General features: G+C 37.3%; 3 protein-coding genes and 2 pseudogenes across 3 annotated transcripts; 3 read left to right on the top strand and 2 right to left on the bottom strand.

Annotated features, from left to right (window-relative positions):
- The first annotated feature begins 12,844 nt into the window (after window positions 1–12,844).
- LOC143626392 (desmethylxanthohumol 6'-O-methyltransferase-like) lies at window positions 12,845–26,084 on the top strand (annotated as a pseudogene).
- Window positions 26,085–35,136: 9,052 nt separating this feature from the next.
- Window positions 35,137–37,470, top strand: LOC143626391 (cyclin-D5-1-like). The gene is made up of 5 exons (XM_077096505.1): window positions 35,137–35,391; window positions 35,733–35,819; window positions 36,675–36,969; window positions 37,049–37,182; window positions 37,271–37,470. Exons 1-5 carry the CDS (start codon window positions 35,137–35,139, stop codon window positions 37,457–37,459), a joined length of 960 nt encoding a protein of 319 aa, XP_076952620.1. The 3' UTR covers window positions 37,460–37,470.
- A 1,600-nt stretch (window positions 37,471–39,070) lies between these two features.
- Window positions 39,071–55,143, bottom strand: LOC143626390 (calcium-transporting ATPase 2, plasma membrane-type-like). The gene is made up of 8 exons (XM_077096504.1): window positions 54,967–55,143; window positions 53,018–53,072; window positions 50,795–52,448; window positions 50,512–50,572; window positions 49,919–50,077; window positions 49,660–49,831; window positions 39,438–39,736; window positions 39,071–39,337 (listed from the first exon to the last, which is right to left on the bottom strand). The coding sequence occupies exons 1-8, from the start codon at window positions 55,141–55,143 to the stop codon at window positions 39,071–39,073; spliced, it is 2,844 nt and encodes a 947-aa protein (XP_076952619.1).
- A 2,536-nt stretch (window positions 55,144–57,679) lies between these two features.
- LOC143626389 (mitochondrial outer membrane protein porin 2-like) lies at window positions 57,680–60,472 on the top strand. Its single transcript, XM_077096502.1, has 5 exons — window positions 57,680–57,728; window positions 58,492–58,559; window positions 58,673–58,729; window positions 59,616–59,824; window positions 60,166–60,472. Exons 1-5 carry the CDS (start codon window positions 57,680–57,682, stop codon window positions 60,470–60,472), a joined length of 690 nt encoding a protein of 229 aa, XP_076952617.1.
- Window positions 60,473–61,424: 952 nt separating this feature from the next.
- LOC143626325 (anthocyanidin 3-O-glucosyltransferase 2 pseudogene) lies at window positions 61,425–62,891 on the bottom strand (annotated as a pseudogene).
- Between the last annotated feature and the right edge of the window lie 9,198 nt (window positions 62,892–72,089).

The following is a 72,089-nucleotide window of genomic DNA, read 5'->3' as shown; positions in this document are numbered from 1 at the left end:
CTCTTTTAATTAATAAATTTTGGTGGTCCCAAGTGTATTATTTTATAGAGTTTCTACTGTACAGGGATAAAAACTAGTATTTTATATATACATATATATTTAAAAAAACTGTATTTTTAATAAAAGAAACACTACCAACCCATTTTTTGTAAAAGAAATTACAATTACTATTGTATTATTTACTTTTCTTATATACAAGTTCTTGAATTTATATTTACTTAAGGCCTAAATTTTTACTCGTCTTCGACCCAGAATTTTTACGATTTTAAGGGATGAGCAAATTCGGTATCGGTACAGAAATCGGCACCGATTTGGTACCGTCGGTATCGAATCGGTAGTTTAGTACCAAAGTTTTGAGTTTCGGGATTGGTACGGTATCGGTATTTCCTGAAATTTAACTTAAATATGGTACCGAACCGAAAATTTTGGTACCGGTACTAGTACCAAGATTTGAGATTTTCGGGATCGGGATTTTTGGTACCGGTACTGTACCGATCTCATCCCTAGTTCTCTATGTTGATCGAGGGTGTGAGTTGGTGTCACTGAACAATCTAAGACGAAACTCATATGCTTGCGTTTAAACGAGTTTGGTCAGTATCTGGTCGAACCTGCAACACACACACACACATTGGCTTTTGGTTTGGGTCAGCTCGAGCTTGAAGTTAAACGAGCCTAAAAGCAACCCAACAAGCTGAGCCAAGCTTGGCTCGTTTAAAAATATGAGTTGGCTTAACTTAGGTAGTTTCAAATCAAGTTTTTTTAGCTAGCTTTATTCGAGCATTTATCAAGCGAGCTACAAGTCGCGAGCTGTCACACCCCAACCTATAGCGGAATATGCCGGGGTGCGACACATTTGTATCATAACTCAAAGACACTAATAATAATAATAAGTGTCAATATCTAAATTTATTTATTCACAACAATCGTACACAAATAATTCAAATGAAGAAGAATTTAATACAACATTTAAACTTTATAATTTTTAACCTAAAGTCCAAATCTATGTTTTTACTTCAAATAACTTCTTATAGCAACCTGCATTATGCGTTAAAATAATTTGTCAACAACACATGTTGAACGAGTAATTTCACAGTTTGGTGTAAATATAATAATATTATATGTGATATAAACAATTCCTGATCATTTTCTGGGTGTGACCTAAAAGAAAACCCAAAGGGACGTATGACGCAAACCGGTTGGTTGGATTACCTCTCAGTTTCTCCAACAATATTAAAGCACTCTAATGACTAGATAACCTCTCAGTATCACTAATCACAACACATCCGGGAGTGTAAGGAACGTAAGGAGTAACCTAAAGATGCTCAAAATAATTAGGATAGCAAAAAGCAAAAGACAATAAGGGGGAAATGTCACACCCCGACCAATGAAGGCGGAAACGTCGAGGCGCGACATAATTGCTCGTTGCACAATGACACTATAAAGTTACAATATTTAAACAACTCATTTAAATCCATATCATCATAAATAACACAACAATTGTTCATACAAAATGCCAAATAGATAGATAAACAAATAACTTGTTCTTTTATTTTTTAATATCCTAAAGCCAAGAGAATAAGTTTCTTCAATTAATCCAATCAAGCTAACATCAAACCTGTAATATTGCATAAAATAGAGTTTGTCAACACGAAGGTTGGTGAGCAATTTTCACAGTTTTGGACAATAACTATATAGTAATGAAATGGTTGCCCTCTTTTTCAATCTAGTTTATATTTTTCTTTTAGCTTTTTGCGGGCCCATCTGCAAATTATGTCCATCAACTACAAAATGATAAATCAACATCATAAATTAATTCAACTTTAAATTGGCTATGCATTATTTTATTGAGAAAATTCCTAAAATAGTCAGAACTTTTAAAATAGCTCTTTTTTCTTCAAAAATTTTTAGAATTTGAACTGTCAAGATACACTGGGAAAAGAAAAAAATAAAGAGGGAGCAAACCAAATTTCGAAAGAAAGTCATGTAGGAGACGAGATTTTGGGAAATAATAAAGGTAAAATCCAAATTTTTCAAAAAACCGTCTTGAGAGACTGTTTTTTATGTTTCCTACATTTCCCGTTCATATTTTCAAATTCTTGAAAAAATATATTTGACAATTATACCCCTGAACCACCACCACCACCACCTTGAACCACCACCATCACCGACGCTGTCGCCCCCACCCCATCACCACCACCGTCACTACCACCATAATATATATAAGACATACACCTTCAATCAATTTTCAACTTGCTGTAAGATCCGACATGAGCACAGGCAACACATGGTGCTTCATCATCGGTGGCTCCATGCATCTCACAGTTGGCACCGTGAAAAACCATATATTATTGTTGAAATCTTTCGACAACGGGAAGATTTGACTTCCTTTCATATATATCATGTTTAAGTAAATTTTGAGGGTGCAGCGGTGATGGAGGCGGCTATGGTGGTAGTGACGGTGGTGGTGATGGGGTGGGGGCGACGGCGTCGGTGATGGTGGTGGTTCAAGGGGGTGGTGGTGGTTCAGGGGTATAATTGTCAAAAATATATTTTTCCAATAATTTGAAAATATGGATGGGAAAGGTAGAAAACATAAAAAAACAGTTTCTCAATACGGTTTTTTGAAAAAAAAAAAGTTTTGGAAAAATCTGGACTTTTACTCCAAGATTACAAAAAATTGAACTTTACCTTCATTATTTCCCCAAATCTCGTCTCCTACCTGACTTTCTTCCAAAATTTGACCTGCTCCCTATTTATTTTTATCTTTTCCTAATGCATCTTGACAGTCTAAGTTCTAAAAGATTTCAAAGAAAAAAGAGCTATTTTAGAAATTCTCTTACTAAAAAGGGCTATTTTGAGAATTTTCTCTTATTCTTTTTTTACTTTTTTACTCGTGAAAACATAGTGACGACTTTGTAAACATTATTTTGCATACTGTGTTAATTTTTGTTATTATTATTGTTATTAATAAGTGTTACGTTTCTCTTTTTTTTCTTTTCTTTTTAATATACTTTATATAATAGTTAATTATAATTATAATAAAAATTAGTGATATATAACATATGTTCATCATTTTATTCGATAGGTCTTAAGTTTAGTAAAAATGTTTCATTTTAGCTCATCGTCTTTTAAAACCATTAAACCCACACATGAATCAAATAATAATAACATTCAATAAAAACTTGGCTTAAAAGTACTTAAAAGTGTAGAGAATATTTATATAATAATACGTATAGTTGAGACCACATCAAATATCCCCACATTTAAACCTATTTCGTCCTTGAGAAAACTGTTTGCAATGGAATCATAATCGGAAAAACTGATTTTCAAAACATTTAGGTTACTTTAATTAATAATAAATAAATGCAAAAACCACGATTGTCGATATTGTTGTCCACTTAAATCGAGCCACCAACCTATCAAGCCCCCATCATATTTAACTATTAAGTTCAAGTGATATCAATAAACCTATGGGGTCTCACCCCTAAAGAGTTACAGATCTGCTTTGTAACACCCCGACCAAAGGCGGATTATACATCGGGGCGCCACATATTGCTTCATTACTCGCGACACTATTGGTGTCAATATTTATTAATACACATTTTATCGCGCACGCGCAGCGGGGGAAATAAAGAACATAAATCAAACATAAATCAATATATTATAAATTATAACATTCAAACAACAGGAACTTGTCTTGATACATTTTAATTCTAGGTCCAAAAGTAAAAACGTCCTACGTGTCCACAAGCTCCAAGACAGCTACTGCAAACCTGAACATGTGTTAAAATAAACGTCAAACACTTGCGTGTTGGTGAGAAATCAAGTTTAATAGATAATCATAGATAATCACAGTAAATCTGCGCGCAACACGTGTATGTCTGGAGTTTAACAAGGGTGTAATCAGATTGTGATCAAGCCTAAGATAGTTCATAGATCATAGTTCAATCCATGCTCCCAATTGAGCATAAAAACGAGAAAACATCTGTGCAAGTGTAAACAAAGAAAACCGTAAACGATAGGTCTCCCGTGTTCAACTAATGGTACCAACGGAACTGCGGAATAGGCCGAACAAAGCGGTTAATGATACACACATACAAATAAACAGCCAAGTAAACGTCCTCAACACATGGGATACTGCGCGACTAAAGTTCATAAACAAGTTTAAGACTCAAGTTTTATATGAACACATGAACATCCCAAAGCATTTAAAATAAAAAGGGATTAGATACGAGATAACTCACTTGATAAACGATGCGGTGATAGATATGCAAGAATCAACTCTTAAACAAGCAAAGTTAACCTATAATTAAAGATTATTGTTTTAACGATTGGTTTTAAGTCTTGATTATAAGTTAGCATAATTAATAAGTAAACTATTATATATAATATATATATTACCGGAAAAGCAGGAAGAACAAGGAGGAAGACGGAGGCAGAGAGGAAGACGGCAGAGAGAACAAGGAGCAAGAGAACAGGAGAGATTAAGTGTTTTGTGTGTGATGTGTTAGGAAAAATAATACTATTATTTATAGAGAAACCCTAGGAGACACAATCCCTAGAAAAAGGGGAAAAGATCTCAAAAAGTAAAAGATTCCAAAAGCAAAAGATATGGAAAGATATGGCAGCTGCAGGGGGCAAAGAAAAAGCTGACAGGGAACAGTAAAAAGCATGGGCGGGTCAGATAAAGGTACTGGTCAAGCATGGAAAAAGCAGATCTCAAAAGATAATGTCAGTCACTTTATCTGTCAACCAATGGGGTTGGTGCGCATGCTGCGCCGAAAGTAACTTTTCAGACATAAAGCAGATTAGGTCAACAGCTCAAAAGATAAGACAACACAAAAGCAAACGGCTAGATTCAACACAAGAAAACTCAAAGGGTACAGCGCGAGAAGGCTAAGGTGCGAAGGCAAACACAGAAGGTCAAGAGAGCGCGAACGCGAAGGTAGACAAAAACAACCTTAACGCGTCGCGGAAAGAACTATATTTCCATGCGCACTGCGGGAAGAACCACATTTCTTAGCGCGCCGCGGGAGGAACTAAGATTCCTAGCGCGCCGCGGGAAGAACTATAATTCTTCGCGCGTCGAGGGAACTACAAATCCTTAGCGCGTCGCGGGAAGCGTTCGTCTCGCGTAACGCAGGAACAGATGGTCTTCACGCAGGATTCCTTGTAAGGGGTCTGGCGCGTGGAGCTGCGCAGACATCCTTAGGCGGGAAGGAACAAAGGACAAGCAAAGAGAGGGAAGCAAGGCTTAAGGGCGGGACGGCGACAAGAGGGAAAAGAAGGCGGAAAGAGAGAGGAGAGGGACGGGACAGCGGAAAGAAAGAGAGAGAAAGAGGCGGGAAGGAAAATATATATTATTATTAAAAGTAAAATATAAGTATAAATATTAAATAATAAAAGAGAGATCGGGTCAGAGAAACGGGTACCTGGGTCGGGTCGGATCGGGGCAGATGTCACAGTCTCCCCTACTTTAAGAAATTTCGTCCCGAAATTTATCTCGAAGTAGGTTGCGCAGAGAACAGGTGCGGGTACTTGATCTTCATTTGATCCTCCCTTTCCCATGTAAACTCGGCTCCGCGCTTGGACTCCCAGCGAACTTTCACGATAGGGATACGACTGCGCTTGGTTTGCTTAACCTCGCGATCCATAATCTCAACAGGCTTCTCAATGAAATGCATGGATTCATCAATTTGAACTTCATCAAGTGGAATGTGAAGGTTCTCGTCAGCTAAACACTTCTTGAGATTGGAAACATGGAACGTTGGATGCACATTACTGAGTGCGAGCGGCAGGTCAAGTCTGTAGGCAACTTTTCCCACACGCGCGAGAATCTTGAATGGACCAACATAACGAGGAGCAAGCTTACCCTTCTTCCCAAAGCGGACAACACCTTTCCAAGGCGACACTTTGAGGAGAACAAGATCACCAACTTGAAATTCGAGAGGCTTTCGCCTACGATCTGCGTAACTCTTCTGTCGGCTTCTGGCAGTCAGCAAATGATCACGGATCTTGGCGATTTTATCGGTTGTCTCTTGAACAAGTTCGGGTCCTGTGATTTGAGTTTCACCCACTTCGCTCCAACAAATCGGGGAGCGGCACTTACGACCGTAAAGTGCTTCAAATGGGGCCATACCGATACTGGAATGATAGCTGTTGTTATAAGAAAACTCGATCAAAGGCAGGTGTGAATCCCAATTACCTCCAAAATCAAGAACACAAGATCGGAGCATATCCTCAAGAGTTTGAATAGTTCGCTCAGACTGACCGTCAGTCTGAGGATGATATGCCGTACTCATGTCCAAGCGAGTTCCTAGAGCAGATTGGAGAGATTTCCAAAAGCGAGATATAAAACGGCCATCGCGATCGGATATGATGCTCAAAGGAGTACCATGGCGGCAGACGATTTCCTTGACATAAAGCTGCGCGAGATGCTCAACACGGTAGTTTTCACGAATGGGCAGAAAGTGAGCAGATTTAGTCAATCGATCCACTACTACCCAAATGCTATCATGTTTGCTTGCTGTCAAAGGTAACTTGGTAATAAAGTCCATCGCTATACCTTCCCATTTCCACGTAGGAATTTCTGGTTGTTCGAGCAAACCAGATGGGCGCTGGTGTTCAGCTTTAACTTTAGAACAAGTCAGGCACTTAGCTACGAACACAGCAATATCCTTTTTCATACCGGGCCACCAATAAGTTATGCGCAAATCCTTGTACATCTTATCAGCGCCGGGATGAATAGAATACCGAGATTTGTGCGCTTCACTCAGGATATCAGCGCGAAGATTCTCATCACAAGGGATCCAGATGCGATTGAGATAGCAGAGAATTCCACTCAGATTAGGGACAAAGAGTGCTTCCGCGCCACACGCTAACTCGGCGCGAAGGTTACCATTACTGATGGATGCGCGCTGCGCGTCACGAATACGCGATTCAAGGTTGCTTTGAATCGGCGCGAAGTGAAGCTGGGTGCGCGGCAAGATACAGTTAAGTTGGCAGGGTTTTCGGCTGAGCGCATCGGCTACCACATTAGCCTTACCAGGATGATACCGGATCTCACAATCGTAATCGCTGATGAGTTCGTTCCATCGGCGTTGCCTCATGTTAAGTTCCTTTTGATCAAAGATATGCTGAAGGCTTTTATGGTCAGTGTAGAGGATACACTTAGTACCATAAAGGTAGTGTCTCCAGATCTTCAAGGCAAAAACAACTGCACCAAGCTCGAGGTCGTGAGTTGTATAATTCTTTTCATGAACCTTGAGTTGCCTTGATGCGTAAGCGATAACCTTGCCTCGTTGCATAAGAACACAACCGAGACCTTGGTTGGATGCATCGCAATACACGACAAAATCATCATTACCCTCAGGTAGCGCAAGAACAGGAGCTTCACACAACAAACGCTTGAGCGTTAGAAAGGCTTCTTCTTGCTTCGAGCCCCAAATATACGGTTTACCTTTGTGCGTCAGAGCTGTTAAAGGCAAAGCGATCTTTGAGAAGTTCGAAATGAAACGCCGGTAATAACCAGCTAAGCCCAGAAAGGAACGGATCTCAGAAGGAGAGGATGGCGTAATCCAGTTCTTGATTGCTTCAATCTTGGATGGGTCGACATGAATACCCATCTTGTTTATAACATGACCAAGAAACTGTACTTCATTAGACCAGAATTCACACTTGGAAAGCTTAGCATAGAGTTGCTCGGTTCTAAGCTTTTGCAATACCAATCGGAGATGTTGCTCGTGCTCGGCCTTGGTCTTAGAATACACCAGAACATCATCGATAAACACGATCACGAATTTATCCAAGAAAGGCCTACACACCCGATTCATTAGATCCATGAAAACGGCGGGTGCGTTGGTTAGACCGAAGGACATGACCAAGAATTCAAAATGGCCATAACGAGTTCGAAAAGCAGTCTTCGGAACATCTTCATCGCGGATACGCAACTGGTGATAACCAGAGCGGAGATCAATCTTCGAGAAACAGGAGGCACCTTGGAGTTGATCAAAGAGGTCGTCAATACGCGGTAAGGGATACCGGTTTTTAATGGTGAGTTTGTTCAACTCGCGGTAATCAATACACATGCGAAACGATCCATCTTTCTTTTTAACGAACAACACCGGAGCACCCCAGGGCGAAGAGCTAGGGCGGATGAATCCTTTAGCAGTCAACTCTTGAAGTTGGCTGGCCAATTCTTGCATCTCAGCGGGTGCAAGACGGTAAGGAGATTTAGCTACGGGGGAAGCACCAGGGACAAGATCAACACGAAACTCGACTTCACGAGCGGGAGGGATACCAGGAAGATCATCAGGAAAAACTTCAGGAAAATCACGCACAACAGGGATATCGCGAAGCTTCTTTCCTTCATCGGGTTTAACCACATGGGCTAGAAATGCAATACACTTCTTCCGCATGAGTCTTTGGGCTTCGGCGCAAGACATAAGTTTAAGACCACTGGAGGGTTTTTCGCCGTAGATATGAAGATCACCATTTTCTCGAGGTATGCGAATCAATTTCTTGGCGCAAATAACTTCGGCGCGATTCTTCGAGAGCCAGTCCATACCAATGATAACATCAAAGCTTCCAAGAGGCATAGGGATGAGGTCGATCAGAAAATCGTTTTCGTTAAGGTTAAGCGTACAATCTTTAATCACCGAGTTTATTAAAACAGTTTCGCCATTAGCCAATTCAACTGAAAAATCTTCTTTTAAGTTATCGCGCGGTCGCGCAAGCTTCCGCTCAAAGGCGCGAGAGATAAAACTTCTATCGGCGCCAGTATCAAAAAGCATAGATGCATAAAATCCATTAAGCAAAAATGTACCATTAACTACGTCGTTATTCGCTTGCGCTTGGTGCGCGGTTATGTTAAAAGCTCGGCCACGCGTCACTTGGTTCGAAATTTGGTTCACCGGATTCGCTTGAGTAATCTGAACTTGTAGCCTTGGGCACGCGTTCCGGAAATGACTTGGATCACCGCAGTTAAAGCACGATCTGGGTCGTGGGTTTTGGTAAGTTGGCTGTGGGTTCTGCGGGTAAGCTGGTGGTGTTGGCGCAATCGGATTGGAGGGAGGGGTTCTACAGTACTCAACGGAGTGACCTACGCGGCCACATCGGTTACATTGTCGACACGGGACTTGAGGTGGGTGATGAAGTCTACAGGTTGGGCAAAAGGGTTGGTTTCCTGTGTAAGGTTTCTTAGTTGGCGGGGCAGGGAGTGCGGGATTGGTTATGGCATAGTTGTGGACTGCAGGAGGTGCTGGGTAGGTTGACAGTGGGTTAGGCGCGTAAACTGGAGGTTGATAAATGGGTTGTTGGACAATGGGCGGGTTGGTAAGCGCATAGGCTTGTCTGCGCCTACGTTTCTGGTTATGGTTTGAGGGTTCTGGTTTGGTTTCTGTTGGTTCAGGGACAGTCTTGGTGGGTTTGGTCTTCTCAGTTCCCCGCAGGAACAGGGTTCCTGCTCTGACATGGTTGTCGCTGAGCACAGCGGCCAATTCGATGGCGTCAGAGAGGGTTACTGGGTTTCTGGCCCATACAGAATCTTGAATTTCCATGGGGAGACCCCCAAGGAATTTCTCGATGGCTCGGCGGGAAGGGGTAACAAGGTGAGGGACCAGTAAGCTTAGCTCGTGGAAGCGCGTCGCGTACTCGCGCGCTTCACCGCTGTATTGCTTCAAGTTCCAGAATTCTTCCTCCAGGCGCTTAACTTCGTTGGGAGGGCAGAATTCTCGCGTAAGAATTTCCTTGAATTCCTCCCATGTCATGCTAGAAGCAGCCTCTGCGCCACGCGCATGAGCTACTCCATTCCACCATGTAAGCGCTCTGGATTCCAGGACACTGGAAGCATATAGGGTTCGTCTTTCTGAGGGGCATAGGGTATGGAGGAAAGTGTTTTCAATCTTCTCAAGCCATTGGAGCATCACGGTGGCTCCTTCAAGACCTGTGAACTTCGGAGGGTTACCCGCATTAAAGGACTTAATGTTATAACTGGAGGTATTAGCATTGTTTTGGCTCAAAGCTTGGGCTATTGCGGCGGCCATTTCCTGGGAACGTTGCTGTCTACGCATGCGCGAGGCTTCTCTTCTCTGAAATCGGCGAGATAGCGGAGGCATTCTATAAAAATTTTAATTTTAGTTAATATCTTGGTTTTAACGCAAAGTATAACCTCAAAAAGCTTGGTTTCACGGAGTCAGTTACTGTCAAAAGTTAAAGTAAAATAAATGACCCTAAATGCAGACTTAATAAAGGTAACAGATTCGAATCAAGAACCGACAATTCACGTATCACCATGACTTTCCGAATTCCCGATTTAAAATATACGAGCAAACGAGTATTGGAGATTGACGATTCATGTATCACCATGACTTTTCAATCTATAAAATATACAAGAAAATGAGTATTGGAGGTTGACAATTCATGTATCACCATGACTTTTCAAGTCTCCAACCTCATAACATAATCGTAAATGGAAATTGAAAATCAACTATTCATGTATCACCATGACTTTTCGGATTTTCAAATCCAACAAACGAATATGTAAGAAAAATCAATAAAAATCGAAATTCAATTAAAAATCGAAATATCGCGAAATAAAATCATATACTGCGCAAGCGCGAGCATATTCATAAATAACGAGTAATTAACAATAAGCGCGCAATCATGAGATTTCTCTCATGCGCGAGAAGGGACTCTTAGGTATTCTAGGCCGTTACGTCTAACCACCTATCCTAAAGTCAACGAGCTCTGATACCAATCTGTAACACCCCGACCAAAGGCGGATTATACATCGGGGCGCCACATATTGCTTCATTACTCGCGACACTATTGGTGTCAATATTTATTAATACACATTTTATCGCGCACGCGCAGCGGGGGAAATAAAGAACATAAATCAAACATAAATCAATATATTATAAATTATAACATTCAAACAACAGGAACTTGTCTTGATACATTTTAATTCTAGGTCCAAAAGTAAAAACGTCCTACGTGTCCACAAGCTCCAAGACAGCTACTGCAAACCTGAACATGTGTTAAAATAAACGTCAAACACTTGCGTGTTGGTGAGAAATCAAGTTTAATAGATAATCATAGATAATCACAGTAAATCTGCGCGCAACACGTGTATGTCTGGAGTTTAACAAGGGTGTAATCAGATTGTGATCAAGCCTAAGATAGTTCATAGATCATAGTTCAATCCATGCTCCCAATTGAGCATAAAAACGAGAAAACATCTGTGCAAGTGTAAACAAAGAAAACCGTAAACGATAGGTCTCCCGTGTTCAACTAATGGTACCAACGGAACTGCGGAATAGGCCGAACAAAGCGGTTAATGATACACACATACAAATAAACAGCCAAGTAAACGTCCTCAACACATGGGATACTGCGCGACTAAAGTTCATAAACAAGTTTAAGACTCAAGTTTTATATGAACACATGAACATCCCAAAGCATTTAAAATAAAAAGGGATTAGATACGAGATAACTCACTTGATAAACGATGCGGTGATAGATATGCAAGAATCAACTCTTAAACAAGCAAAGTTAACCTATAATTAAAGATTATTGTTTTAACGATTGGTTTTAAGTCTTGATTATAAGTTAGCATAATTAATAAGTAAACTATTATATATAATATATATATATTACCGGAAAAGCAGGAAGAACAAGGAGGAAGACGGAGGCAGAGAGGAAGACGGCAGAGAGAACAAGGAGCAAGAGAACAGGAGAGATTAAGTGTTTTGTGTGTGATGTGTTAGGAAAAATAATACTATTATTTATAGAGAAACCCTAGGAGACACAATCCCTAGAAAAAGGGGAAAAGATCTCAAAAAGTAAAAGATTCCAAAAGCAAAAGATATGGAAAGATATGGCAGCTGCAGGGGGCAAAGGAAAAGCTGACAGGGAACAGTAAAAAGCATGGGCGGGTCAGATAAAGGTACTGGTCAAGCATGGAAAAAGCAGATCTCAAAAGATAATGTCAGTCACTTTATCTGTCAACCAATGGGGTTGGTGCGCATGCTGCGCCGAAAGTAACTTTTCAGACATAAAGCAGATTAGGTCAACAGCTCAAAAGATAAGACAACACAAAAGCAAACGGCTAGATTCAACACAAGAAAACTCAAAGGGTACAGCGCGAGAAGGCTAAGGTGCGAAGGCAAACACAGAAGGTCAAGAGAGCGCGAACGCGAAGGTAGACAAAAACAACCTTAACGCGTCGCGGAAAGAACTATATTTCCATGCGCACTGCGGGAAGAACCACATTTCTTAGCGCGCCGCGGGAGGAACTAAGATTCCTAGCGCGCCGCGGGAAGAACTATAATTCTTCGCGCGTCGAGGGAACTACAAATCCTTAGCGCGTCGCGGGAAGCGTTTGTCTCGCGTAACGCAGGAACAGATGGTCTTCACGCAGGATTCCTTGTAAGGGGTCTGGCGCGTGGAGCTGCGCAGACATCCTTAGGCGGGAAGGAACAAAGGACAAGCAAAGAGAGGGAAGCAAGGCTTAAGGGCGGGACGGCGACAAGAGGGAAAAGAAGGCGGAAAGAGAGAGGAGAGGGACGGGACAGCGGAAAGAAAGAGAGAGAAAGAGGCGGGAAGGAAAATATATATTATTATTAAAAGTAAAATATAAGTATAAATATTAAATAATAAAAGAGAGATCGGGTCAGAGAAACGGGTACCTGGGTCGGGTCGGATCGGGGCAGATGTCACATGCTTACCCCCATCTCAAGCACAATCAGGACAATACAAACCAGGTTGAAGCAGATTGGTTCAACATATAACCGTAAGCTAAAAATCTTTTAGTGATAAGAAGAAAATGCACCTAGGTGAAATTTATATGGATGAAATGTCAAGTGAGGTCGTACGAGCAATGCCTAAACCTAAATCTATATTAGCAGATTTTGGCCCAGCATTGTTTCACCCGAGCTGCAATCCAGTATATGACGGTCACAGGCCTCCACCCTTAGTACTTCATAAAAATATTTATTGACTAAAAACCTCGAGCCCCAATAGTGTATCCTCAGAGTCACCATCCCCTTGGTAACACGTAAGCTCTCGGCCCTGTCTAATATGCGCCTTTTGGCCTCTTTTTTTCTAATTTTTTTTCATTTTCTTTAACTTGTTTTAAGTGAATGCTTCTTTGGCATTTTTGCATAACTTTCTCATTCACTTTTATTTTCAAAATAATTGCACATCTTTGACGTTCGTGTAACAATACTTTGTGCACTTATGCATCTTTTACCTAAATATATATAACTATTTTTCTAAGCTCGTATAAAATTTGGACATAGCGGGGCGTCACCACTAAACTCACACATAAAACAAATAATAAAAGAGTTCCATTTTAGCTCATTGTATCTTGAAACCATTAAACTCACACATGAACCAAATAATAATAATATTCAATAAAAACTTCGCTCAAAACACTTAAAAGTGTAAAGAATATTTATGTAATAATACGTATAATTGAGACCAAATCAGTGATTTTTTTTGGACCAGAGGTTTTGGAGAGGACTAATTAATTGAAAGATAGCAGCCACATATTACACTATATATTAAAGAAGAAGTGCTGCTACAATGTTAGAGACACCTTAGTAATTTCATAGTTATTATTATTTGAAAGAAAGCAGGAACAGATACTGAAAAAGACAGTTGTATGTCTGTGCTGCTGACAGTACAACACCTAATGCGTTGTTATTTGGGAAAATTCTCAAAATAGCCCCTTTTAGAGAGAAGATTCCTAAAATAGCCCTTTTTTCCTCAAAATAATTTAAGATTTTTACTGGGAAGACGCATTGGAAAAAGATAATAATAATAATGAGGGACCGGTCCAAATTCTGAAGGAAAGTAACGTAGCAGACGAGATATTGGAAAATAATGAAGTTAAAGTTCAAATTATTTTGTAATCTTGGAGCAAAAGTCCAAATTTTTCCAAAACTTTTTATTTTAAAAAACCGTATTGAGAGACTGTTTTTTTATGTTTCCTACATTTCCCGTCCATATTTTTAAATTACAGGAAAAAGAGATTTTGAAATCTCGTCTTGAGAGACACATTTAGGATGAATTTGTTCTTAACAGACGAGATTCTTTATTTCTTCCAACTTTCATGCTACACTCACACACACTTATACATACATACATACATATATAAAAATTCCGTATATATATATGTATGTACGTGTGTGTATTCCGTATATATATATATATATATATATATATATATATGTATATACATACATAGGCAAAGTATAGAATGAAAACCCACTTGAGTTGTGAAAACCCACGAAAACCCTATGTAACATCGTTTTTTTTTTTGTTACATGTAATATATGTTGTAACATTTAATACAAAATATCGATCATTAAAAAAAATTGTTTTGCTATTTTTTAACATTTTTTTACTAATTTTTTTATATGTTTAAAGAAGAGAGAAAATGTTATATTTATATTAACATTTTTTATTAATTTTAATTGTGAACTACAAGATTTAATCTTTAATTAAAAACATGTGGTTAGGAATGAGTTTCTAGAGTTTTCACAACTCAAGTGAGTTTTTATTTTAACCTAACCCTACATACATATGTATATGTATGTATATACATACATGTATATATGTGTGTATATATATATGTATATGTATGTATGTATACATATATGTATATATGGAATTATACACACAAACACATACATATATATACGGAATTATATATATATACATACATATATATATGTATACATATATGTATATATGTATATATATACACACACATATATACATGTATGTATATACATACAAATACATATGAATGTATATACATATATATATATATACGGAATTTATATATACATATATATATATGTGTGTTTATATAATATATATATATGTTTTTATATATATGTACGTATATGTATGTATAAGTGTGTGTGTGTGTAGCATGAAGGTTGGAAGAAAGAAAGAATCTTGTCTGTTAAGAACAAATTCATCATAAATGCGTATCTTAAGACGATATTTCAAAATCTCTTTTTCCTAGAATTTAAAAATATGGACGGGAAATGTATGAAACATAAAAAAACAGTCTATCAAAACGATTTTTTAAAAGAAAATGTTTTGGAAAAATTTGGACTTTTGTTCCAAGATTACAAAATAATTTGAACTTTAACTTCATTATTTCCAATATCCCGTCTGCTACGTTACTTTCCTTCAGAATTTGGACTGGTCCCTCATTATTATTATCTTTTCTCAATGCGTCTTCCCAGTCCAAATCTTAAATTATTTTAAGAAAAAAAAGGCTATTTTGGGAATCTTCTCTCTAAAAAAAAAAAGACTATTTGGAGAATTTTCCTTCGTTATATTATTTACGAAATTGCCCGTATATTTTGTTCAAGTGGCCAATTAATAAGCAGTTGTTTGTCAGCCCTGTTCTGTCTTTTACTCCTAGTCAGAAATTAGTGCTGGATCATTTACTCAAAGGTAACTTTTTTAGTTTGTTTCTTTGGTTTTTTTTTTTAATGCATTTAAAGTAAATATTTTTCTGATAGGAAATTATTATACTATATATAAATTAAAACTCATAGCTATAATAGAAAGATTATAATCCAATCAGTGGCTGCCAGTTTCTTTTTTTTTTATTGTTTTTTAAATCTACTTTATAATATATTGATTTGAAACTAGATGAAGTATTCGAATTTTTTTTTGTTTTTGTTTTAGTATTTGCTCATTTGAAAGTAATAAAAACAACAAAACAGAAAGTTGCTGTTGTGTTATTGTTTTGTTGTTGTAACTTGCAAGTCCCGAGTTCGAACTTTCTTGAAGCCATTTTTTTTGTTTTTTTAAGTTGGTGTGGTGTTTTGTTTTTTAATTTGTTTTAAATACGTCAGTTTGAGGAATTATTTTTTTTGGTTTTGTTTTGATACCGTAAAGAACGTGGTTGATACTAACCGAATTCACGTAAACTCACAGAAACAACGCCCGGATGTAATCAACACAGAACTATTCAGCAAGCCCCGACGCAACGCGCTAGGTAACAACATAGTATAATATAAATAGGAGACATGCACCATCAATCAGAGGTGATTTGCCAGACTACAAAGCAGCCACAACTTGACTTCCATGTTATTGTTATTATTATTATTATTATTTTCTCTCATGTTTCTGGGTTACACAACCACAAAAACCATATTATGAAGAGTAAGAGCATTCTCATCAACTCTACGTTTAATGTGAAGGGTGTTTTTATAATTTAGGGAGTGATTCAGGGTGTTGTAAGTGAAAAGTTTTTATATTTTAAAAAAAGTAGTGATTTTTCTGTATATTTGAAAAGTTATTGTTAATCCTCTATAATTTTTTAATATATTTTGAGAGTGGTTGTGAGTGAAGGAAAGAGAAAAAGGTAATGATAAAAGATATAAAAAAGTATTATTTAATTAAAATAGAGAGAGAAAATGTAATGAGTTTTAGTGTAATTTTTTATTTAGGGATAGAGAGTGGGATGAGAATGCTCTAAGGCATTATTATTATTAATATTTTCGTGGAGTGAGGGTTTAGAGTCCACAACAGCCACAACCCATAAGTCAGAAATCCTTTGGAGGTGTTCGGATTCACACCTATTCATTTTAAACTAAATAAATTCAACTTTAAATTAAATGTATCTTTTTGACCTAGAAAACTAATTCTTTTCGTCTTCGTTTCTTGAAAACCCATTAATATATAATTCCTTCTCGCTAAAATAGTTGTTAGATCGTTAAAACCGGCGCTTCGTAGATATAATAAACTAATTTTTCTCGTATTAATAATAAATTATTAGTTGAAATAATATTTACATAATATAGTATGTTAACTTTAGTAATTAGTTTCATTAGCTTTAAACCGTTAAACTTTAATTCGGTAATATTAATTCGTTAAAACTTTGTTGTTAGTTTAAAATTCATTAAACCATTAAAGATAAATTTATAATTCGATTTCGTTAGTCATTATAATTCGAGTAAAACTATCATTAAAATCTGTAATCCGTAAACATTATATTTCTTATAATTGTGTTAAATTATTAATAAAAAAATAGTAAAAATAATACTTAGTTCGTTAAAAAAATTCCGTTAGAGTTAAATATAATATTATCCGTAAACCACATTAAAACAATGTAATACCGCGTTAACCAAATATTTATAACTTTCTTTTTCAATTTCAATCTCGATAGTTAGACTTTGCTTTTGTTTTAATTATAGTTCGAGAAGTTCAATCGTTTCGGATTTTTTAATGCACTTTCGGTTGCTTCGGTTTCATTATTGTGCTTACAGTTTATATTTCAAGTTATCTTCGATTTCGATGTGAGTTTCTCACACCCCCTTTTTAAACGTTTTCATATTTTGGGGGTAGTATATGTATCCTATCAAACTTCAAGATTTATAGTTTTGCTTACAAGCTACAATTCATATCATGGACTTCTGTGCTTACTTGCTTAGTTGATATATACGTGTATTTTAAGTGGTTGCCTTAATAAGTATGATTATACGCCCCTCTTTGCACTCAGGTCCATTTGTATCGAGTGGAAAAGGGACCTCATATCTGAGTACGTTGGTAGCCCCAACTGGAAAGGACCTTCGTTTGTTCTTTACACTCAAGTCCATTGCATCGAGTGTAAAGAACCCTTATGTGCTCATTTAACAAGTTTCGTATAATTGTATAATTTTTACGTATTTAATCAAACTGTAGGAATCTCACCAGCTATGTTTATACAAAATAATAGCTAACTTTATTTTATACATATGCTACAGGTGTAGAGATACGAGAATAAATGTTAGAAGACACATAGCATGCTTATAGGATATTCAAAGAACAACTTATTGTTTCGTTTGTTCATTTGTTTACAACTTGTATTATTTGATAAACTTGTGTTACATGATAATTTAAATGAAATAATATTATTATGGTCACCTAATAGTGTCACGTGTGTTTGTGCAATATGTACGTCACACTCAGGCGTTTCCACTTTCGCCAGGGTGTTATATACTGAGAGGTGATCTAGTCATTTGAGTTGTTTAATATTGTTGGAGAGACTGGGAGGTAATCCAACCAACCAGCTTGCGTCATACGTCCTTTAGACTTTCCTTCTAGGTCACACCCAGAGAATGATCAGGGATCCACTAGGATGTCTAGGGTGTCGTAGCTTTAGATCCCGGTAAGCATCCAAGATTCACAAATAGGATTAACGCCTTTCTCATTATTGTTTTCGTCTAAGTCTTAGAGTTTTTAATTTAATTTATTAGTTCACTTTAGCTTAATTAATTAGTCTTAAATAATAATTAGTTTTAAAATAAAATAAATAAAAATCCAAAAAATAATATTTTTCTTAATTATTAGTTTAAATAGCTTTTAGAATATAGTTTCGTTAATTTAATAAGTGTCTCTAGGGTTCGATATTCCTAGACTTCCCATGGCTATTTTACACCTGATAGGTTCACTTGCCTGTTGCTAGTGGTTTGGTTTAGGGTATTCTAGGTTTTTATTACTCGTTGTGCGAGGTTGATTAATTGCAATATTTTTATATACCACTTTTAGCGCATCACGGGTTTTTATTCCGTGCTCGTACGGGTCCATATTAACTGCATTAATCACCTGTGACCTGAAATATAACAAACACGTATGAAGTGCCGTAGTTTGTGCAATAAATAACTAAAACTACACAATTAACGAATTAACATATATACAAATTAACCAACCATCACTTATGTGAGGGGAAGTGTCATCTAAATTTTTTAGGGTCTGTAACACATAATAAAATCAGACCCTTGCCATAAAAAAATATGCTTTCATCATGTGATTCCTATTATGCGTGTATTTGACTATAGCCCATAAACCCTATTGTCAAATAATCAGAAAGCCAAAGTTGATTATATATAATTTATTAATTTTTAGAATTTGAGGGCTCTTTTAATAAGCGGGAGCCTAAATTCATTGTTTTATTTTCTCTCCCCCTTAACGTAACCCGAGTGCGGCCTATTTAATCCCAACATGTTGCATCCTCTTACAACATAATCATTTCATCTAACATTAACATACATTGTTCTTTCCTACAATATTCTCTTACAAGACTACAATAACTAGAAAAGAAGACCATGCAATAATCCAAGGCCAAGCAAGGTTCTTTCATAATCTATATGGTGGTATAAGTGGTGTGGCTCTAAGATGTGCCTTGGAACTCAACATTGCTGGCATAATCAATAGCCACGACAAACCGGTCACCCTGTCTCAAATCGCTCATGCGATTAACTCTCCATCGTTAAACATCGATGGTCTCTCACGTCTCATGAGGTTCTTGGTCCACAAACAAATATTTAACATGGTCCATCAACCAGAACAGGAAGAACCACACTACTCGATGTTCCAAGTTTCTCTTTAAAGACTCCAAGACTACCCTCGCACCATGGGCAATGTTTTTCACAGATCCATTTATTTTTTCACTATTTTATAACCTAAAGCATTCCATTGAAGAGGGGTGTACAGGAGCACTCAAAACATTTGGTGAAGAGTTATCATTAGTGCTTTTAGTGTAATTGGGGGGATCAACTTGTTGACCAAGTTAATTGTAATATGAATCCTAAATAAATCAGATGGGGGTGTACACTTATTTGATCTTATTATAATCAATCCTATTGGTACTTAGGGGCGGAGCCCCTAAGCTATGGGGGTTACAAGGGGTGGCAGCCTCTGGCAGAGTCTAAGGGGCAGAGCCAAAGGCAGTTGTCTGACCCTAACCATAAAACAGTTTCTTGATCATACGAGCAGTGACGGATCCAAGAATTTTTTTCAGGGGATGCGCTCTTTTTAGATGCTTCAATTTCATAGAGTTGGATATAAAAAAATTTTGAGTCGGTTCGATGGTTCGGTTTTATATTTACTAATAAAATCATAGCTTCAAGACTTCAACAATCAAATTTGTGACATCTATACTATAATCTACTGCTGAAAATTCATTATATATTTGCAATCATCCAAGTAGATATAAGATGTACAATAATTGAAATAAATATATTTGATATTTTGTTATTTCAAATTAGGGTTGTTCATGATCCGGTTTTGATGGTTTTTAAGACAAGCATTAAGGCAAACCGTTAGTAACGGTTTTTCATTATAGAAAGCCGAAACCAAAACATTGAAATTTAAAACCGAACCATTACTAACGGTTTGGTTTCATGATTTGAGTTTTATTTCGCATTTGTATATAATATCATATAAAAAAGCTACCTAAAGACAAGTTCAAACATAAAAACACAAGATGTCCAAAATAATATTCACACATGTACAGAAACTAGAAGTTGTAAAAAAAAAAAGATATTATACATTTGAATTGAGCTAAATGAATAGAGATCTTTGCATTTCATAAATAACAAAAAAAAAAATTTAAATGAACATCCAGCTTCTAGAACCGAACCTGGGACATCCGACGTTAACCTAGAAAACCAAGGCCTTTGCCACTCCACCACTTCACTACTTTGGTTAACAGGTGCACTCCAATTTTATAAGGGGGTGCACTCCAGATTTTATATATAGTATTACACTATTATTTCGAAACTCGGGGTTCCCGTGCACCCCTACCTCCAAGGTAGATCCGCCCATGCATATGAGACTTCTTCTGGTTCATTAAAAATTCTCTCACAAAAACAATACTCCAATTCTTGCTCAATTGAATTTGAGTTTTATCTTGTCAAAGCATTTGGGAATCACAAATAGTTTTGGTCTGAAATTGCAAACCACGACTCTCAGATATCCAAGATAATCTGTTTTCTGTTCAATTTCCCTAACAGGTAAGTGATCTTTTTTCTCACAACCGCAAGCTAGTAAGAGCTTCAATGAAGCAATGGCATGTACTGCTAGGATGGATATTGAAGTGATCATGTCAAGTTATGACTTTGGTAGCCGAAAAGGGACATTGGTTGATGTTGGTGGTGGTGTTGGTGTTGGTGTGACCATAAATGAGATTGTAACCAAATATCCACATCTTAAAGGTGTTAACTTTGACTTGCCTCATGTTGTTGCATCTGCACCAGCATATGAAGGAGTTACCCATGTTGGAGATATATGTTTACAGCCATTCCCCATGCAGATTCATTCTTTATCAAGGTACTACGCGTTTTATCTCGTGTTGGTGACGAGGACTAGGAGTGTTCAACGAATCGAATTTCGATTAATCGAATTATTATTCGAGTTTTGTAATTTTGAATCTGGATTTGAATTCGAAATTCGAATTGAATTTAAAATAACCAATTCGATTCCATATCAGTCAAAAAGAAAACTTATTCTAATTCAAATTTCAAAACCACTACAAACTTGAGTTTTTTAACAACAAAAAATATTCAAGTCCATAAAATAAATAAACCATTCAAAGTTACAGCATCCATAGCATCCTAAATATTCAAAGTGATCTCGTTCAATTACATGTTCGCAGCTTCTGACAAAAGTGCTATAAATTAATAACCCATATAATGAACTTCCAACTTTTAGTCTTTTGAACTGAAAAGACGTTTGTAATTTATTTTTTATAAATTTGTGTGTGTATATATATATATGTGTATGTATGATAAAAATAAATGTATAATTTGAACTTGAATATCGAATAGAATCGAATTTAAAATCATAAATTGGTTTTTGATTCGTAATTTGAACACTAAATCGAATTCGGACTGAACCAGGATTCGGTTTTCCAAAACCGAATTCGAAACTTCAAATTCGAGTTCGATCAGAATCGAATTTAAAGTTCCTCGAATCCTATTCAATTACTAAACACCCCTAACGAGTACTAAGAAAATGAGCCCATGGCCAATTGGACAACATTATTCTTGGATCATATTATGTTGTTACTATTGGCCCATTGGGTATAACACAAGTGGACTTAAAAACTGATTTGAGTTTTATTAATTTATTATATATTGTTTTAAAATTCTTTTAAATTTTTTATAAAATTTGTGCATTCGCCGATAACAGGCTCTAGACTGTGGTCGAGGCTTGCATAAATAATTTATATAATGTAACAAATTATATATAATTGAATTAATTTAAATAAACACAAATTTAGTTTGGATACAATTCTAACGATTCAAAAGAAAGTTGTGTTTATGTGTACCACAATCCGTTGTTACTCATAATGTTGGTATTTCATGTATATATAGTCAGTACTACATGATTGGGGTGATGACAAATGTGTACAAATTCTTAAAAATTGTCGGCAATCCATGGCCAACTGATATGCTAAAAGTAGTCTAATAAAAACACGCTAATCTAGACACTAAGTAATAAATTCTAGACTCTTAACTTAACTAAAACTACAAACCGGCAAGTGAACCGGTCGACTCTAGTATAGCTAAGTAAGTCCGGATATCGAACCCACAGAACTCTTTAAATTACGTTAACTAGCTAAATTTAGACTTAACTATAGACACGACTATTTATCTATTATTATTAGGGGGTTTTACTAAAAAACTAAAATTAAACTAATTAATAAAACTAAAGACTTAAAAACGACTTAACCCTGGACTTAATTCAAATGATGACAAGATAACTACCTAGGCTAGAATCCCCTAAATTTCAGTTATCAATTAACCCAGGATAATACTTAGTTATGGAACTAGGATCGTAAAATAGACGCTTAAGAGAAAACCCGAACAGGACCCCTGACCCTTCTCAAGAGACACCTATGGATTTCTAATAAGTTTTAACGCACACCAGTATTAAAAATCAAGTTTCCTTACGATCACTTAATTGATTACAAATTAGTTCCTTTATACGAAATCCTACCTTACAGCGCGGAAATCAAAGGCGGTCTAATATATTCAATTGACTCGATAGACAAAGTTAATCGATCAAACTTAGACGGACTCCTTACGAAGAACTAAATCTAGCAATCCTGATCAACAAAGACCTATCAATAACCTAGCACCTTACAGCTATTTAGGTTAGCAGCACACTTAGGTTTATTTGATTAACTAATATTATTCCTATGATCTTAATGCATATCAATCATAAAATAATCAAGAACACAAAGTAATTGACCTAATAGCGACCTATCATAATGACAAACAATAATCAAGGCAACTATGGAATAATAATAATAATAATAATAATAATAATAATAATAATAATAATTATTATTATTATTAATCAAACAATCCTAAATATCCATATGCATCAATTTAATATAATTAAACCTTTTAACTAGTTCATAAAAACCATAACGATAAATAAATCTCTAGTCAAAATCAAACGTCAACAAAGGTTCATCATAAGGCTAGGCAGTCTATAATGTTTAGCCTAGCATCTTAAAATCAAACAAAACAATAATAGACGAAATCATGACGAAAATAAATAAGAACGAAAGATTAAAGGCGATAAAACCCCGTGGTCTTCGTTCTTGGATGATAAGTGTAACACCCCGACCAAAGGCGGATTATACATCGGGGCGCCACATATTGTTTCATTACTCGTGACACTATTGGGTGTCAATATTTAATAAATACGTTCATTCGCGCACGCGCAAAGTAGACATAAGATAACATAAATCATCATAAATCAATATATTATAAATCATAATATTCGAACAGCAATAACTTGTCTTGATACATTTTAATCTAGGTCCAAAAGTAAAAACGTCCTACGTGTCCACAAACTCCAAATGTAGCTACAGCAAACATGAACATGTGTTAAAATAAACGTCAAACACTTGCGTGTTGGTGAGAAATCAAGTTTAATAGATAATAATAGATAACAATAATCACTGCGCGCAACACGTGTATGTCTGGTGTTTAACAAGGGTGATATCAGATTGTGACCAAGCCTAAATAGATCATAGTTCATAGTTCAATCCGTGCTCCCAAATGAGCACAAAAACAAGAAAACATCTGTGCAAGTGTAAACAAAGAAAACCGTAAACGATAGGTCTCCCGTGTTCATCTAATGGATCCATGAAAACTTCGGAATAGGCCGAACAAAGCGGTTAATGATACACACATACAAATAAACAGCCAAGTAAACGTCCTCAACACATGGGATACTGCGCGACTAAAGTTCATAAACCAGTTTAAGACTCAAGTTTGTACGAACACATGAACATCCCAAAACATTAAAAATAAAAAGGGATTAGGTACGAGATTACTCACTTGATAAACGATGCGGTGTAAGATAAAGCAAGAACCAACTTTAAACAAGCACAAGTTAACCTATAAACAAGATTATTGTTTTAATGATTTGTTTTAAGTCTTGATTATAAGTTAGCATAATTAATAAGTAAATTATTATATATTATATATATTACCGGAAAAGCAGGGCAGAACAGGGAGGAAGACGGAGGCAAAGAGAGGAGACGGCAGAGGAATAACAACGGCAAGAAGCAAGAGAGAACATGAGAGATTAAGTGCTTTGTGTGTGTAGTGTTAGGAAAATAACATTATTATTTATAGGGAAACCCTAGGGAACACAATCCCTAGAAAAGGGGAAAAGATCTCCAAAAAGTAAAAGATTCCAAAAGCAAAAGATATCAAAAGATATGGCAGCTGCAGGGGGCAAGATAAAGCTGACAGGGAACAGTAAACAGGCATGGGCGGGTCAGATAAAGGTACTGGTCAGGCATGGAAAAAGCAGATCTCAAAAGATAATGTCAGTCACTTTTTCTGCCAACCAATGGGGTTGGTGCGCATGCTGCGCCAAAAGTGGCTTTTCAGACATAAGACAGGTTAGGTCAACAGCACAAAAGATAAGATATCAAAAGCAAACAAACAGAAGAAAGGACACAAGACAGCGCGAGAAAGCTCGAGCGCGAAGGCAGACACAGAAGGTCAAGAGAGCGCGAGCGCGAAGGCAGACAGAACTAATCTTTGCGCGCCGCGGAAAGAACTATATTTCTAAGCGCGCCGCGGGAAGAACTTCAATTCTAAGCGCGTCGCGAGAAGAACTATATTCCTTAGCGCGTCGCGGGAAGAACGGGATCCATAGCGCGCCGCGGGAAGAACTAAAATCCTTAGCGCGCTGCGGGGGACAGTTCGTCTCGCGTATCGCAGTAACAGGTGGTCTTCACGCAGGCTTCCTTGTAAGGAGTCTGGCGCGTGGAGCTGCGCAGACAACCTTAGGCGGGAAGGAACAAAGGACAGCAAAGAGTAAGGAGAGAGGGAAACAAGGCTTAAGGGCGGGACGGCGACAAGAGGGAAAAGAAGGCGGAAAGAGAGAAGAAGGAAGAGGGAGGGGACGACGGAAAGAAAGAGAGAGAAAGAGGCGGGAAGGAAAATATATTATTATTATTAAAAGTAAAAATATAAGTATAAATAAATATTAAATCACAAAAGAAAGAGATCGGATAAGGGAAACGAGTACCTGGGTCGGGTCGGATCGGGGCAGATGTCACAATAAGTACTTCGCCGGCTGATTCCTAGCCTTCAAACCCACCAAATATTGCAATCCTAAGCTCCAGGAAACTCCAAATTCGGCTCTGGTTCGCAGGGTATGCGCAGAATTAAGTTTAGAGGTGTTTAAATAGGTTTCCTGGGCCCAAACTGATGAAAATACGCGAAACGAAATGCCCGGCGCGCCGCGCGTCGGGATTTGGCCTCCCGGTCGCGCGGCGCTCCGGATGAGGGGGCTGACCGGTCCGGTTCGTTTCCTAATGCGGTCCGGTTCACCGGTTTGGCTTGTTTTAACTCTTTTTTCGCCCTTTTTAACCATGAACAAGTCTCGGAACCTACACTATTCAAATATGTTAGTAATATATAAATTTTAATAAAAACTGAACGAAAACTAATAAAATATTATATTAAATATACAAGGGATTTATATATATTTAGCATTATATCACCAACAAAATTGGGAAAGTTATTATTGCCGATATTGTCCTTAATCTTGGAGGAGATGATGTCTTTGATGATGCACGCATTAGTGTGGATATGACTATGCTAGTAACTTGTGATGGTGGGAAAGAAAGGACTGAAGTTGAGTGGAAGAGGATTTTGGAAGAAGCAGGTTTTTCTCGTTACAATGTCGTCAAGGTTCCTACTATCGTATCCATTATCGAAGCTTATGGACTGACGCCAAATCGCCAATGAGTTTATTTCTTATTTCTAAATGAGCATCTCAAACTCTTTATCATGTGTACTTGAGTGTTCCTCACTTGTGTTTTTGTTATTGTTTCAATAAATTATGCTTCTATCATCTTTATAAATTATATTTAAGTAATTGTAGGATAGTCCTAAGGTTGGTGCCCCAGTACGCCATAGGCAAAGTCATTTAATCACCTAGAGGTAATGGCTTCAAGTCCTAAAAAGCAATGTTTTGAAAACCGGACCGGTTCGGTCGGTCACCGGTCGGACCGGGATTCGGTCACCCAACCGGTCCTGTTCGATATAGTTCACTTGCTTCTCAAAAACCGGCCGGTCCGACCGCAAAACCGGACCGGTGGATACCGGTTCAGCTGGTTTATTATGGAATATTTATATATTTTTTTATTTAACATTTGTTTTAGAATTTTTGAGTTCGGCCAGTCCGACTGGTTGAACCGATGAACCGGTAACCCGACCGGTTCAGTGCCCGATTCGGTTATGAAAACATTGCTAAAAAGTAAGAAATTTGCACTAAAAAAGTGTGTAGAATAAATTAGGCTTCCATTATTATCAATATTATTTCAGATTTTCGTCTTCATTCAATCATTTCAAATAAATATAAAAATTGTCCACAATCGACAATCTTCAAGTATCATCAAACTAGTTTATGCATTTTTCTCGATTTTGAAGCTAATAGAGTTTTTGCGTTCTTCAATTGGTTGTTCATTAATAGTTTTGTTAACTACTTTGTGTGATTGTAAATATGCTTTGATGATTGTGTTTCTCTAATCCTAACTAAAATTGTGTTTTAGTTGTTACTCTTTATATAATTTATGAAGATCACTTAATTTAATATGTGAAAGGCTATTATTGTTAATTCTTATTATTCAATGTTATTAGTATAATTATTTCTTTTTTAATCATCATTGTTGTTGTTTGGTGTTGCAATTGATGTTGTATGAATGTTTGAAGTGAAGTTGTTTCATTTATCTATTTTTATTGTTAGTGGTGGATTCAGAAAATTTTTATACAATGGTTGGAAAATTTTTGGGTAGGCAACTAATTATATATAAAAAAGATCGTTCCGTTTTAACTATTTAGGTGGGGTCAAATTAGTATATATGATTATTTTTTGTTCGCTTTAGCCTTCTGAAACGGGTCGAAGCGGGTCAGGTCATATAAAAAGTAAAAGTATATATATATATATATTTATATATAATAAAACAAAATATTATTATAAATAATAAAACTAATTAGTTTTATTATAATAAAACTAATTATTCTTTATCCACTGGGGACAGCCGACACCTCTACTATATGAGTAGGTCCGCCCCAATGTATGGTTGTGTCAGTTGACAAGATATATTTTAAAATACGTAAATAAGATAAATGACCTATGTGAGTATAGTTTGGAACATAAGTAGTTATTTAACCAAAAAAAAATCATATGAAATTTCAGACGTGTGGTACACAAACTTGTAATTTTTATTCGAATTCATATTATATGTTAGTTTTGAAAGTTACAAAAAGTAGATAAAATGTTTATGCGTATGTTTAAACTTTCATAAATTTTATTTTATTATTTACTTGATATTTTATTAAAAAAATATTAATATATCAAATAATAAACATATTTATTAAAGTAATTATCAGACTGAATATAATATATATTCCGATATAGTGAATTTAGCCCGTAGCTTGTTTAAAGTATTCATTGAATGTTTAAAGAAAAACATATTTATGTGGAGTTAAATACATAAAAACAAATTAAACTTTAGTGTAGATTATCTTTTTCTAGCACTTTTGAGTAGCTATAATTAAGAAATATTTAATTAATATTAATAGTTAGAAATACAAAAGAAATGTGAAAAGATAAATGAGGAGCGTAAGGTGTGGCCCATATTAACACGTGAAAACGCTCCACGCTAATCAACATTCAACCCCCATCATATATTTCTTGCTCACGTGCTTCCTTAAAATCATATATTCATTCTCATTCTATATTATTTTATTCTATAGTTATTTAAATATATACTATATATGTGTCTTTTAGCAATATGTTGAACTAGTGTCTTCTTAAAGATCTTAAAATGGCGGTGTTGTTACATTGAATCCAGACCGAACCAGTAACCGAACACCTTCACCGGTTTAGTTCAGATAGGTAGGACCTTTCACGGGTGAAGTAGAGCTGGCTTTGAGGGGGCTGCAAGGTCGATGTCTTCCGGTCATATCATCTTGGTAGGCCTATTTAAATATTTAATTGTTTGAACCCAACAAAAAGCTCTTTTATTTAAGGCCTGAATTTTTATGGCTTTGGCCAAAATAATGTTAACAATCCTCGAAGATGGCCCTGATCTGAAGAAGCAGTAGAGCGGCTTGTCCGATAATCATTCTGATTTTAAAAACATTAAAATAATAGGTTGATAAAACTTTTTTAGTGAATACGAAAACTAATAAAAATATGCAAGTAAATTGTTTTTTTGTTGGATAGCTGGGTTAAAGTCAAGGGATAATTAGTTTTCTTGGAGTTTAAATTTAGTTTATGTTTATCTTAATGCTTAAGATAAAGTGTGATTATTTTAATTAATTGTTTTCTAGTTTGAGTAGGATTTAGGATATTGAGTGTTATATAAAAACATAAGTTGTTTTCGTTTTAATTGTCTTTCGTTCTCGTTTATTGTTAATAAAAGAGTTGCATATGACTTATACAATATCGTGTTTGGTTTCTTGATTCACTTGATCGAATAAGTTCTAATATATTTAAGTCTAAACCTTCACTCTTTTCATAATGAAAATATAATCTCGTGCGCGTTAAATAAAGTATACCATTTTAGCATTCTGACTATTTAACATATCAACCTCTTAAATATTCTCTAAGTCGTTATATATAACTATTACTAGTAACGAACCGTACTTATTGAGGTATGCTCTATTGCCTCAAACGACATAGGACTTACTTTAATAACGTATTGTAACACACTACCACGATAATGATGTCGACACACGAGGACATCATAGGCACTATTCTCAATCAAAACATTTAGCAAAATAGGGCAACATTATATTTAACCCAACATCTATCATGTTTACAATAAGTATAAATATGTATCATCTTTTTAAGCTTTATAATCTATAACTAATAAATAAATTTAAGAATCTATCTTTTTATATAAATCAAACCAATATTTGACATAAGTCATTTACAAAATATTAATTTTAATATTTCATATGTAATGTTTTATGTATTTTAAAAAAAGTTATACATGATATATAAAAAAATTTAAATAATTGAAAAGGGGAAACTAGGGCCTTGAACGTAAGTGTGTTGGATATTTGCAACAAACCATTATTATGTCATGTCTTTATTATTCTATGACACACACATTCTCCCCCATCCTTTCTTTTCATGTTTCTTCTTAAAGCAACGAATAATATTTTGTTAATGTAACATCATTTCTTTCAATTTTATTAAAGTGATTTTCTATTGATATGTTAAATATGTAACATTGCATAAATAGCTTATAAAATTATTAACATGAGACACCCTAGGACGTGAATACACATTACTTCAACAATGTAAATGCGGTGACTTGCGTGTACACCATAAAGTATTGATCCCTAACATTATCCAGCAGATAATACCAATAGAGGGGAGAAGGGGTAGAGGACGACCGAAATTGAATTGGGATGAGAGGATTAGGCATGATTTGATAGAACTAAACTTCTCCGAGGACATGGTTGAGGATAGGAATTCGTGGAGAAGTATAATTAAAGTTAAGGATTTTTAAAGAGAATTGAATACCTTAGGGCTTAGACTTAACTTATTTAGGTCACATATCATAATGGTATTTCCCTTACATATATTATTATTATTATTATTATTATTATTATTATTATTATTATTATTATTATTAGCTTTTATATAGCTGTTAAACTGTGACCTTATTATTAATATTATTATAATTAGTAGTAGTTTTTATATAACTGTTAAACTTTGATTTCTTTTTTTTTTGCTTCATACACATGTACTTAGAGCCGAGGGTCTCTCTGAAAGCCACCTCTTTATTCCTTTGGATAGAGGTACGGTGTGCCTACATCCCACCCTCCCCAGACCCTACCTATAGCTTTGCTGTCGGTGGGATTTTACTGGGTATGATTGATTGATTGATTGATTGATACTCCCGACATCACGTGATACATGACAAGACACGCATCGGCTTTACGATATACACATTATATGGCGAATATCACGTAAAATATGTATCTCAACTTGAGGCAATCAAACATTTAAGCACAAATGAAAGTTTAAATCAAATCCCATATATGTACTAGGCTAAAACAATAATTACACACCATACTTTTATGTATATAAACAATCAGCCATGAGTTCAACAATCAACTATTGTATATAATTTCTTTTAAAAATAATAAAAAAAATATAATATATGATTACATATATAATTAATTCAGCTTCTTTAGTTAGTGCCAAACAAAGATTATGTTAGTTTATGACTTTATGCCAATCAATTAGGTTTTCTAATAAAAATTTTGCCACGAGTCAAGAAATTAATCCTTACAATCATTTTCATATATATATATATATATATACTAGTTTTAGAACCCGTGTTACACACGGGATAATTCAAATTATAAAATTATAAGTAAAACAAATAATTACATAACGTGTATGAAAAAAAATGTATTACATCTATGTTTGTATCTATAAAATGTGTACATAAATCTATTTTATTTATATCACAAAATGATTTTTTTTAAAATGAGGTTAATAAAAAAAATGTCCGTGCAAAATCGTACCCGATAATGCTTCTTTCTATTGAAAAATTCATTCTCGGTGTCATATATGTATAATTGAAAGAATTTTGGTTATGAACCAATGTCGAATTTTCATACGATAGGAGTTCTAACCAGTCAGCTTAAATACAAAAGAGGCGTTACATTTATTGATTTATTTATCAATTTACCATCCATCAAAGGAAAGTGGGATATTAAATTGTAGCAATGGATGTTTTTCAAGAACTATGTTTTTCTGAGCTACACCATGAAATTTTTTTTAATAAGTTTCAGAGGGCTTCTCTACTTTGTCATAATGACAGCTTAAAAAATAATATGTTTGAATATTTTGTTTCATTTGAGCATAGTTTTGCATGACATGCATACCATACAACGTTCTGATCACCATTGAAGGGAAAAATTAATGTTGACATAAATATTTCAAATTTGATAAAAGTTAGAAGCATTAATAGGCATGGGGGTGGCATGTCGAAAGTGTTTGCAATATTTTCTTATATTTTAATAGTTGAAGGAAAAATAGTCAATTTGTCAAATCCCGAACCTTTTGATTATTTCAAAAAAAGCCCTTAAAAATAAACTTGAAACCCGAATCATGTTTAAAATACTAACTTTCATACTTTTGACATTTTAAAGCAACACTTTGAACCCATAAAAAATTTGGCGATAAATCTATTTTGCATTCTTAAACTTTTAAAAATACTCAAAATTTTCATTTTTGACCCGTAACAAATTTTGACCTAAATGTAGTTAACTTGTACCCAACAATCTATTTACCAACTTTTGACCCATAAAATCAAATTTAACTTCCACAAGAAACCCGAAACAATTTTCATTTGAGAAACATGATTTGTTGTTGATTTTTGGAAGTCACCAAGTATTTTGAAATATATAGTAAAATAGTATATTAATATTTATATTTATAAAAATATATAGATATTATAAAAATATAGTGTAAAAGGAAAGTGAATAATTATTGATTTATTACATATATTAGGGTATATTAGTTTTGGAGGGGAAAAAATGTGAGAATTAACCAAAACATGACAAGTGTTCCAATTTATTTTACTTTATTAGAATATGTGTGTGTGTATATATATATATAGGGAGAGGATCAAGAGAAACTCATCTTTAGAGAGAAAACTTAAAAACTCCTATAAAATTATTTTTAATTAAAAATAAAAAAATATTTTCAAAATTCTGTTTTTGCCATTATTCTTATAATTTCTTACCATTTGCTCGAAAAATATAAAAAAATAAAAATAAAAAAAAAACCGCTGTAATGCACATACGCAATACTGTGCGATACCGTTGTATTACACATGTGTATTTTTAAGGTTAATAGTATTTAATGGCATATATTCAATTTTTGTGTATTGTATATGTGTAGTAGTGTTGTATTATATGGAAAAAATAATAATAATAAAATAAAAGTCGTTGTAGTGCACATGTGCGTAATGTTGTATTACACATACATACTAATGTGTATTCGATGTGCGTATTAGTCTTATATTGCATATATACAATAGTGTGTATCAAATATGTGCAATAGTGTTGTATTCTATGCAATACAACACTTTTGCATATATGCAATGTACATTATTACATATGCGCACTACATCGACGAGATTACCGACAAGGTTTTTTTTTTTTTTTTTTTTTTTTTTGAACCAATAACAACATATAAGAATAATGGAAAAAAAGAAACTTCAAAAAATTTTTTTAAAAAAAGTTAAAAATAGTTTTTTAAGGAGTTTTTAAGTTTCCCTATAAGAGCAGCTTTCACTTAATCCCACCCCTATATATATATATATATATATATATGCATCCAAATACAATACTTTTGAAAATCGTCCAAATCTTTTAACATATGGCATTTGTTTTATTCTAACCATTCAATACCTACTTTTGTTTTAACAAATATGTAAAAAGTTGCATCTTATATTTATTTCAACATTTTTTATTATGCTTCAAATGCGCATGATCAGTAGAAAGTTGCATGAAACTGACCATCGGTATACTGATCCGTAAGTAAGATTTGATCACCTACTATTGATCCACTTGAACAATCATTAGCTACTATATATATATGAACAATAGTAACTTGCGCGATGAACAATTGTGATCAGCAACAATTTGCGATAGCTTGTCACGTTACCGTTGATGAAAGCTAATTCTCAACTCCGTAGCCGCCTCACAGCTACCATGTCTTAAAAGTAGTTATATACTCAAATTAGTCTCCTAACAAAATATATTTTATCGAATGCGGAACAATAGAAAACCCTTGGAAGCTAGTATACTTAACATGTTTTCTTGTGATTTTACAATCACGTAGTTGTATGTTTGGACCACGGTTTTATATTGATATAACTTTTGACTTAGCTTATATTTAAAAAAGGTTTAATTAAAAAAAGCATCCACATACACAGCATCATCCATTTATAGACTAAGACTGATATGAAACTACAATTAAAAATCTGATCTATTACAAACCTTTTTTAATAATTACTAGTGGACTAACATACAAGCATCTTTGATTAATATAAAAATATTAAAGTTAGGTTTGGGTAATTGAAAATACAAAACCATTGTATTTTATAGAAGCAATAAGGTTATCATTGAAATTATATTTAAGTTTCTTTTATCTATACAATATAGGGATCAAAATTTCGTAATCTCTATAAGGGTATAGTTTATGAATACATGTGAAGGATAAATTGGTGAAAATTTCTTTCACTGCCATTTTAAAGTTTGATAATGGGTAAGAGGTTTGTTAATCAAGACAATGATGTCATTCTAATAAAACCAATCACATGTAATGTCAATTTTTTTCTGAGGTAGTCTCTAAATAAAATCGTTATAAGAGCAATCTCATTCCATCTATCATCATCTCTCCATCTTTAAATTTTAAAAAACTCTATTAAAAACTAGCTATACCAACTTTATATATATATATATATATAAAGTTACTATTCATCATTCATTAAATTATTGTGAGTGTATAAAACAAAAAATATAATAAAAATAATTTTGTGAGTAAGATAAAGATAAAAATGATGGATGGGTTGTGAGAGATTTTTAAAAACGAGTATTAAATTTTGAAAAGTATGAATTTTAGTTAAATAATAGGATAAAAATGATTGATGGAATGTGAATGCTACTAAGACGTTTAAAAGGAACATTAATATCATAAATTGTTCAACACGTTTTGAGTCCCAACAACATAAATGTGTACAATGTGCAAATGAGTTAAACCACTTGTGTCTTGTGAGCTACTTGAGATTCGCTCGTTAAAAACTTGAATTTTGTCGAGCTCAAGTCGGCTTGCAAGGCTAAACAAACTTATTATTTACATAGTTTTTATTTAGTATATTAAATATAAATTTTATAAAAATAATTATTACATCATGAATTATGAAAAAATAATTAGATAATATAGATGATGCTATATTTAAAAATTATAACTAAATCCATAAAATAATAAGTTTAAATATAATTAAAATAATTAATAAATAGATAGATGAATCGACCCCAACTGAAATGAGCTCAAACTTGAAAAACTACACACAAGCCGAGCTCGAGCTTTAGAAATACAACTTGAAATAAGCCGATGAATTCATGTTTAAAAAAACACTCACGAGCCAAACTCAAACTTAAACTACCTCAAGCTCGACTAAGCTTAGTTACACTCTTACACCCTTAACACTGCATTTGATCTCTTCCAAGTTTCAATACTCCTACTTATTAGGTAAAAAAACAAACTATATAAGTAAAGCATATAACAAACTAATAATCTAAATTTCACAGGCTTTTTCCACATCATTTAAAATAACCTTAGAATACTAAGTGAGTACTACTAAAGAGGTGTTTGGGATTCCTTATTTTACTTTCTTATAACTTTTTATTAGGTTAATAAGTTACAAAAGTGTAACTTAATAACTTTTCTCTCTCACATAAAAAGCAATCCCAAACACCTCATTCATTTTCTAAAAGTTAATAAGGTATAAGTCGGTGAAAATAAACAAACCCAAACACCCCCTAATAGTAATATGTGATCCATACTTATTTTAATACTCCATACATGATTCACCCACAAACAACTAAAAGCGAGCAAACCTACTTCTGGTTTCAAACCCGAGATCATAAGATCGTATCTTTCTATACATATAAGTCACAACCAACAACATTTGGCGGCAGCACTGAAACCACCCAATTTGGCGCCAGTTCATCACAAGATCTCCATAATAATATGGATGATCCTGATCACACCACCACATTCTCTCTACCCAGTCTCTTATGTGAAGAGGAGGATGATATTAATAATAATATTATATCATCATCGTCATCATTAACCTTAACCACCCAACTCAAATCCAGTTCAGAAGACAACGATCACTTCATCCGATCGTTGATCCAACGAGAAGCTGCTCAATCCAGCGATTACGCCTGCGACGATAATCGGTTCAAATACGCTCGGTTACACGCTATTAATTGGATTTTTACCGTACGTACCCGAATATAAATGACTTTTATCGTGCTTATTGTACGCATAAGTATATAACTTTTTAAATAAAGTCATTATATTATATTTTAGAATATAATTACCATTATTTTTGAACTAAAATAATTATTATTATCTTATATAATTTTTTATAACATAATTATTCTAGTTTAAAACTATAAAACTATATTATTTTTTATTGTTATTTGTGTGTTTAGTAGTTTAATTTTATTTGTACTGTATTCTACCCTGTATATAAATCCCTAATTCTTTAAGCTTTGTTAGGGTTTTGGGTTTCCATTATTATTATTATTATTAATATTATTTGTTGGATTTGACTGCAGACAAGAGAAGTGTTAGGGTTTCATTTTCGTACGGCGTATCTGTCTCTAACCTATTTTGATCTTTTTAATTCCAGAAGACTTATTGATGTAAGTATTTTTTTTTTTTTGGTAATAAAAAAATGAACTGATGGTTCGGTTAAGCGGTAACTGGTTAACTGAAAATTATGGTTCGGTTTTGGTGTGTGCCGTACCCGAATTAACTGAACGGTAGCTGGAACCAGAAAGGAAAGGTTGAAATGTTTAATAACTGAAGATGTTCGGTTTTGGTTCGGTTGAGGCTCAAAATGAACTAAACAGTTAACCGATGGTTCAGTTAAGTTATTACCGATTAACCAAAAATTTATAGTTTGGTTTTGGTTGATCGGTTAAATTGTCCAATAACCGAACGCTTTGGCTTTGGTTCAGTCGAGGCTTAAAATGAACAAAACAATTAACTGATGGTTCAGTTAAGTCATTACCATTTACCCGAAAATCATGTTTCGAATTTTGGTGTGTGGCATAACCAAATTAATCAAACCGTAACTAGTTGGTTTAATTGTACAATAACCCTGCACACTTCGGTTTTGGTTCAGTCGAGGCTAGAAACTGAACCGAACCAAACCCCCTCGTGCACAACCATTATTTGTATGGTTAGAACAAGATTCAGCTATCAGATTTCTATCAAATTTTACATGAAAATTATAGTATGGTTCAGTGGCGAAGGTTGGATGAGTTCGTTGGGGTGGGGGGGGACTCAAATTGTATTAAAAAATTCATATACGTGCGGGGTGGGGTGGGGGGCTCATATTTTAAGTAAAAAACGGGTAAATTTAAACTACGTTAAAAAAATTTTGGGCGAAAAAAAGTAAATTCACACCACTGTGCAAAAAAGCAGGGGCCCAGGCCCTCGCTAACCTTTGCCCCTGGTCTGGTTAATTATGATTAAGTGTTTATGATTAATAGAATGGGAAAGAATGGGCTATACAATTGCTTGGAATCGCATGCTTATCTCTGGCGGCCAAAATGGAGGAACAAGCTGTACCGTCGTTGTCTCACTACAAAGCGCAAGGATACAACTTCGAAAGCAGTGTGATTCAAAGAATGGAGTTGATGGTTTTAGCAACTTTAGAATGGAAATTATGTTGCATCACTCCGTTTGCGTATTTACACCATTTCTTCTCCAAGATTTGGGATGAATGTGACTGTAACGAGCTTCTTGTTTCCAAAGCTATCGAACTCATTCTTGATTTCTCGAAAGGTGCTTTCAAGTTTTAATCTTTAAGCTTGTTAAAGTTTTGAAATTGTTAATAAAGCCGAGTTTTTTTCCGTTTAAACAGAGGTTAATTTGATGGATCATAGGCCATCTGTTGTTGCAATAGCAGCAGTGTTATTAGCGTGTGACGATCAGTTAACGAGAAACACGTTGGAGTTCAAGATCGGTGTAGTGTCATCACTTCACTCTCTTGAAAAAGCAAGTGTTTTTAACCAACTTTTTCCAATCTTTTTGTGTTTTTAGTTTAGTTTTTAGTTTTGACATTTTAATCGTCTTTCGGAAACAGGAACGCATACATCATTGCTACGATCTTTTAAAGAAAATCGAGACTAAAAAGAACAAGACACCCGAGTTCAATTCCTTTGATTTATTAACTTGGAACCGGTCTTCCAACATTGGGATCAAAAGGAAGCTTACATACACGGGATTCGAACAAAAATGCCCTTTGCAGAAGATTAGTAGGCGATTGCAGTAGCGTTTTGGTTAAACAAGTGGTTTGTTGATTGGTTTGATCGCGTGATCTTAACCGAATAAGATTGAGTTTTCGGGATACTAATCTACCAACATATGGTATGATGAAAGATGGATGGTAAAGTTTAACATACAGTAAAAAGTGGCCAAAGATGTGTCAGTAAAAGATTGTTAAATTTGGAGTTTTTCTTTCACTTTTTCAATGCCCTTTAAAGCTTTAGGTCTGGATAAAGATTGTCATGTTTCTGTGTACATGTTACTGTTGAAGAAACACTTGTCAAGTTTCTTTTTATGAAAATGAGAGGGCTTTGGATGCTGACCTTCAAAGGGCATTGGGGGATTGTGGGGAATGGAGAGTGTTATATTATTTGATTTGATGTGATGATTAGATGCATCTGTTTTGTGGCCAAAGTTGATCAAATAATGGAGTGATGGACTGTGAAAGTGAAATGGTTTTGGTTTGTTTGTGACTGCATTGCATTGACTGTCTTTCTTTATGCTAAGTGGAATCAGTCTCTTTTCAATGTTTTTATTATTTTATTTGATGTAACAATGAAATGAAAAGACTAAACACTATAAATAATTGTACTTTGATTGTTATTTCATGATGGATTATATGTTTATATGTAATAGACAGGATACAAATAATTGCTTCAAGCTATGTTTAGAATGACATTTTAAACTATTTAATTAAACGAGTCGTGTTTGATTTGACATGTTTAACCATTTAATTTTACAAATCGACCCGCCAACCCATTAACAATCCTTTTTAACCCCATTTATTACAACCCACCAGCCTAATTAACACGTTTACAACTTCGTTACAACCTTTCAACCCATTTAACTGAGCTAAACAGCCATGATTGGGTTGCGAGACTTTATCTGTGTTAGACGCAAGGTTTCAAACGTCGCTACGCGGACCCTAGGCGGCCGACAGGGGAGTTGGGGGTGCTCAGAGCACTTGGAGAGTACTCGGACATGGTAAATATAAAGAAAATTAATTTTTCGATATTATATATATGTCAAATATCACAAGTTTACTAATATTTATAACAAAATAGGTAAATATCAACAAAATAAGTGAAACACATTTTTAAATAATAAAATATTCTAAAAATGCTAATCATTATTGAAATACGAATTATATTTTATTTTATTTAGTCAAATTCGGCCCAAGTTCACCGATAAGATGTGATTCTGGCTGAGGTTGAAAACCTTTGATCGATTTTTAGTAACTAGGCGGAATTAAAGAAACTCGTCTCGGCGACATACCTTGTAACGAGTACTCGGGGATTACTCGGCTTTGTAAACCTATTTTACAACATTGGTTAGACGTGTTTGACATGAATAAATAAAATGGGGCGTTCTGTTTATCGATCACACTCTTAAATTACTCAATTAAGAGTGCCAAGCATAATCAATATGGCATTTGATTAAGAATCTAAAAAGAAGAACTTTACATGCCATTTCATCCAAAAGTAAAAAAAAATTCACATGAGACTCCCTACTCTGTAAAATCATTAGTAAAATGAGTAACTACACAACTAACCCAGCCTTCTTAAATGCACATTCTCTACCTAGTAATTAATCTACACTTAACACTCTTCTAAAAAGCCTAAAGAACCAAATCTTTCTGTGAAAACAAAAGAGGAATCCTCTTCAAGTAAACCGCAATCGGCATGCTTAAATACCCGATAACAATGCTAAAGAACCATTGCACGATGGTTAGCGGTGATGTATTCGCAAACGTGCCTAGATACTCGACTATTATCACCTGAAAAATAAATGTCGCCAAGATAACACTTACGAACACATTATTATCCCATATTCCATCTACCACATCTTCTTTCTCCATTTCTCTAGAATTAATCTCATTAAAAAGCTGCATAATATTATCAACCCAATATAAGTTCTTGATCACATTTTGCATATAACATTATAACATTGTCAAATTTCATAATAATGTTTAGAATGTAACATACCTGACAGAAGACAAAGGCATTGAAAATGAGGGTATTAAGGATCAAATCAGAATCGTCTCCACGAAGACCGAAGAATGATTTTCCTTTTGATTGAAGTAACCATATTATTAAGAACTGGTATAAAGATTGTCCCAATATGTTTCGCCACATTGCATTGCTAATAAAGTTTCCGGTTCTTCCAACTGGTGGTCTTTTCATTAGTTCATCGTTTGGAGGTTCGGTTGCTAATGCGAGGGCTCCCAATGTATCCATGATCATGTTCACCCACAAGAGTTGGACCGCGGTCAATGGAGCACTTCCTAAGGTAATAGTAATGTTTTAAAACACGAAAAATGACAGTTATGTATAGCAAAATGTCATGTTGGTTGTTTAGTTACTCACAAAAAACACTGTTCACTTTGTCATATCAAAGTTTACAAGTGCTATGAGCGTGAGTTTGGCCGTGAATTCAAATATAAATTAAGTTACAATATCCGTCAACTTCAAGTAGAATTACTGTTTTAAGTTTTAACCCTATACTTTTCCATATGTTTTCTTTTTATTCTTTTTTAACCATCCAAATTTTGACATGTGGCCTGCTCATAACTTTTAGTTATTCTCTTTATAACTTTTAAAAAAGATGTTTCATATAATTCAAAAAATACAGCTGCGACGTGCTTCTTTTTATCTACGTTTCGATGTAAATTTTATTCAAAAGCTAGTTGTGCGTGATAATGTCCAAGTTATCGAAGCGCAAACATACAAGCTGTCAAATCTGCTTCAAGGTTTCGTTTTTTTACAGTGTTTTTTCTTCTTGCAACCTTTCAAAACTTTATGTTTTCTTCTTGATTAATTAGAGTTTTGAAGAGGTAGGTCACAGCAGAGCCCAGTTGGACCCGCAAGACTCACCTTAAACAGGGACGTCTGCGCAGAGACCAACTGGATCCGCAGGACCAACCATGCTCAGAGACGTGACGTCCTTACGCGCAGTACGCAAGCTGGTCCCGCAGGAAATGCCTCCCAATGGTGAAGGACTCCGCCTGTCCCCGCAGCCTCGGATACAAGCCATTAGGGAAGGCCACCCGCGCAGCATGGCTACACGCACAAGGCACTTAGCTCTCGATCATTCAGTGTCACCTGAAGGAATGAGCCAAGCCGGGAGCAATCCCGCACAGAGGCGGGAGGGGGAATACTCCCGCCCAAATAAGCCAGTCCGTATACTGAAGGATCTTTTACTGTACCTGACGAGGTATGGGCGAAAGATCTGATCAGAGATACGACAGCTCACTGATACAGTATGGCGAGCAGCATGCTCCTATACTGTATCACTATTAGCCGCTGCCTACTCACCAACTACTGTCATACCACGTGCATAGCCGGCAGTTGGTGGAAAGGGAATAGTACACAGCAGGCCTGGTCACTATCAGCCGCTGCCTACCCACCAACTACCAGCAGGGCACGTGCGTAGGCTACTGTTGATGAACAGGAACACTGTAGCAGCCGGCCATACCTCCTTGGAAACCTACCTTCGGCTATAAATACCCCAAATGGTATGATCATCTCAACATTACATTATCTTATATCATCATAATATACCTGATATCTGCTCTAGCAATCTCTTAATATACTTTTATATTTAAAGAGCAATCTAGTCTGATTCTCACGCCGGAGGGTGGTCACAAGGAGGAACCCCCCCCTTCTCAGTGACGAGCTCACGGTGTCTGTTTTGCAGGTTATCAGAAGAACCATCTTCCAAGGGTCTAACCCCTCGTGGGAAACAGCTATCCAACCCCCAGGTTACCAGTAATCTGTCCGGGGTCCGGTTAGTGTTTCTTCATTGGCGCCATCCGTGCATAAAGCTAGAACTTTATTTTTCTCCAGTTTTTTCAAACTTCTACAAAGATGGTTAGAGAAATTCCGGTAACCACAACCCCAGCTACTAGGGGGAATACCGGCAACACAGTTTTTACGAACACTACCCCGGCTACCGAAGCCGGGGCAAGTGAAGTAAATTTTACGAACACTACCCCACTTACCAGAGCTGGGGCAAGTGCAGTAAATGATCGCTTACTGGGATCCACCGATACCCAGTTTGAGAAACGAAGACTCCCCCGCCAGACTCTCGATGAAGTTAAGGCATGGGCGGAGGCACGACAAAAGGAATTCCAGGCTGAGTTGGACGAACGCTTGCGTTCCGTGCAACAGGCCGACGAATTCGAGTACTGGGAGGATGACTCGGAGGAATCCGACTCCGACGCGAACCCTCGCCATAGGGCAAAAGGGAAGCGTAAGGAGACGGAATCCCAACCGAAAAGGCATTTTGGACAAGCCTTCAAACCAAAAAGCACAGGTGGAAGTCCACGAGACTTCTCCAAAACGTTCAGACCAAACGTTGCAAATGCAGGAATGTCCAAGTTTGCAAGGGACATTGCGGAAGCAATCGCCCCAAAGAGTGCCAAACAAATGCCTAACATAGGCACATATGACGGTATATCTGATCCAGACGATCATTTGAACAGGTTCATAGCGGGGGCAACCGTCAGCAATTGGACGGAACCCACGTGGTGTTACATGTTCCAAATGACGCTGGTGGGGGCTGCTAGAGCTTGGTTTGATCGCCTACCGGTCAACCACATCTACGACTGGGCAGACTTCCAGCAGAAGTTTAGCCAACACTTCAGCCAGTAACAGAAGTATACCGAGGAGCAATGGACAATCCTCAAATGCATACGAGAGGAAGATGAATCTCTGCCAAACTTCATCACTCGCTTCAACTCAAAGAAGCTAAGTTTGGGCAATATCAGCGAAGATCTTGTTCGCGCTCCCTTCATCCAGGGCGCACATGACCCAGAGCTCATCCGCACCCTAACGGGTAAAGATGGCATGCCATCCACATGGGATGGCATCATGACAGCAGCAAAACGCTATGCGGAAACAGAGAAGCAACTGGGTAGAGATCTCCCACAGAGCACAAACCTCTACACTCAGAAGACGAGAGAAGACAACGTCCTCACCGCCAGACTAAATAAAAAACGGAAGCTAGGCATTCGGCAGTCAAGGGTAAACTTTGACACCTCATCCGGCTTGCAACATCGAGTGGGCGGAAGGGATAAGGTACAGTCGCACCGGAACTCCAGATGGACGCCACTCACCAAAAGCGTCACTGAAATATTCGCCACTGAAGAGCTCCCATGGCCAAAGCCTCCAATAATCCGACATCGTCACGATGCTGATCGGAGCAAATATTGTGACTTCCACAAGACAAAAGGCCACAACACTGAAGAATGCATAGACGTAAAGGACATGGTCGAAGCATTTGTCAGAGATGGGACGCTCGCGCACCTCGTGGCACAATAAAGGCTGAGCAGGCGGGTGCGTATAGAACCTCAGCTGGGGAAGACACGAATCAATTCCAGCTTCAAAATCGAGACTACATGCTGCGTAAAGAACGAGATCCCGAACCAGGTGCGTATCGGCTCGATGGCACTCCCATCCCAACATGGAAGGGAGCTCATTTACACAGTCTGCATGTAAATCAATTCCAACTTGTAAAGAAAAGGCCAAGAGCCACTTCTAATGGAAATGATTCTCTTTAAGAACATCGAAGGTGATGATTTTACATTCATACTTTTTTGAACACTAATATGCCGGTTTTCACCGCATAATTACGTGAAGTCATTGCATGGGAAGGCGGTCCTACCCGCACGAACCCAATAACGTGACAAACCTTCACGCACGTCAGTTTGGGAAAAAGTTCAGCACCCAAAAATGAAAGTGCCGGTCTATCCGCATGAATCATTAAAGGAAACTGAATAATAACCTATCAACAACCGCGCGTCGAACGGTTAAACTATGCAACACTGGCGACGGCGTTCACATTACGTGAAGTCGTTGCGTGGGAAGGCGGTCCTACCCGCACGAACCCAATAACTTGACAAACCTTCACGCAGGCCGGTTGAAGGGGAAGAGTTCAATTATCCTATTAAATGAAAGTGCCAGTCTATCCGCATGAATCATGAAAGGAAACCGAACACTAACCTATCGACAACTGCGCGTCGAACGGTTCAAAACAAAATTCTTAAAAAGGATAAGGAAAACCTACACGCAGGTCAGATAAGGGTAAAGTTTTGCCATCCTACTAAGTGCAAGTGACGGTTCTACCCGCACAATCACGAAAGAGGAAGCAAAACTTCACACCTATTATCAACCACGTTCAAAGGTTAACTTATCCTCATAGGATGAGGAAAACCTACACGCAGGTCAGATAAGGGTAAAGTTTTGCCATCCTACTAAGTGCAAGTGACGGTTCTACCCGCACAATCACGAAAGAGGAAGCAAAACTTCACACCTATTATCAACCACGTTCAAAGGTTAACTTATCCTCAAAAGGTGAGAAAAACCTACACGCAGGTCAGATAAGGGTAAAGTTTTGCCATCCTACTAAGTGCAAGTGACGGTTCTACCCGCACAATCACGAAAGAGGAAGCAAGACTTCCTGTTATCAACCACGTTCAAAGGTTAACTTATCTTAATGCCTTAGAAATTTCGAAAAGGAAAACCTACACGCAGGTCAGATAAAAGTTAAAGTTTAGCCATCCTACCAAGTGCAAGTGACGGTTATACCCGCACAATCACGAAGGAGGAAGCGAAACTTTAACCCATTATCAACCACGTTCAAAGGTTCTTATTCTAAACACTTGGAAAATTGCTAATTTAAACTAAGTATGCAAGTCATAAGTTTATAAAGCAAGGAACCCAAAGAAGGAAATAACAATCTTATACGCAAAAAGATTAATATTTCAAGAATATATTACAAGAATGGCCGGGTAACTACCCGCCTAAAAGAATAAAACTATACAAGTCTATCTTAGCAATGGGAAGGGATCTTCAGGATCAAGCTTCAGGGCCGCTTCCACTTGGACCCGCTCCGTCAGAAGAACGGGGTGGTTCGAGGAACGCTTTGAGGACAGCTAACCCATCATCAGCAGCAGCTACTTCGTCCACCTTTTCCACCACTGGATGCGGGAAGGCGGCGTATTGGTTCAATGCTTGGTCATAAATGGCTTCGGTATCCACATTGAACAAAGGGAAGTTGGAAGACGGGACGCCTTTCTCAACAAACCCTAGACCAAGCAGGAAGCCGGCCTTTTCCCCATCCTCATGAGAAGCGTTGAGGGCTGCGGTCATAGCATCATCGTAAGAGGTCTCTGAAAAGACCTGACGCACAACCTACAAAGAAAAAATACAAGTATTAGAACCTTTTCTTACAAAAGAAAAGCGAGAAGATAAAGCTAAACATACCTGAGGCAACGCTTCTCGAAGAAGCCATTGGAGGGCAGCTTGAGCTTCGTTATGGGCGCGTTCGGCTTCGCTCTTGTTAAGGTTGGCAAGTAAAACTTCCTTTGCGGCAGCCTCTTCGACGCCCTTAAGTTTCCGCTCGGTGTGGTCAAGCACCCCCCTCTGGTCCAGGATTTCCTGGAGTTTCTTGGCATCTTCCATGGCCAAGGCATCATGAGCGCGTTGGAGAGCCTCTAATTTGGCCTTGAGCTCCTCATTCTCCACACGCAAAGGCTCAGCAACGGCTTCAGCCTTGGCAGCCCTCTCGGTTGCGTTTCGCGCAGTCTCCCTGGCCAGCCGAAGCTGTGCATTCACAGCTTGGGCAGCCTTGGAGCGGGCCTCGAGTCGCGCCTGAACTTCAACCTCGAGGGCCTTGAAGGCCTTCTCCTTGTCGGCGGCAGCTGCCGCCAGCTGTTGGTTCTCCTCCCGGAGAGCACGCGCCTCAGATACGTCCTTGGCGCGAGCTGCTTTCAACTTGTCGTTTTCACGACAAAGCAGCTCGACGCGCGGCTGCATCCGGGCTTGAAGAACCCGAAGCTCATTGGTTAGCCTACCCTCCTGGTAGCTAGCCATGGCTTCCCCCAACGCACCATGAGGAGCAGCGTGGCGAGCCCAGTCCACGCACTCCACAGGGGTACGAAGGGTTGTTCCTCGGCGTATGTTCCATCGCGGAACATACACTTCATTGGAATCCGACACTACAAAAGAAACAAAGGCAGTAAGGAAAAGATGATAAAAAACATAAGGGAAAAAGAAAGGAACCCTACGCACCTGTAGGGTCAATGACAGGCCGATAGCCGCCAAACCCATCACCTGAACCTAAAGGAAATCCATCCAACAGGTCAGGCAGACGGAAAGGAGGCAAAGATCGGCGGGAAGCCCCGCGCGTACCTGATGGTCCGGCCGTAGGTGCCGGTGGCGCGGGCATGGTGGCAGCCGCCGCGGTCGCCGTTGTGGTCGCCGCCGCGGTCGCCGACTCCTCAGCAGCAGCAGTAACCGCCGGCTCCGTGAAGGATGCTGTAAAAATCGCACTCACGGCCGGCGGTGACGTCATCTCGGCCGGAACAGTTGGCTCAAAGGAACGAGCAACTGGACCAGCGGATGCAGGCGCAGGCGCCTGGGTCGACGCCTCAGGAAGGCTGACCGAGCCTACCGTCATTGGCGGGGAGGTACTCCCCTGCGCTTCACCCCGGAATGCGTCAACATCCACGCCTGCACAAAGAAGAAAGTGTTAAATTTAAGAAGTAATAAATCTGCAAAGACATTATCATTGTACTTACGGGTTTTCTTGACCCTGAACGTACGGACGGGCGGGGAGGAACCCGATGGAGCCGGCCTCTTGGTACCGGTCACCGTCGTCTTCGTTGGTTCTCCGGAGGTAACGGTCGTAGCCTCCGGAACAGTGGTCTTCTCACCACCGGGCTTCCCCGCCACCTCTTCACTATCTGACTCCGAGTCAGATAGAACCACCGGACCAGCCGTGGAGGCCTTCTCCTTCCCTTTCCCGCCGACAGCAGCTTTCTTCTTCCGCACCAATGGAGGAGCATCTGAGGATTCCTCAGAAGAAGACAGGTCAAGAATTCCAACAGCGGGTACAGCATTGAGAGATTGAGGAAAGAATATCGCCTTACCTGGCCGCCGGTGGCTCAGGATCTCGTGGCCCAGCGGATAGACCTCCACAAAACGATCCGCCGTTTGCTCCAGGATGGGCAACTCGCCCTCGTCCAGAGCACGAGTACCCATCCGCGCGGGACCGTCGGTTTCCCGCGGGAACAGAAGCGACTCCAAATTATTTCCCTCTGAAAGAAAAGAAACAGTTAGAAGACAAACTTGTATCAAAAAAGAAAGACAAGACATACCATAGGGAATAGAGTTCAAACCGTATTCGAGAAGGATGGGAACCTGAGACGCATCCTTCCACACCCGGCTCATCCCTAACATGACCATACCGGACTCCGCAAACCGGTAAACCGGAGATTGGATCCGGGATATCTTCGAGAACCATTCCGCCTCCTGGTAGTTGGGGGCGTGAAGGCTCGGTATCGCTTGGCCATTTTTAAACTTCATGGCAAGGGGGATGGCGCGGGCAGAAATATAGAAGAATTCCTGCTTCCACGCGCGAAGACTGCGCTCGGTGTCGCAAATCTTCAGACCCTTAATACGGGTCGTCAAGGTGTACCACCCCTGGATGCACCTCCAGGTATAGAAGGTCATCAGGCGGTCCACGTGGGGCTCGATGCCCAAAATCCGGCACACCCACTCAAAATGGCGAATCTTGGCGATCGCCATGGGGTGCAGCTCGGTCAAATGAACACCGTGCCTCTCAAGGACACGGTAAACAAATTTTGTCAACGGGAATCTAAGATTCCCATAGACAAAAAATGCAGCATAAACCCCGATCTTGCCTCTGGGGGCATCATACACGGTCTGGTGGGATTCAGGAAACTCAGGCTCGAGATGATCGAGCATGAACTTCCTGACAACATACCGGTACTGATCGCCGGGCAGAGCACATTGGCACTCGCCAGCAGTACCCCTGTCGTCAGCTATAGCTTCAGCATCACGAGAAGACATCTTGCAGAGAGAAGAGAACGATTTCGAGAGAATGCTCGATTGAATAAAGGAGTATTCGCCGGAAATCGCCTTAAAGATGAAGAGAAGAGTGAAAAGTGTGAATTGTAAGTAACCCTCTCCCCCTTTATATAGTAATCACAATTAATGCGGTGAAATTAATGCGGAGGAGAGAGAAATCGAATGTGCAATGAAACTATGACACGTGGCAAAAACCAAGCTGGCAACAGCTGTTGAAAGGACGTATGCCAGTAATTTCGCGGCCACGCGCCCGAAAAATCGCGCCCACGCGCCTGAAAAAGCGACTGGAATGACCATGTTCTGTCACGTCACCATAACTTCTTGCACGTCCTGACACAGTCAGAAGAAACAGTCGCACGACGTTTCAGAGGTTTGGACTGTTCTTATCTTTTCACCAACTCTTCGAATTTCAAAATTCAAAAATTTGAAAATATTAAAAAGTAAGCGGGAAAATACCCCTTACCCCTTGGCAAACAAGTAACCGTAAGACGGATGCGGGTACAGTGTAAAGGCAGAACCCTTCACATACCTAGCACCCGCAGGGAATTGAAGTCAAGAACCTTGGCAAATAAGTAACCGTAAGACGGATGCGGGTACAGTGTAAAGGCAAAACCCTTCACATACCTAGCACCCGCAGGGAATTGACGCCAAGTAAACCTTGGTGAACAAGTAACCGAAAGACGGATGCGGGTACAGTGTTAAGGCAAAACCCTTCACATACCTAGCACCCGCAGGGAATTGAAGCCAAGTACCTCGGCAACCAAGTAACTATAAGACGGCTGCGGGTACAGTGTTAAGGCAAAACCCTTCACATACCTAGCACCCGCAGGGAATTGACGCCAGGAATACCTTGGAAGTAAAGTAACCGTAAGACGAGCGCAGGTACAGTGTTAAGGCAAAACCCTTCACATACCTAGCGCTCCGCTGGGAATTGAAACCAAGAAGGATCTTCTGGGCAATGCTTGCGGAAACGGAAATAACATCCCCGCATAGCGGGAACGTCGAGAACTACGTTGTTTGAAGCTCCAGGATGGAATTGGTGGTCTTAACATAATTGATCACTATGTTCAAAACTACCAAAACCTCATGGAAAATCCATACAACTGGGACTCAATGCTCCTGACTTGCGAGGAGGTTACAGACCTACCCGCATCATACCCAAAGACCAAGCAGGAAACTCGGGCATTTCTGCAAGTGACAAGGACTTCCGCGGAAAGAATCCCCATGGAAAACCTTACAAAACCCCTTTTCAAAACCCTTTGCTCAAGTCCAAAAGTTCACCTCACTTTATTAAACACTCAGGAGAAGAACATTGGACTGGGGGGACTTGAAGAGGTAGGTCCCAGCAGAGCCCAGTTGGACCCGCAAGAGTCACCTTAAACAGGGACGTCTGCGCAGAGACCAACTGGATCCGCAGGACCAACCATGCTCAGAGACGTGACGTCCTTACGCGCAGTACGCAAGCTGGTCCCGCAGGAAATGCCTCCCAATGGTGAAGGACTCCGCCTGTCCCCGCAGCCTCGGATACAAGCCATTAGGGAAGGCCACCCGCGCAGCATGGCTACACGCACAAGGCACTTAGCTCTCGATCATTCAGTGTCACCTGAAGGAATGAGCCAAGCCGGGAGCAATCCCGCACAGAGGCGGGAGGGGGAATACTCCCGCCCAAATAAGCCAGTCCGTATACTGAAGGATCTTTTACTGTACCTGACGAGGTATGGGCGAAAGATCTGATCAGAGATACGACAGCTCACTGATACAGTATGGCGAGCAGCATGCTCCTATACTGTATCACTATTAGCCGCTGCCTACTCACCAACTACTGTCATACCACGTGCATAGCCGGCAGTTGGTGGAAAGGGAATAGTACACAGCAGGCCTGGTCACTATCAGCCGCTGCCTACCCACCAACTACCAGCAGGGCACGTGCGTAGGCTACTGTTGATGAACAGGAACACTGTAGCAGCCGGCCATACCTCCTTGGAAACCTACCTTCGGCTATAAATACCCCAAATGGTATGATCATCTCAACATTACATTATCTTATATCATCATAATATACCTGATATCTGCTCTAGCAATCTCTTAATATACTTTTATATTTAAAGAGCAATCTAGTCTGATTCTCACGCCGGAGGGTGGTCACAAGGAGGAACCCCCCCCCCTTCTCAGTGACGAGCTCACGGTGTCTGTTTTGCAGGTTATCAGAAGAACCATCTTCCAAGGGTCTAACCCCTCGTGGGAAACAGCTATCCAACCCCTAGGTTACCAGTAATCTGTCCGGGGTCCGGTTAGTGTTTCTTCAAGTTTGTACCTGTCAAACAAGCTGAAGTAAAGTTGACTATCAAAGCAACGACGTTGACTGTGAGCTGAAACTGTACAAACTTTTGAATGTTAACGTAAACCGATCTTCCCCATTTGGCAACGGTCACAATGGTGGAGAAATTATCATCTAGGATTATAACATCTGCACTTTCTTTAGCTACCTGAAACCGGTAACAATCAATAATATGAACAAGTTTTACATCCGAAGGGTAAAACCGTAATTTATGATATGTTTCTTGTATGCTAACCTCAGTACCAGCAATGCCCATTGCTAGCCCAATATCTGCTTCATGAAGAGCTGGTGCATCATTTGTTCCATCACCAGTAACTGCCACAACTTCACCAAATGTTGTTCTTAAGTGTTTCACTAATGTATGTTTATCGAGAGGCGATGATCGAGCCATAACCTTAATGAATCAAAATTGTAAGAGTTAGTTACATATTTGAAGTAACAGGTTTGGGAACTACGTTCGAAAAGTTGCATGTTTGAGGATCTGGTTTTAGTTTTGTAACAAGTTTGGGTATTAACACTTGCTTCTGTTAAGACGAGATAAAATGACCAAAATACCCTTGAACATTAAAAAACAAAACTGGATCATATATACCCAAGCGAAACTTAAAATAACAAAAGTACCCTTGTGAAATGAACTTTTAGCTTGTTACCATTTTACCCTTCTCGAATATATTACCTTTTTTTGTTGTAAATATAGGTTAAATTGAACTTTTAAGATTACAAATGAACATATACGAAATAAAAGTGTTGACGAAAATAAGGTTAAAATTGTCATATTAATATGAACTGTATGATATTTATACAGAAATTACCAAAACAAAAATGCACCTGAATCTTGGGAATTATTCTGTACAATTCATCTAGACTTTTTTCACGAAAATCTGGACCTTCAATAGCAATACCATCATCTGTAAGTATTCCACATTCTTTAGCTATTGCCTTTGCTGTATTAATATTATCTCCTGTAACCATACGGACAGTTATACCGGCAGCCCGACAAAGAGCCACTGATTCCTTGACACCTGGACGAACGGGATCTTTAATACCCACGATTCCAATACACGTGTACCCGTCAGATGGAATCGGCGTGTCAACAGAAACATCATTTTTAAGGTCTATATAAGCAAGACATAATGTTCTAAGTGCCTTACTAGCAAATTTATCAATCACAAGTTTTAAATGGTTAACTGATGACTCATCAAGATTAACAACTTCACCATATGTATTAATCACTTTGTCACAAGCAGCCAATATTATTTCAGAAGCACCTTTACAATGAGCTCTTGTAGAACCTTCAGGAAGCTTCAACACGACTCCCATTCGTTTCTTTGTCGAGTTAAATGGCTCGACTCTAAGAATTTTACACGCTTGGCGTTCAGAATTGAAATCGCCACCAAGTGACAAACCGAATTCTAGAATAGCGGTTTCTGTTGGTGTTCCTAGTATCTCACGTGACCCGTGTTGGTTAATTACAACTTCGCCCCCTGTGTTAGTGAATATAGACTGTAACAGAAGCTTTAACGCATTATCTGATATCTCAGTCGCGACTTGTTTGCTTAAATCCATGGTTTTCATACAAATGCAGGCTTCCACAACCGTCATCCGGTTAGTGGTTAATGTCCCAGTTTTATCACTGCATATAGTTGTTGCAGACCCCATGGTTTCACAGGCTACCAGATGGCGAACGAGTGCTTTGTCATTCATCATCTTCTTCATGGCAAATGCAAGACTCAATGTGACAGCTAATGGAAGTCCTTCTGGTACTGCAACAACAACAATGGTGACTGCAATTGCAAAATACTCCAAAAGCTCTAAAGCGTCATCACCCGACCAACTCCAGTGAGTTTGTTCTGCGATCTTGCGTGCCACTAACTTTTGCACAAGTACTGCAAACGTCACCATCGCGAAAAAAAGACCAATTTTTCCAATAACTGTAGCAACTCCATTTAACTTAACCTGTAATGGTGTTTCATCATCTCCACCTTCACTAAGAGTTGCCATTAACTTTCCCCATTGGGTTCGCATACCAACCGCTGTAACCATCATTTTGCACGAACCATCTTGGACCTTGGTTCCAGACAGCAAATAAGGATTCTCAGAACTCACCATAACCGGCTCACTTTCACCAGTCAAACTAGACTCATCAATGGAGACTGCAAAACCAGAAAGAAAGACTCCATCTGCAGGCACTTGATCACCAATAACAAGATGCACGATATCACCAACAAGTAACTCGTATATCGATAACTTTTGCCTGTACGCGTTTCGTGTAACTTGAATAGATATCTTTTTCTTCTCTTTATCCAAATCTTTAAACTGCAAAGATTGGCGGTAATCACTCGTTGCTGTTACAAAAACCACTAACAAGATACTCGCCACGATCCCTAAACCGTCATGAGCTCCTTTGGGCCAACCTTCGGTTGCAATTCCTACAATCAAAGAGACAAATGCACATGCACCAAGGACCATTAAGGTCATATCTTGAAGGGCTTCCCAAACAAACACCCAAAAGCTGCGTTGTGCAGCTTCTGTAAATTTGTTAAGTCCAAAAAGTTCTTGCCTTCGGGTCAGCTCGTGGTTGTTTTCAGTACAAAGTCCATCAGTTGTTGATGTTTTGATCTTTTTGGCAACACCATCTACTCCACCATGGAGTTTAAGCCTCTTCGGGTCGTGGCCTTCAGCAATACAACCTACTTCTTCAGCACAAATGTCAAAACCAGCAGCTTTGAATTCATCAGGTACTGTATAGTCTTCTGGTTGAGCCCCTGCACTCGATTTGACATGAAAACAGGCATTATGTGATAGGAAGCTACAATTAGCGCATGTCCGTTCGTTTTACCTTTTTACCGAATAAACGATCAAACAGGAACAAAGAAACAAACAGGATTTTCTTGTTCATTTTTGTTCGTTAAGAAAAGCATGTTCGTTTATGTTTGTTCGTTAATAGTGCAAACGAACAGTTCACGAACGTTTAACAAAAGCGAACATAACTGAACACAGTTGAACGAACATAAATGAACAGAACTGACGAATACCAACTAAAAGTAAAAGTAAGCATCAATCTGTTGGACTTTAAATTAATAAAACTAGACTAAATTGCAATAGGTGATACCTTAATTTCATAAAACTAACAAAAATAGACAGATTCAAATGAACAAACGTTCGCGAACATAAATGAACGAATAGGACATCATTTAACTAAATGAACCTTTTTTTTGTTCATGTTCGTTCGTTTAATAAATAAACGAACACAAACGAACTTCCCAGCAAACGATTCTTGAATGGTTCAGTGAAATACGATACATAAATACTTTAAATCAGTACCAAAACCTACCTTGTAGAAACTGAAATGCAGCCTTTGAAACCAACACTGCCACCCTCAATTTCTCCTGTAATCAGTCAAACTACAATTCATAAGTCACCTAGTGTGTAATTTCCTAATTTCAGTTTTGTTCTAAACTTATTTCATGACAGTCACCAGGTAACTTGTGAAAATGCGTGAATAAAAAGGTAAAAAAAAAAAGTCGAGCCAAGCCCAAGCTCCATAAAACTCAGGTCCGGCTTGCTTTAACTTACGAGGGCTCAAACTCAACTCCTTTTAACTTATAGGGCTCAAGCTCGAGTAGAACTCGACCTCTTAAGCTCGAGCTCTGCTTATTTGTTATTTATTAATTCCTTAATTAGTTTATTTATGCATTTTATAAATATTTACATATACCTATAATAATAATTTTTATATAGAATGCACTTTATATTACTTAATTATTTTCATCATAATTGTATACATACTAATAGATACTATGCAAACATATTAATTAAAACTATATAAATAGAAAGTTCGTCTAGACTCGCTAGCACGCTATGTTGTCAACTTTTTCCGCAACAGTCACTAGGTGTTGCGAAAATTTGTGAATAATAAACAAGTCGAGCCAAGCCCAAACTCCATGAGGACCAGGCTTGGCTCGACTCGTTTTAACTTAAGAGGGCTTGAACTCTACTCCTTTTAACTTAAAGACCTCAAAATCAAGTAGAACTCATCTCTAAAGCTCCAATTCAACTTATTTATTAATTCCTTATAAATATATATTATAATAATTTTTATATATAAAACTCTATGTATTACTTAACTATTTATATCATAATTATACATACCGATAGTTACTATATACATCTATTAATAAAAACTATATAAATAAAAAGCTCGTCTAGCCTCGCCAACATGCTCGAGCTCGATATGTGAAGCACTGTGAGATCGTTCGTTACGTTCAGTGGCGGACCCAGGATTTTTTGCCAATGGGGTCCCATATTTTCGGTGTTCAAATTTTTCGGGTCGGTCGTTGTTCAGGTCTGGTCGAGGCGAAGAACATAATAAAAAACAATATCATAATAAAACTTTCTTTTCAATCATCACTACCTGAACGGGTCAAAATGGGTCGGGTTGACACATAAACACTTTGTTTTCCCTTTCTTAAACATTTTTGAGATAGAACCTAGATCCACCCTTTCATAAGCATGTGTTGAAAACCATTAACTTAAACTAGTGAAAAATAAAACTGATATTTTAAAGTGTTTGAATGTTTCTAAAGAAAACCATGCATAAAGTTGAAAACAATGATATGTATTTTAGAGGTGTTTGAATGTTTCCAAAGTTATCATTGCAACATTAGCAATCAAATGATTGATTAACACTAAAAATTAACACAAAAAACCAAAAACTGAGCCTTGTAAGACTTGAACCCATGACCTTTCAAAGATAAAACAAGGGACTTTCCACCAGACCACATCAACATTAATAGTATGGGTTCCAAGTATTAAATCTTATGGGGTCCTCAAAAAATTTAATATACCGCTTCTAATAAATTTTTAAAAAACATTGGTGTCCCGGGACCCCGATCCACACTATGTGGGTCCGCCCCTGGTTACGTTCTTGAACTTTTTTTCACAACAGTCACCAGGTGTTTGTGAAAGTGCGTAAATAAAAAAGTAAAAAACAAGTCAAGCCAACTGAGTTCCGTAAGGCTCACGGTCGGCTTGTTTTAACTTAAGAGAGCTTAAACTCTACTCTTTTTAACTTAAAGCACTAGAGCTCGAGTACAACTCTACCTCTAAAGCTCGAGCCAGCTAGTCAGCCTATTTGCTGTTTATTAATTCCTTCATGCATTACTTTATTTATGCATTATTAATAACTATTTAAATATATTTAAATGATAATAATTTGTATGAATGTTTTTAACTTTTTTCATAACGGCCACCAAGTGTTTGCGAAAATGCCTCAAACCGAACCTGATTGGCCCGACGCATGGCGGCAGCCTCATCGCGCTTGGCCATATTAGCAGTGAACCGAAACCGTCGCTTAGGGTTCTTGACAACACCACAGAGAGTCCGCCATCTCTTCAACGATTCACCGGACGAATGCTTCGGTTTCACTTCGCCGAATTTATCATTCAAATACGTCTCCATCTCCTTCCGATTGTTTGTTTAATATCCGTACGATCAATTGTTGCTGATGAGCCGAATTGAACCGTTAACGGTTACGGTAACCATTCGTTTGGTCTTCATCTGCAAGCTTTGAGAAATTGAAACGTGTAAAAAGTTGTGATTTGGTTGTTGAAGGTGAGAAAACAAACAGAGTGCAGAGAGTGATCCGATTGTCATGGAAACGGAATGACCGGGTAATTTTCTTCGTGCATGCATGACTTCAAATAATAACTAATAATATTATTTTTTTATTGTGCGGGATGTTAAACAGGTCATGTTTGTGTTCATAACTTACTTGGTTGTTGGCAGCAATGACGGATCTAGAACATTTTGTTTGAGGTAACATATAAATTTTTTAACCACACATTAAGAAAAAAAAAACTTTTAACCCATTTCACCAGTACGGGCATGGGGCACCCGGTTTCACTCTTCGCTCGTACCGGGGCTAGGAACCGCGTTACCAGTTTTGCGCGTATCGGCAAACATGTTTTGCTTGTACATGTGCCTGGTTAAGCATTTCGCGTGTCCCGGATCTGGTTTTGCGTTATATGTTGGGTTACACGTTTGGCTCGAAGTTTTAATTAAATAGTAGGTTTTTAATCATTTTACGCTTTTAATATTTGAAATGTGAGGTTTTGGGTTTTAAAAATATTTTGAGGGGTAACCTAGTACATAAAACGTTTAAAAAACAAAAAAAGAAAAGAAAAACAAATTCCACTTCGCGGGAGAAGTTGAGGGGTAGCGGGTGCTACCTCTCACAATTAGGGGAGGAAACGAGCCGAGCCCGAACTCGACTAGGCTCGAGCTCGGCTCGTTTCGAGCTTTATTTTCAAAGCTCGAGCTCGGCTATGGCTCGACTCGTTTACAATTTATTAATTATTTTTATATAATTATAACTATTTTTATATTTTTTTTCTATTATAATTTTATGTATAAAATAATATATATTATTAGTTATTTTTATTTATTTTTTTATAACATTATATATATTAATTAATAATTATTAAATATATTTTTTTAAAAATCATATAAATTATAGGCTCGTTTAGGCTCGCGAGCCGGCTCGAGCTCGATAAGTGAAGCTCGGGCACAGATTCGTTTATTAAATGAACTTACTTTTAGGCTCAAGATCGGGCTCATGCTCGATTAAGCTCGGCTCAATCGAGCTTTTTAACGAACCGATCTCGAGTAGCTTGTGAGTAGCTCGGCTCATTTGCACCCTACTCACAGTGATGTAAGTCTGCCCCTGGTTGACAGAGACAGTGGGGGGGGGGGGGGGGGTCAGTGGTGGTGAGGTGATGAAGGGTGAAAGACGGAATGAAATGGGATTTTGGGGTGGGGGGGGGGATGGAATGGAGGAGGTAATACGTGATTTCATTCTATTAAACAACCAAACACTATCTATTTCATGCCTTCACAATGGTGCATTCAATCCCGTCTCTTATACATACCAAACTCTACGTTAGAATTTATAACTTAATGGTTTTATCATTATGATTTATTAAGGAAACTAGGAAAGGGTTCCAATCAAGTAAACAAATATTTATTTATTTATTTAGCATGATTCTAAATTCCTCAACTATCGGCTTAAAGAACGATGATCCCATGTTTCTAGGCCGCCAAATATCCCTCCTCGTTACAACTCAATAAATGCAAACCTAAGACATTAAAATAAACATTTGAATCCCTTCGTATCTCTGTCAGTGAACACGCTGCTTGACATATAAACAACAGGTACCCCCCCCCCCACCCCCACCCCCCACCCCTTTTTTTTTCTTAATTATTATGGAACATTGAAAGTTTGAAACCAATGTTAACACAAATTTCAACAACAGACATGAAAACATAGCAAAACACTAAACTTAAATAAACTTGGTGTTCGAAACCTCACTCAAAGGGGATTTTCCCACGTTAGTGGGTTTCCTTCTTGTGAGTTAGCCCTAGAACGCCAAAATAGTATAGACGGTTGGCTCATGTCTTAGAAAAGCTTAAGGTATTGGGATGGTTCCAGACGCTATTAAACAAAAACCCTCCAATGTTATATAATTATTTTTTTACATAAATAACATCATTTAGGATTAAAATATGTCAGTTTCAATTATTATAACACAATCAGGTAACACGCTGTGCCGCTATCCCCTTTTGAATTGCAAAACACAATCTTTTAGAAACCAAATTCGCTGATCTTGGAGTCATAACATTACTATGCATGACCCGTACGTTGAACTCATGTAAGTAACTCCACAACTTCAAGTGTGAGGAAACCAAAAGTGTCAAGCAAAAGAAATAAATACATGTTGGTTATCAAGACAAACCTTCTCATGTTTAGCCACCTTGCCTGAAACAGCTTTTAAAAATCAATGCTAATGATTCATATTTTTGTTTTTATTTTTTGAATTTATACTTATTTGATATAAGCTGGTAGAAGAATATGATGCCTCCAACGCCATGAGATTTTTTTATTTATTTTAATTTTACTTATGTTAAATTTGAAGCCATATTATTTATTGCCTAAAACATGAAAAAGGGACCAGAAGTATTCTCCCACTTCGGCGAGATATCCAAAGGTAATTATTAATTTCAATTCACTTCCTCTATTCAAGTCAGGGATGCAAACTAGTCAAGCCAAGCCAAGCCCCGCTCCTTTTAACTTAAAAGGACTCAAACTCTACTTCTTAATTCTTATAAGTTAAAAGGCTCGAGCTCAAATAAAACTCTGCCCTAAAGCTTAAGCTTGGCTTGTTTATTATTTAGCAATTACTTAACCATTAGCAATGTTGTTGAGACCGGGATTCGGTCCATGGACCGGTCCGGTTCTATGTAGTTCGCTCGGCTCCAAAGAACCGGCCGGTCCAAACCGGTTTGGCCTGTCGGACCGGTTGAACCAACTTACTATTAAAAAAAATATTATTATTCTTATTTTTGAAAAAACATTTTCCCAGCCCTACCCGTCATTTTTTAACCAAAGTTGTTCGGCCGGTCCGACCAGTTGAACCAGTGAACCGGTTGGCCGTCCGGTTTGATGTCCAGTCTGGTTATAAAAACATAGATTATTAGATTTATCAATTTTTTTTTATAATTTTACATATATTATAGCAATAGTTTTTGTATATAATACACTACATAATTCTTAATTATATTTATCAAGATTTTATACATACTAATAGTTATTATATAAATATAATAATAAAGAAAAATATAAATTAAAAGGACGCCTGGCTCAAGCTTGATATGTGAAGCTCAGCGAGATCGCTTAAAGCCAGGCTTGATTTAAGGCCTAAGGCATTTAACGTGCCAATCTTGAGTCACTTATTCGAGTTTAATTTGTAGAATCGTTGACGAAGGATTACCTATTCGATCAAAAGTTTTCGATTTCAACTGCGACTGTTGCTGGAGTGGTACGTAAATGATCAATCGATAGCAGAAAAGACGATCGTATCAAGTTCGACTCGTTTGTTCTAAGTTTTCTATGATTTGTGAACATTGTTACGAATTTATAGCTTGATTGCAGGCGATTAGATCAACCGCAACAGACAAAAGAGGCTTATCGACAGTAGATTTCGGAGCTGTATATAGTCATTTCCCAAACATGACCCGAACCAAAAACCGAACATGGCATGCATCGGGTTGACCTTAATTTTTTTTTAACTATAATTTATTGTTTTCACATATAAATACTTTTAGTTTACATTTTTACAACAAAAGATTTTTTTTCAGACATATAATAGTTCCGAATCTATTTAGAAAGAATATTTTTTGTCTCATGGTATCCGGTCCCCTTTATACAAAATTTTTATGACACGGTTACATTTTAATTATACAATATTATTTTAGTTTTAAATTTAGAAATAAAATACGTAACCAATCTAATTTATTATGAAAATAGCACATCTTAAAAGAATAAAATAAAAAAAGTATATGGGTTAAATGGGTAAGCCCGTGAACCTACCACTCTGCCAGATTGACCTGAACATGATACGTTTAGTTAAACTAGGTTCATAGGTTCGACCTATAACTGAAATACCAAGCCCACAACTTTCGCGTCGTGTCAGAAATTCACACCCTAATGACTCATTATCAAGCCTCATCATCACTACAAATGTGCAGATTAATTTGACTATAACCGCGAAGAAATTTATGCCATCAACAGACATTGTTGCTACATTCAGACCCCATGATTTTGAATCTAGCATGGTACATTCTTCATTGCAACCGTTACTTGTAACCAGGGCCGGCTTAACGATTTTGGAGGCCCGAATCGAAATGAGATTTTGTGGCCCTATATGACATGTGTAAAAAATATATATCTATATTTAATGTGTTTTTTTTGGATTTCGAGGCCTTAATTAAAGTGTGGGCCTAAAGCTCTTGCTTGGTTTCGCTGGCCCACGGGCCGGCCCTGCTTGTAACTCGATTGCGGTTGTATGCTAATTCGGATTTTTTGTTTAGTGCAGCTTAAGGTACAATACTTTCATCAGCATGTTACTCTAACATCAACAGTGAGTTTGAATAAAGCTCCAACCATTAATGTTTCTGCAACAATTGGCACTCCAACATTAGCCATTGGTGCAAATGCAGCTTATAGAACCTCTTCTTGCAAATTCAAAAATATTGCAGTTGGCATCAATTTCAACAGAAAAGATTCCACTGCTTCTTTAATCTTGTAAGTAGGGCCCTCTTCGAGAATCGTTAAAAAAATTTGGGCCGATGGCGAGAAAAAAGATGGGCCTTTTTTTATTAAACAATTAAATTTTTAAATGGGCTTACCTGGTTATGATTTGGGCTGTGCAATTTTTTTTATATAAATACGGACTTAAATTAATTGAGTAATTTGGTTTAAACATTAAGAATACATTTTTTTTAAATTATATATAATTTTTTATTTTTTTTTCAAACTAGAGATGCTATTTTTTTTTTAAATTCCTTGCCTACCAAGATGATCGGCTCGGGCGCTATTTCAAAAATCACTACATTAAATCTACTAATTAACAAATTATTTTGCAGGGGTGACAATGGGGACACGATAAGAGCATTGTATATGCATAGCTTTAACGTTCTAGAAAAGACTGCCGTTGCAGCCGAGATTACACGAAGGTTATCAACCAACAAGACCAAGTTTGTGGTTGGAGGGTGTTATGGGTTTGATGATCAAACATTGGTGAAGGCTAAGGTTGATAATAATGGGAAGTTAGGCGCGGTTTTGCAGCATAAATTTATTTATAAATCACTCGTTTCTTTGTCTACTGAGGTCAACACGAAAGCGTTACATAGAACTCCCAAGTTTGGCTTGGCCCTTGCTCTTAAACCTTGATCAAACTCGACCGAACATAGGCACATTTATAAAAACTAGAGATGCATAAAGTTTATTAAGCATTTTGTCCGGTAATACATGATCCGTAAGCTGAACACTTTATAGAGTCTTCATTAAGATCTAAGGTAGAAGCCCTTTTGAAATCTAAAAACAACTTTTTTTTTAAATTGAGGCATTTATGGAATTTTTATTGTTACTAATTTTTCGTTTCTATTCGGGCTTTGACAAACAATTTTTATTGTTATCAAGTTTTTATTCTTGTTTGTTTGGTTATAATCTGAAGAAATCAATTTTTATTGTTATCAAGTTATCGAGTCTTGTATGGGAAACTCGTTTAGGCTCATTTAGCCTTTTGTATTTTTAAGTTGTACCTCTTTTGGACTGACTGCTATGTATTAATTTTATGAGCCGCCAAGTTTGGCTTGTTTAAGGTACTACACGAACTATATCTTGTAACTATCTTCGTATATTTTGAGAAAAATCTAAAACGAGCCTAAGCTCGGCTTGAGCTAGTGTGGTATCTTAAACCAGCCAAAGCTTGGGCTCAAACTTGGTTATACAGTGTGAACGAACGTGGTTTTGTGTTTTTGAGAGTGTTTTTGTGTTTTTGAGTGTTGTTCTAACTAAAACTACCAATGCCTATTTATACTAACATATGGGGGCAAAACGGTCCAAAAAGAGTGCCAAAAACCGATTGGTATCTTTGCAATGAAATAAACCTATTCCTATATAACCGGTTCAGTTCTGTTTATCTAGGGGTGTAAACGAGCCGAGCGGAGCTTGAGCTCGGCTCGTTTTGTATTACAAGAGCTAAAGCTCGGGCTCGTCTATTATTTAATAATTAGTTTATATATGCGTTTTTAATTATTTTTGCATATTTTGAGAAAAACCTTAAATAAAGCTTCTGTCCAGTGTGAAATTAATACAACCTGAAGCAAATGACCCGCTAACCTACTGAACGAACCTGACTAACCCAACATATTCCATGTTTGATGATAAGTCACATAATATCATCAACAAGCTTCCTCAAACTCGTGAACGACGAACCACCTTCTTCCATCGCCTTTCGGCTCTTCTCTTTCATTTCCTTCACCTTGGCTCGAACCACACTCTCGCTATCCATCAACTCTCGAATCCCCTTCTCAATCGTCTCAGCCGACACCAGTTTCCGATTCTTGTCCATTTGGTCATAATCCAAAGAAATCTCGAACGCCAAACCCAAATCCTTAACCATTTGAAACGCGTCCAGTTGTTGCTCTGCATATAACGGCCATGTGGCAACCGGGACCCCATACCAAAGACTCTCCAATATCGAGTTCCACCCACAGTGCGACACAAACCCACCTGTCGCCACGTCAGCCAGCACTTCCGCCTGTGGGACCCACCCCACCACTTTCCCCTTTCCCGCGGTCCGCTCTAGGAACCCATCTGGCAGGACTTCATTAAAATCCGTGTATTCCTCGGGGAACCCATTTAGCTCCTCGAAAGGCGACCCGCGTAGGGACCATATAAACCGGGCCCCACTCCGTTCCAAACCCACGGCTATTTCCATAACCTGGTCCGAACCAAACCACCCCCTCGACCCGAAACATAACAACACGACCGTTGACTCCGGTTGACTTTTCAACCACTTCAACACTTCATCGTCCCGTGTCGGTTTGACAGGTTTTAGTAGCGGGCCCACAGTGTAAACCGGAGGCGTTTTCTCATCAAACGAAGAAATCGCGTGACACTCAAGCTCTCGAAACGTGTTGACGATTATACCCTTCGCCTCTCTATACTTTCGAGTATAACAAATGAACCTTTTCAACCATTGATCACTATCCCATATCACACTTGGGACAACACTAGTAGGAACCGGATTAACATAGCTCGGGACCGATAACTCGCTACCCGAATGCCTCAGTTCCACAATATCATCACCATATTCATCTTGCATCATTTGAAAATAAAACATAGCCCCGAGAAACGCGGCATTCGACGTGAAAAACACATATGTAACTAGATCAAACTCATTGGCAACATCCATCATTGGTGTACAAAACATGTCAACCACCAATGCCCCGACCCGACCCGACCCGGTGACCCGGCTAGCAACTAACTTTCTTATCATGGGCTTATGATAGTTAATGACTTCATCAGCTTTGAAGCCAACAGTTGGGCAGTTTTGTAACAAATGAATATCCATAGGTGGGAAATGAATGAATTTTAATCTTGTTTGATCGGTGAACGAGTCGGTGTAGTCGGTACCGATGGTGTCACCCGGGAGCTTCATGATAAGGATGGTGGCAGTGATGTGGGTAAAGGTTTTGATAAAGAGGGTGGCTAGCTCAACAAGCTGGCCTGCATGGCCCATAAGTGGTGATGGGATGAATAAGAGGTTTAGTTTTTGTTTCTCCATGTTTGATGATAATATTATTTGATGGTTAAGTTTTGGTAACAGGTTTAATAATGGAGGTTGATGTGGAGAAGATGAGTATGAAGTCTAAAGGAAGAGATATGTTTTTTTAATAATGGAGGTTGATGTGGAGAAGATGAGTATGAAGTCTAAAGGAAGAGATACGTTTTTTTGTTTTCTTATTGAAAATTTTATATTTTATTTTTTTTCGTATGTTTAAAATAACACTAAAAATTATTATATATTTTTTTAAATTAAATAATATTTTTATACACTTATTATTATTTTTTTCTCTCTCATTCACTTACAACAATTTTAAAAAAAATATTAAGAAATTTATAGAATGCTACATGAACTTAATGGAGAGTTGTTTAGCGTGTTATGAACAAAAGAGAGATAAATTTTTGTGATTTTTCTATATTTAAAAAATTCCTGTAGCATTTTATAAATTTTTTAATATTTTTTGAAAACGGTTGTGTTTAATGAGATAAATGATGTAATAATAAAGGTATATAAAAGTATTATTTGAAAAGAGGAGGGAAAATAGTCAAAATACATTCATATTTAATGTAATTTTAAATTTAAATATATGAAAACAAATGAAAATGAAAATGCTCTAAGAAATCTAATATCAAATTTAATATGTATGATAAAAAAGACCAATCTATAAAATCTTTTTTTTTTTAACGACCAACTAAGTAATGCCGGGTATTTCATACGCGGCCCCCAATGGCTAAAGGTAGCCCGAGCCGGCTACGAGTCCGGACGGACGGATCCCTAACGGTCCACCTATTGAGGGATTACCCGGATAAAACCTGACCCCCACGTCCGCCAAACGGCAAGACAGTAAGGAGCCGGTAAAACTAGGTGAGATCAGAACTCGAACCCTGACAAGCCAGGATCATCCCTCATATCTTCCATATAAATTGGTGATAGTGAGATTTGAACTCCATACCTCTCACTAGTAAAGTAAGAATGTTTCACTGAATTTATTATAAAATCATATTACAGATCAATTAGTTTACATTTATTTTAGATGTTATTTATTTAATCATTTAATTACTCAAATAATTCATAATAAATTAAGTAATTAAATTTAAAGAAAAAATGGTAATGAGATGACAGTTGAGTAGGCACTAAAAACTACTTTACCGTTAGAGGGTGAAATTGAGTTTTTTTAAAGATTTGTGATAACACGTGGAAGCTGACTGGATTGCTAAAGGCTAGAGATGTTCAAAACGGTTTGGGACTAGGAACCGGAACCGGTTCCTAACCGGTTCCTATATTCAAAACCCCCTTTTAAACCGGTTCCAGGCTCGAACCGGTTAGGGAACCGAACCGGTTCTCCCACCCTCGGACCCCTAACCTATCTAACCGGTTCTTACCGGTTCCTAAACCGGTTCCTGTACCGTAACCGGTCAAAAAACGGCTATTTTTGACCCCAACGGTCAAAAAACGGCCAAAATAGCGGTTAGGAACCGGTTCGGTTCCAGAACCGGTTCCGGTTCCTACCCGCCCCCACTCAGAAATGTAAGAACCGGTCACGGATCATCGGGTTGAATCAGATAGGGTCCGGTTCCTACAAAAAACGGGTAGGAACCGGTTCGGGTCCACTGGTTCGGTTCCAGGAACTGGTTTCGTTGAACATCTCTACTAAAGGCATATGAAGTCTCCCTTATTAGACTGTATGCTATGGTGAGCGGCATCGAAGCCCCTCTATAGTGTCACGTCAGAGCTATGTGGGAACCGAGAGCTCTTCTCTATAATGCATCGCTATGGTTAAAGCCCCCTTAAACGTCTCATTATATATATATGTATATATGTATATATATGGGAGAGATTTTTTGAGAACCATGTTGAGTTTTAAGAACTTAAGAACTCCATTTTATACCACACATTTAATTAAATGGATTGGAATATGTGATTGAGATTAAATCTGGCAAAAAAGTCAAAGTAGGAGAGAGAATAAAAATGTAACTGATTACACTAACTTTTACGTCCGTTACACATATGTAAAAAGTCGACTCGGTGCGTAAAAAATTCTGTAATTTTTTTACGTCTATGTAACCTACATATATTACGCATGTGTAAAAAAAATTCGAAAAAAAAATCATTACACTGAGTTCTTTCGAGTTTTTCAAACTCAAAGGGGTTCTCATTTGAAATCTCCCATATATATATATATATATATATATATATATATATATATATATGTATGTGTATGTGTGTGGATGAGAGAAAGAGAAGGCGTCGGTCGTCTTGATGGCCGCACCCGCCTCCACCGCGTCCTCCGACGGTGTTCCCTCCTCCACGACGCCCCATAGCGTCCGGTCTTAACGGCATGGATCAGGAGATCACGTGATATGTATTAAAATGTAAGTAAAGTTCACGTGATATGTAGTAAAATGTAAGTAAAAGAACTTGCATGTTTCGAACGTGGCAAGATTCTTTTGGTAATATTGTAATAATAATTGCCTTCGTAGTTTGTTTCTTCTTTTGTCTTTACTACCGCACAAATATGGCTCATACTAGGTTTTATTGTATTTATATAAAGTAACTATTGTTAATTACACATTTAGGATTTCATGTTTATATATGAGGTTAATAATTTTCTTTTCATGAGTTTGTTATCTAAAACCTAATCTTAAAACTTTTTAAGTTTCCAATTATAGCATGCTGCTTATTACATTTATTAAAGTTATATAATATAATTATACATCTGACTGCGTGTATATACGAGTCCAGGTAAATGAACAAGTATCACCGGATACCAAAAATATGAAAATTTGAAAATAATCACAAATATGTTTCAAGTTTTGTCGTCGCCTCAGGTTGAGGTCTATTCATAGGTTTTCTAGGTATTAATTCGGGGCAATCCGAATGAAATGCTTAAGCATTTTGTTGAATTTGTTAAACACGAAAACAATATTTTTTTTTAATATATGTAAAGAGAATCGATTAATTGAGCATATTTATAACAAAATTGCATGGTAAATATGCATACATAAGGCCCAAGTCGGCCGGATACCTCTCCAGGCTGCGTATATTGTAGAGTTTGTTCTTTCAATAAAATACGATTATTAAATGATAAAACTTAATAGTTGATGGTTGAAACTATAACATTATTTATAGAATTAAAATCGATTAATAAACATATAATTAAATACCAAGCACAATCATTTTCTTAACATCGTCTGGAGCTACCTCGAATACCTGGTTGAGTCTTTCTGAGACAAGATATCAAACGTCCATACTGATTTTGATATTTTAGTCATAACTTACTCATAAACACCATCAAACTTAAATCCATTACTGTGAGAAAACCCCTTTGAGTTAAATTTCGAACATGAAACTGTAAAGATCCCAAGTTTTAACCATTATTGCATGCCACACAGAATCTACTGTTACAAATTTAACGGTGGCCAACGGAAAACGTTAGGATTTTTGGATGTTTATAACGGGACGGGGTAAACATGCAAATGGACTCTAATGATATTGGGTTGGACTGGAATTAGAGTACATTTTAGGCTAATGACCCATTTATTTTTCTAAATCTGGCCCAGAAGATGATGTCATCAGAAGTTCAGAACAAATCTTTCGATTAATATATTATTATTTATTAACTCTTTTAAATTTTAATTATATAAAATGTACGTCCTTACAAAAGAAAAAAAAATGGGTACGTGTACTTTGACTGAAAAAAATTCATCCACGTAGACACAGTGGCAGCGGACTCATGAAAAAATTTTATAGGGGTCGGAAGGTCGGTATCAAAAGTTTATAAGGGTTGATCGAGATATTAACATATATATAACTTTAAAAAATTATGGGGGTCGGCCAACACCTACACCTTAGTAGAGATGAGCAAATTCGGTATTGGTACCGGTACTGAAATCGGTACCAAAGTTTTGAGTTTTCGGTACCGGTACAAAATAGTTAAAATATCATATATGCCCTTACAAAATAATTAAAGTATAATAGATGCCCACATTCATTAATAAGAATTTGATAAAATGACCATTTTACCGTTATTTTTCTAATATTTAACTTTCATGCATGCCAATTTTTTAACGAATAGACCATTCTATCATTTTCTATTGCATAATTTGTTTATACTGTATGTTATTATTTTAATTCTTATCAATGTTCTCATCTACGACTGCAACCAAATCATCTCTCATCACTTCTTCAAAATTGCAAATCCTTCAAAGGTTTATCGCATCGAATGGTGTACATTGTAAACCTTTTATCGCATTTAATCGAACTAGGATAATATGGTGATTATTTAAATTGTTTTTAATGAATTAGGTAAACGTGATATATTAATAACTTTGTAAGGAAATATATGATACTTTTAGTTTTGCATGAGTATACATAATATTTTCAATAATTATAAGAGTACATATGAAATTGCCTCTTATTATAATGCATCATTTAGTTGGCACACTTCTAACATGTAATGTGACATTCGTCAATTTCGGGTCTTGTTTGTATTCGTTTTTGTATTTGTTTATTATGTAAACCGACCCGATTTGTAAACCGAAGCTTATGTTATAATCAAAATGATGGATTTATGTTACAATATTGTTTCACACTTGTTGAGTCTTGAAAACATCCTATTTTTATTTTTATTTATTATTTATTTATTTATTTTTTGTTGTTTTGTGTTTTTGTCTTGATCCATTTTGCATGAAAACTCTTGTGTCTCACACCCATATTTGACCACCAACATTACCCTATATATACACCACCTTTCCTCTTCATTTTCCCTTGCTACAACTCCAAAAAAAAAAAATTCTCTCAAACATCAAAGATTCAAGGTTATCTTCTTAAGTGTTCTTGAAGGATTTTGGTATTTCATCTTAATTAGTTTATGTAGCCTTATTAATACTTGTTTATGGTTGTGCAACATATATATATAATATACACCCCTTGTTTACATTTGGTAGTTACTTCTCCGATTTCGGTCGGTGAGGTTTCGGACCCCATAAGGCAAGGCTTCATGGAGGACTTCGTGTCCTTGATATATATACATCTATATAACTTGTTCATACATATTAATCTTGCTTATTGTAGTTTGTTGGTCATGTTTACAAGTTCCATGGTTATGGGTTTTTAAGAGTCTATGCTTCGGTTTAACCGTAAATAGCTCTAAACCGTAAACCGAACTTTGTTACTAGTTTTTGTTTGTTTAAACATACTTAGTGTTAGATCTAAGTTTCTAAAATCATTTTTACAAATTCTATGGTTATGGGTTTGTAGAATCTTACCTCGGTCTTAACCCGAAACACGATCCGAACCGAAAACCGAACTTTTGTTTAAAGACTTTATTGTTAACTTTTGGTATTTTTTTATTTGTACATTATTATACAAGTTCTTTAGTGTTTGGACATGTGGAAACCATCTATGAACTTGTTGTGAGATGGAAACCGAACCAAACCGATTCTTGCTTGCTTAAGACACACAAGTGTGTTTTTTTTAGCCATCAAGACTTGTATATTTCTTTAAAAATAGTTACAAATTGATTTTTAAATATTTTATTAAGTACTTGGAAATGTTGGATCCAACTTGATCTCATAACAAAGTTTGGACCGACAAAACCGAACACTCGCTTAACGTGCGTTGTTAGTTCTAAAACAATAGAACTACATACTTGGTTAAGTCTTATTAAATTTTATTGAGTTATCTCATAACATTCAATATTTTGGAAAGTTGACTCTGGGTTTGACCAATTATCAATACCCGAACCGACAACCCGAACACTCAATAAAAAAAAAACCCATTTTAGTATCTTTATTCCAAAGGGATTTGCATTCTTGCATTTTACCCACCTTATTACTTAACATAGGTTGAGTAAATATTAAGGTTAGATACTTTAACCCGGTTTCGAGCAAACTTACATTTTTAAAGGGTTATTATTATAAATTCTTAAATAGTCACATTTTAAACCTTGAACTTTAATTATTTACATTTCTCAACATTTATTTTGTTTAAAGACCTTCAAGACAACCTTTCTAAATTCAAGACTTCTTTTCTTTTTAGGCATTGTGCGTTAAACTCGTCGTTCCGACAAATCTCCAAATTATCATCTTTCAAGTTTACCACTTGAAGGTGAGTACTTCATACCCCATTTTCCATCTTTTATTTTGGGGGTGACATTTCATACTTATTCAACAAAATGCTTTATATTTGAATCTTAAACCACAAACGTAGTTGTATACTTTACCTAAATAATTGCTCGATTTGGTGTTCTATGCTTATATGCCTATGTGTTTATCGCTTTTGGTTGGTGGAACTATAAAATCCTAGATTATTTGGCATCCCCTTATAGCAAGGTGTCGTTAACGTAATGCAATTAACGATAACTATAAAATCCTAGACTATTTGGCATCCCCTTATAGCTAGGTGTCGCTAATGTGTTTAGCGATATCTATTTATCCAAATTACCACTTTTATTTATCGTTTCGTATGCAAGTTTTGTGGCTATCTTTATTATATACTGATATGATTAAACTTATGAATTGCTCACCGACCTTTGTGTTGACAAACTTTATTTTATGAAATGTTGCAGGTTTGCATCTTGGTTGATTTATGATTATGAAGAAAACGACATCAAAGACCTTAGGATATTAGTAAAAATGAACAATATCAAATTTGCCATATTTTGTGATATCTTGTATATAGTTATTTTATGGATAATTGTTATGTGACATTTTCGATGTTGTGAAATGAAATGAGTTTATTAAATACTGTCACTTTAATTAGTGTCATGTGCTTATGGACAATCGTTACACCTCGGTATGTTCCGTCGCCTTTGGTCGGGGTGTGACATGTAATAGATGTTCTTAAAGTCGAGAAGCAATGCTAAATAGAAAGCCTTATGTAACATCCTAAAATTTATAATGTTGAATAAAGAAAGTTACGTTTAGTGATTTCGCGTTATTAATTAATTAATGTCGAGTAAAGAACGGATCATGGACTTAGATTAATTGAGATGGGTTAAATGAGAATGGGCCTTAGGTCCATGGGCTTTAAGGGATATAAATATCCCCTAAACCAAGCTAAAACCCTAAACCTTCATTTCGTTTCCATCTTATTCTCTAACACACTCCAAACACACACACACACCATATTTCGGCCGAGAGAGAGAGAGACGTCCAAGACCAAAATCGAGCCAACCATTATTAGATCTTCTATATACGAGATAACCAAGCAAACCGCGACCACACCGAACGTATAAAAGGTATGTTCTTGACCTTTAAAGTTTACGTTTTATTGAACGTTTAGTCTTTTGAATGTCCTTAAGCTTAAAGATCCAAGCTTTATAGTATATACGAGATATATATACGACCGAAAATGGTTAGGGAACGTTAGTGGGTGATGTCGAACCATAACAAGGGTATTAAAATCGCCAAAATGCTTGATAAAAACCAAACCCGTAGCTGAACTGGGCAACTTCGCCTGCGAACTGGGCAACTTCGCCTGAAAACTGATAACTTCGCCTTCAAAGCTTAACTTCGCCTACGGCCAAGTTCGCCTAATTGATAACTTCGCCTAAGGTCAAGTTCGCCTAACTGATAACTTCGCCTACGACCAAGTTCGCCTAACTGATAACTTCGCCTAAGGCCAAGTTCGCCTAACTGATAACTTCGCCTAAGGCCAAGTTCGCCTAACTGATAACTTCGCCTACGGCCAAGTTCGCCTAACTGATAACTTCGCCTAAGGCTAAGTTCGCCTAACTGATAACTTCGCCTAAAGCTAAGTTCGCTTAAGGTTTAACTTCGCCTAAAGTTAAGTTCGCTTAGAAAATAAATTAAAAACCTAATGGAAAATGTGTTAAGACAGTTAATGTAAATAAAATTTTTCCAAGCTGACCTGGCAGCTCGACCCCAGCCAGGGGCTCTGCCCCTTGGACCCTGCTAGGGGCTGCCGCCCCTAGACCCCGCTGCCAGGGGCGCTGCCCCCGGACCCCCGTTCGTTGTGGGTCATATAAAGATAGAAATACAGCGTGAGTAGTAGTAGTTAATTGATACGTATACTTGTTATACAGTCAGCCGTGCACAACTGAAGAAAGGGATAACTATTAACGGAGAGCGTAACCGTGTTCAGGTTAGTTTCTAGCCCCATTTATGTGTTATGTTTTCGGGGCTGTGTGCATACTCGATATGTTTGTTAATACGCTTATCCTAAGAGATAAGTGTATGCAGGAGTTGAAACTATCAAGTGCAAAAAATGAAGTTCTTACAAATAAATACTCAATACCCAAGTAGGCTTATAAACTAGATCGTGATCTGATCAATTGCTTTTTGGGTCGTCTCAGACCTTAGGATTGGTGTTTATCCCCAAAATTTTTAGAGACCTTTTATAAACACACAAAGGATTTACTTGTTACTAATACAGCCCAGTCTCTGTTCTTCTTTAGACCCCTTTTTTACTCCGATAGTATCATAGATTACGCCAATGCAGAGGAAATGAATGCATTTTATACTATACTATTAAATAATCTGAAGTTAAGTGAACTAGATCTTACGGAGCCTGCTCATGTATGACATGATTCGTATCTGATAATAGAAAAGATTTTCTTTAAGCGAACCAGCCTATCCTCTGTATGGGCTTACGTGATGGTTGGAACAAAGACTGATGTGATATATATGAATGATTGCTTGATGGTACGTGAACGATCTTCGGATATTGCACGTACTGTCAGGTTGTAACGCTACGTATAAGGTAAGTATGATATGTATGCTTATGTGTATGAAAGTGATAAAGTTAATAAAAGAAGGAAATGATGGTTGTATGGTTACGAAAAGGGTACCGAGCCCTAATAATACTCGAGGTATGATGTATGGTTGTATGGTAACGAAGAGGGAATCGAACCCTACTAATATTCGAGAACTAGGGAACCGAACCCTACTAATATTCGAGGAAAGAGGGTACCGAGCCCTAATAATACTCGAGGAAAGAGGGTACCGAGCCCTAATAATACTCGAGGAAGGAGGGTACCGAGCCCTAATAATACTCGAGGAAGGAGGGTATCGAGCCCTAATAATACTCGAGGAATGTAGGGCGTAATGCTCTTTATAACGTAAGATATGAAAGTAAGTTAATACAAAAGAAAGTATGAAAGTATGAATGAAAGAATATAAGTTTATGTGTATTGTATAGTGTATGATTAACTAGAACTCACTCAGCGTAGCTGACTTTTAGTATGCACGCAGG

Source organism: Bidens hawaiensis, unplaced genomic scaffold, assembly GCF_021521415.1.
Source record: "Bidens hawaiensis isolate Kalapana, Puna unplaced genomic scaffold, B.hawaiensis_p1.1 tig00004357_1, whole genome shotgun sequence".
Lineage (NCBI taxonomy): Eukaryota > Viridiplantae > Streptophyta > Magnoliopsida > Asterales > Asteraceae > Bidens > Bidens hawaiensis.
The sequence above is the reverse complement of the archived record's forward strand: the minus strand, read 5'-3'. Positions and strand labels throughout refer to the sequence as shown.

Coding starts and splice junctions, on each gene's coding strand:
- LOC143626391 (XM_077096505.1), top strand. CDS start 35,137: ATGGATGATCCTGATCACACCACCACATTCTCTCTACCCAGTCTCTTA. Junction 36,970..37,048: donor CATTCTTGATTTCTCGAAAG/GTGCTTTCAAGT, acceptor CCGTTTAAACAG/AGGTTAATTTGATGGATCAT. Junction 37,183..37,270: donor CACTTCACTCTCTTGAAAAA/GCAAGTGTTTTT, acceptor TTTCGGAAACAG/GAACGCATACATCATTGCTA.
- LOC143626390 (XM_077096504.1), bottom strand. CDS start 55,143: ATGGAGACGTATTTGAATGATAAATTCGGCGAAGTGAAACCGAAGCAT. Junction 50,078..50,511: donor GAATAATTCCCAAGATTCAG/GTGCATTTTTGT, acceptor TGATTCATTAAG/GTTATGGCTCGATCATCGCC. Junction 49,832..49,918: donor TGGGCATTGCTGGTACTGAG/GTTAGCATACAA, acceptor TACCGGTTTCAG/GTAGCTAAAGAAAGTGCAGA.
- LOC143626389 (XM_077096502.1), top strand. CDS start 57,680: ATGAAAAAGGGACCAGAAGTATTCTCCCACTTCGGCGAGATATCCAAA. Junction 58,560..58,672: donor CTGCGACTGTTGCTGGAGTG/GTACGTAAATGA, acceptor GCTTGATTGCAG/GCGATTAGATCAACCGCAAC. Junction 59,825..60,165: donor TCCACTGCTTCTTTAATCTT/GTAAGTAGGGCC, acceptor ATTATTTTGCAG/GGGTGACAATGGGGACACGA.